Raw genomic sequence first — 62,554 nt, forward strand, 5'->3', positions numbered from 1 at the left:
AAATAGAGTAAATTACAATAGGCTCAATTGACATTTTCATACTTACAAATACCCCTTGTTGTATGAATAATTATAAGTACCCCTAAAATTAATGATTATCTGACAAAACTCCCCGTAACAGCCTATTATAGAGAGGTATTTGTTAGACAGTCATTACTTCCAGAAAGATATTTCTAATTTTTTAAAAATATTTATAATTATGATAAATCTGCAAGAGCTCATTGTAATTTATCCAACAAAATAAATACATCATGTTTTTACATTTAAGATTGATTTTTTCTTTTTTGTTTCCCTCGTTGTTGGGCAGAGAAATGGGCTAAACCCAAATACTGATTCTTGAGCCCATCATTTCGGCGCAGTTCAAAAGAGCATAAAAATGGAATTTACTGAACTTGTGGGACTAAATTTGAATTTAGAGGAAAAGTTGGGGAATGAGGGGTAATTAGTGGGCAGATAGTGGGGGTAACCGTCTTAACCGTCACTATCCACACAGCACACACACAAAAGAGAAATAAAAATAAAAAATAATAATTAAAAAAAAGGACAAAATCCCACTTCAAATCTGCAAGCAAAGAACCGCGCAAAAAGTTCTGGAATTGGATTACAAAGTTCTTGCATGCAAAAATCAGAATTGGAAATTCAACCTTTTTCTCTCAGCCATTTTTGGCCTAAATTTGTTGGATTGTGTGTGGTTAAGAGTTGAAGGGAGTGAATTGGTATGAGTGGAGTGGTGAGAGCGATGGAAGGGAAGAGGAGAATGGTGCTGTATGATGAAGTGGGAGAGATCAAGAAAGGGCCATGGAAGGCAGAGGAGGATGAAGTGCTGATAAACCATGTGAAGAAATATGGGCCGAGAGACTGGAGCTCCATTCGATCCAAAGGACTTCTGCATAGGACCGGCAAGTCGTGCCGCCTCCGTTGGGTTAATAAACTCCGGCCCGACTTGAAGACGTATGCGATAAGCATTGCATCACTCACTTGTGTGTGTGGGTGATGAGTCCGGTAGAAGCTTAGTTTATCTGATGTTGGGCTTTAATGTGTGTGTGCGCGCACGCGTGTTTTTGAGTTTGATATGTATTTGATTAAATGAGGAAGCATGGGCCGGTTGGGGAACAATGGTTTATCTTCTTTCTTTTGCTTGTGTTTTGTGAAGTGCTGATTTTCCCCTTTATTGATGATGGATGTGTTTATGGGTGAAAAATGCTTTCTTGATTCCCCTCTTTCATGAAATTGCAGTTTCATTCCTGTTTGTATGCTCTATTTCTTCTTTGATGTGTGTGTGTGTGTGAATTTGATGATTTTTGGATCTGGATCATGTCATATCTGTACCAGACTCTACCCAGAAAGTTCCTGTAAATTCCCCCCATAAGAGTCTTGCTTTTGTGTGTAGTGGGGTGAAGTTTTCAGCGGAGGAGGAGAGAACAGTGATTGATCTGCAGGCACAATTTGGAAACAAATGGGCCAGAATTGCGACGTATTTGCCCGGACGGACCGACAATGATGTCAAGAATTTCTGGAGCAGCAGGCAGAAAAGGCTGGCAAGAATTCTGCAGACTTCTTCCGCATCATCATCCACCAACTCACACAAGAGCACTGTGCAAGTCCAAGCGCCTGCCTTTCTTGATATTTCACCTGTAGAAGTAAGCAGCTCATATTTCACTCTCTTGACCGACATGATCAATTGACTAACTTCTTGTCTTATTCTTAGGCACCAAAGTTCAGCTCATCGACAGATGAAGAATCAGTAGCAAAATCACAGACCTGCTCGTCGTCCCATATAGATGACAACGACACAATAAAAATGGTGCTGTTTCAGGACCTGGTTTATCCAAGCACGCTTACGCACGAACAAAACACCCTTCAACTCGACTACAATACTTCTCAGAAGAAGCAGTTCCCTGAGCAAGAATCACATCTTTCCTTCCCTCAAATTCCACAACTTCAACCGGACTTTTCTCTGGCACTGGAAAGCCAAGACTTTGTTAATAGACTTGGTGATCCAAATTTTCTAGATGAGTTTGAGCCACCGTGTTTTGTACCAGATAGAAGCTGTCAAATTCCGGGAAGGGCAGAAAGTAATGACACAGTGGACCTCGACACATTCATTAGTGACTTCCCACCAATCGACCTGTTTGATGATATTGAACCACTTCCTAGCCCATCAGAATGGCCATGAGTGGATTGATCTTTCAAACGTTCAGTAGTTTGTGTTTTAGTGTAATGAGTAGTAGTTTATGCTACGGTGTCTGTAGTAGTTTCTGATTCTTTTCTACTCACCTTAAACATTCTAATTGGCATTCTGAAGGGATTGGCTCTCTTTTCAGTTGCTACATCTTCAAATGATCTTCTCTTTTCTGTTACTTCTATCTGACATGACAGTTCTTATTGCATGGTAGAATATTTTAGCTACCTTAAACCTGTACTAAAACATGATTTTGAGAAAATGCAACAAGACTAACAGAGCCTTAATTGTACGTTCTCTACCGTTTTGGGAGAAGATAAACTCAATATTTATTTTTGGTACATAATACACTTTCACATTATCTGGATTTAAGATGTAATGTCCTCACAAAGCCATCGTTCGTGTAACATGTCAAGAAGACAGTTCTGCCAACCATGTAAATCGGTGTTTCACAACCGTGCTTTGTCAGAACAGAAGTAGCATTACAAATGGCGAAGTGATATCTGGTACAATGAATAAGTACCAGAAAGAATGATGGGCAGAACGCCAATTTTATGTTGAGTTTTGAGCAGGACCATCAGGTACATTGACTAATGAAATACCAACTAAACCATTGGATGACCCAACAAAGTCACCAGCAGTGAATGAATGATTTTCACCGGAAACTATGGGTCTGCTTGCGACTGCATACCCGCAATACTCAACTTCACTTACCATAACATCCTTCAAGCATCTGGCAACAGTAGATCCAACTCCTTCTCCTGAAAGTAAGTATGATGCATCGTAAGCAACAGTTGCTGAGGCACCGTTTCACACCATAAGATTTCAAGAAATGCAACTGTACTGACTAGCGGTAAGAAAAATATGATGACAATTAATTGAGTCTGGGAATCCTAATTAGTAGTTAAATGCTGTAGTTAAACAAGAATTTGCTCAAGAATACAGAAACAGATAATATAAATATTCTCCCTCTTTGACCACTTGCACCCAGCAAATTACCATGCGTCACTAGCAACAAGTTCTCTGAAGGATATTTGTCAGCGAGAATCTTCATCACCTCAATGTATCTGGCCCTAGCATCTGCTACGGTCTCTTGCCATTTCGGCAGCTACAATGACAAGCAAACACCACTTTCAGCACAGAAGAAACTTAAACTAGCACAAATACATGATCAAGACAAGCAAATGATAAAGGTGAAACCAAGAGTTAAAGAAAACCTGCTTATAAACCATTTCAACAGTATTATCAACAGTTCCAGCTGGGAAGACAGCTTCGCACTGGTTGATATCAAAACTAAAAATCCCATCTTTAGGAGCCACGTTATCTCGAATAGCTAGGGAATTCAACATCTCAGACAAACCAAATTCGATTGAGACCTGAAAAATATGTAAATGAGTTCAAGTTGAGATGATAGATCATGCAAGATAGTGTCTTACTATTAGATCACTATGTTCCTAAACATATCTATTGGGATATTAGTCGGTAGAACTAAACAAATCTATTACAGAATGCTGAAAGAATCCTAAATAAATCTGTAAATTACAAAAACTGATGAATAGCACAAATTGATTCTTATTAGTACATAGTAAAAGCTTCTATTTAATCAAACAGTAATACGCTTATGATCGGTGATAAGAGGTATGAAACCATGTTTTCAGACAATGGGGTGAGGAAATAGCATTATGAAAAAACATGTAATACCTAAAGAAAAAAAACAATGTATAATTTCTGATAGAATGTTATTTCTGGTAATCATATATCGTCAGGTGTTATAGCTGACACATGTAAACTGGGATAATAACAGACACCATTGAAGTTTCTCAAATTGATGAAGACTGATCTTGATATGTCTTAGCCAATATTATTGGTATAATATATCAATTGATTGAACTGGCAGAGTGACTTCTTTCCAGGAAGTTATTTCCAAGCCAATGTCGCTTTTATTTAAAAGTTCCTACTATAAAAACAAAGGAAATTTGGTTCGTAACTAGAAGTCAGAAATTTAAACCACGACATATTACAGATAAAAGAACAAAAACCTACTAACAATCTACTTATGTTTATTGCCTATTGGCCAAATTTTGTTAATAGCCCACATGGAAAGTTCATGATTAGTAGTTATCTGCAGTCCCAACAATTTTGCTCTTGTTATCATCATCAAGTGTTTTGACCTAGAAGTGCTCATCAGTCTTAATCTCCGCATAGCTATATTCAACCAAACGTTTTACTTACTCTCGCTCACACACTCAACTCATCTTAATGGGAGGAGCAAGTTTTGCGGTTTGATACCTCAGATAAACATACAGATGGGACGCAGATGTAAACCAAGTTCCATAGAATAGGACTCCTCCAAGTGAGAGATAAGATAATGCTATATGAACACAGTGGCAGTAAATGCGACTACTAAGCCTCCCTACAACCATTCATAATGAATTGAATGTCAATCTCTGGTCATCGATCTCTCTCAAAATCTCCAACAAGAGATAAGTGAAAGTCAAATATATCTTCCCAATTATAATTCAACTAGATTGCTCAAATTAGTCAACTGATTTCACACAAGTTTGATTACTTTCTTTACTATATATATACGTCTCTCAATCATAAAGGAGTCTGCTTTCTTGTAAATACACATCTCAAGAACATCCCACAACTACAATTGATGAAACAAGAACTATAAAGAAAAAGGATTGAAAATAACAGTTCGCAGACCAGATTACTTACATACCTTCAACAATATAATAAAATCAAACTCAATCCACATGAGAATCAAAAAACACACACACAAAAAGAAAAAGAAAGAAAGAAAGAAAGAAAGGAAGAAAGAAATAGTAACATGATTGCTGACATGCCACAAACTATTTTTCCATACATAAACACAATGTCCTGCAAATAAACTTGCTCAGAACTACTGACCTTGATATTGGAAGGATCAACAATCACGCCGTTGGAGGTCAAGTCATTGGGATCATCGGAAGTATTAGCAACAGCGCACAAGGCGGAGACGACCTCCGCGGCAGTCTGGAGGCATCTGAGGAACGGGGAGACAAATACCCGATGGATCGGGAACCCAAGATGCTTCCTGAACTTCTCTCCGGTACTGAAGGCGCGAACCTTGCCGTCCTCCACAAGCGGCGGGTCCCACGGACGAGGCGCCGACGCCGCCCAGAGCGGCACGAAGTTGTCTAACCTGTCACCGTGGCGCATTACCACGACGTTTTGGTAGAGTTGAGGGGTGGCGGATGCGGCGTCGCAATCGGAGGAACCCATGATTGGGATGCTTTCTTCGGAGCTGTATTAGAAAAGGAGTTGCTTTCGTGTGTTGTGTCGATACGGGGAGTAATGCGGCGGTGGTGCGGGCGGGCTGCTTCCATTTTATAGTGGAGTGGCGTGGGCGTCTATCATTGGTTAGGAAGAACAAGAGGAAATATCGCCTGTGCTATCAAGGGGGCTGCATCACCAACCACTTTTACCTTTGACTTTTATGCTTTCGGGTCAAACTCAAAAGTAATAGTCTATCTATATACATATAAAAGAGTAAATTATAATGATTTTAAATCCTCCCTTAATATTTAAAAAATTATAAATATCTCTTAAAATTAAGGGTGTGATTGATATGTCGAAAGAGAGTGAGAATAGAATGAGTATTCCCAAGTCCATTCTTAAATCTTGGTTGGTATGATTTAAATTTTGGAATGTTGATTTCCATGGGAATTCTTAGAGCTTGTTTGGTTGTGTTTTCAATGAGATTTTTTTCACTTTTCACTATTTGGGTAAGTGAGAATTTATTTGGTCAAGCCATTTCTAGTGAGAATGCATTCCCATTTTAACTCTCAATTTCAAATTTATATAGGTCACATGGGCTTGTCATTGTTGTCTTTCTGTCACATCAAAAATACATATACCTATATTCAACATTCTCACACCTATATACCTATATTTGAAAACAACTAATCCAAATATATTCTCAATTTTCGCACAAAAACCAATAAAGCATTTCTACACATTTCTAATTGTTGGAAACTGAAAATGAAAATGAAAACACAACCAGACGGGCTCTTATTCTCTTAGATAAGGGATTAGCCATTTCCTTCCCCAACCATGGTATTAGCTATTCAGATGCGATTCCTTTCCTTTCTTCTTTGTTCTATTCCTAAATCTATTCCATTTTCACTTAATTTCATTCCTACACACCAATCATGCCCTAATTTTCATATAACAAATACCCATTCGTGACAGTCCATTGTAGGGGTATATTTGTTAAACGATTGTTAATTTTCGAGAAGTATTTGATTTTAAACAGCAAAGGGTATTTGTAATTATAACTAATTTTAAGGAAACTATTGGTGATTCACCCTATATATATAAATATTTTTTTAATATTTTAAAATATATAATAAATAAAATAGTATATATAAATTAAGACATCATATTTTTTTTTAAAAAAAAAGAAAGAATGAAAGAAATATGATTTTTGAGGGGTATTTGTTAAACGATAATTAATTTTATAAGGTATTTATAATTTTTTAAATAATAAAGATATATATATATAACAAATTTTTTAAAATAATCATTATAATATTTTTACTATTTTTTGGATGTACTATTTTGGGAATTTTCTCTTTTTCATTTTAGTTGGATTAATGTGAGAATGGGGTGGGGGAAGCATATGGTAGTGTTCGGAGAAGCAACATTATGGTGGGCGGCGCATTGAGCCCGAAGTGCACGACGTGGTGGCGGACGTAGGATTCATGCACCTGTGGAGGTCAAATCATTGGGCCTACGGCTGTAGTGGAAGAATCTCTCTGTGGTATATGGATAAATACTCACAAGCATAAACACAGCATTTGCGATCAAAAATGCTATAATTTTTTATTTATAAAATTAAATATATTAAAAATTTTATCTTATAAAACTAAAAGTATTATAATATTTTATCTTTCGAGATCAAATGTGCTACAATTTTTTATCCTATAGGACGAAAAAAGTTACAATTTTTTATTTTATGGGACCAAATACACTAAGTCTGTGAGCTACAGGACCAGAAGCGCAACACTTTCTATCGTGTAGGACCAAAATTGCAGTTTTTTTTTTTGTTGGAAAAATTTTACTTTTGATCCCATGCAATAGGGGGTTTTGTACTTTTGGTTCCACAGTTTACAGACACAGTACATTTGATCTTATACGACCAAATGTGTTATTATTTTTATCTTATTGGATCAAAAAAGGGTATAATTTTTTATTGGAAAAAATACAAGCAACCCCCTTGTGATATCGCAAATGAGCAAATTACCCCCTTATAACAAAATAAATAGCGATTTACCTCCCTATATTTTTTAAAATGCAACAGTTTACCTTCCTATATTTTTCAAAATGAAGTTATTTACCTCCATGTATAAAGAGGTAAATTGCTTCATTTTAAAAAGTATAGGGGGACAAATTGCTATATTTTTTCCATAGGAAAAGAATATGTTCATTTTCAATATCACATAAAGGTAAATTGCTATTCACCTATTTTTTATTGTGTAGGGCTAAATATTCCAGATTTATAAATTATATGATAAAAATCATAACACCTAGTGCTTATCCTCCAAATAAAGCGACGTTACAATTTTCCAGGTATTATACTGCCGAGGTGAGTCCAGACGAAGCTTCCAACAAAGATGGAGATAACAGATATGGACAACCTTAAATCCAAGTGGGCCCATGCTGTCTAGATTTGGCCCGAATTACACGTTCTTGAGGGGCTTCTTCGTCATTTCATCTTATCATCTCCACAGGTGCTTGCGTGGAATTGTATTTTTTAGGGATAACTATATTTGGCTTATTTATATAATTTATATATACACTATTTTTTTTAAAAAAAAAATATTTTTTCTCACAAATAATGATTAATTACACCACGATATCAATTTATTAAATTACAAAAATATCCTTATATATTTTCAATCATTCCTACTCATATTCGTCTTCTCTCTATATGATCTATATTATCTCTATACTAATATGAAAATTTTACTCGTACCAAATTTTTTTTATATCGATAATATACCTAATTAATTTTATTTTATTTTATTTATTTTAAATATAATTTAAATTTATATATTTTATTTTTATTTATAATATATTTTAAAATATAAATAATTATTTATTATTATATGTACACATAAATAACGTGACATAACGAATAATTATAAAAGAAAATTACAAGTCTACCCCCATAAAAGAAAATACCATGAATCGTTAGCTCAGCCCACCTTTTCTTTAAAATTTGTTTTTTTTTCTTTATTTTTTCATGTTGCTTAAAATTTTATGATCAAAATTATGATTTGATAATATATCAATTATTTTTAATAAATAAAATTATTAGTTTTTATTAATTGTGTAGTGCTAATTATAAATTTTAATAATAATTGTCAGTCCCACAAATGTGCCACTGACATTGGGGTTTAGGTCTTGTTTTTTAGAGCACGGGATAACGAGATTCCAACGGTGCACTTATAAGATTGACTGAAATTATTAAAATTTATAATTATTATTAATTTTATTATTATTATTTATTCTTTCTTGTTTTTTGATTAATTTTTAATTATGATATAATAAATAGTTTATTTTTTAATTAATAAAAATACTTATTAATTATTAAAAATTAGTTAAAAATTTTAAAATATAGTTGTTAATTATAGTTTCAAAATTAAATAAGCCAATAGAACTAACAGATAAGAAAAGAAAAATAAATCAACATCAACGCCTTTTAATATATGGGTTGTTCACATAAATATTTTTTCGATTTGGATAATTAATCACAGTGGTATATTGTCCCTTCGTGCATATAATAAATATTATTTTTTTAAAATTTATTATAAATAAAAATAAAATATATAAACTAACAAAAAATCAAATTTAAAAAAAAAAGAAACAAAAGAAAATTAGCTTAAGATATTGTCAACACAACGAAAAAATTGGTGTGATGTTGTTCAAACGACGTGGATTCGCTTTTGTTAAAAATAAAATTAATTTTTAAAATTATCTAATTAGGGGTATAATTATCATATTTAAATATTTGTGTGACGGTGTCATTAATCGTCATTTGTGAGTGTAGATGGCCTTTTGATTTCTTTTTATTAGTATTAAACATTAAACATACATCCACCAGAAACGTCAACACACTTACACAAATCACCCCTACTTTTTGAAAAATTACAAATACACTCAAAAAAATTCAAAATCATTACACAAACTACTGCTGTTTTTTGATTGTTAGGAATGATTTTTGTAATTATATAAAAGATATATGTGGATTTTTATAGACAAACCATAATTCATGGGTTGTAAAAATGTTGAATTTAATTAACTTTTTTAAATAATAATTATTAAAAATTAATTCAAAATAGGCACCCTTGGAGGAAACCTCGGGGAATGCTGCTTCTGATTTTGTGACTAAAAAGAAAATTCAATACTCGAACAATAGAGACATTGATTTCGAGATATTAATTGGTTAGAATTACATGGAAAATAGAGAGATTTAGATAGAACTTGAATTTGTAAAGGGAGTAAGTACTCCTCGTTTATTTCCTTTAGATATGTACATGAACTATTTTTGAATATCAATAAATTCCCGTCTTGATGATGTTTGCTTAAAAAAAAAAAAAACCCAATACTCGTTTTTAACTGTAGGTTTTTCGATACCCTAGAGAAGTAATTTGGCTTGTAGGGTAATTTTTGAAACATTAGAAGTATTGGAGGATTGTCTTTAAGGGTATTTTGGTCAAATTATTATAAAAGATGGTCCGAAAATTGACGAAAACTAACGGATTGGACTAATTGAAAGACCACCGTCTGAATTATAGAGTTATGTTAAACTTTAGAAGATTTTATTATAATTTATCCTATATAAATAAAAAAATAAAAATAAAATTATGATTTATGACCACTTCATCAAAATTTCATAAACTTTTTCTATGAAAATTTAAACTCTAACATTAGCAAACTTTTCCATTATATTTGCACAAATGTTAGATCATCCAAACATTTGAACTTTTACAACCATCTCCGCAAGTTTGGCAGAATTATAAATATCTACTCGTTGTTTGAAAATTTATAAATGCTTTTTATTTTTAATATACGTCTAACAATGAGTCTATTCCTATTCCATTAGGTTCTCATCTAAATTTTATGGTTAACTAAATAAAATGCCCTTCTAAATTAAAAATTATAATTTCGTGTATATTTTAAAATTTTCTAAAAACCCTCAGACTTTGTTCATAATTTTTTCAAATGTTTTTTTTTAAATAAAAAAAGGAACAAGGGTAAAGTAGTAATTTTTTTAATTCACTGTCTAAGAGCTACGTAATTATTTTTTATTTGAGGGGGTATTTATAATTTCTCAAACAATAATGAGGTATTCATAATTATGACAAACATTATTGAAAGTAATTGTAATTTACTCTTAGTATTAAATGATTATCTTTTTTAACAATTTAAATTTTTACAAGAAATAATTGTTTAAAATAATATCATAACCAAACCAAATAAGGAGTTTTTTATTCAAATCTCATTGCTGCTCTTTTTTTTTTTTTTAAAAAAAAAAAGGTTCTACATGTAGAATTTTTAGATGAAGTGTTTGTTTAACAAAAGAGGAGGATTGTTCGAAAATCTTGCGTAATGTTTGCATTTGTGCTTTGAGTGTTTTATTTTGTATTTTAGAGATAGAGAGAAAAAAACAGAGATAAGTAAGTGTGTGTTGAAAATAGATGGTATGTTTGAATTTGTATTTTGAGATAATTTAAAACATTTTAAAATAAGTAGTGTAGGTTTGATGTTGGGATTTGGGAGACAAAAATCACTATTCATTATCAAATCATATCTCTTTTATATATATTTTATATAAAATATGTATATATATAAATATTGTATTTTGGAAGACAAAACTCACTGTTTATTGTCAAATTATATTTCTTTTATATTATATACATATGTATATATATATATTATATAGAAAGTTGAAAAATAAAAAAATAGATAAATAAAGTGTAAAAACTCAAAAACGAACATTGGATATATTTTATTTTATCGCGAAAAATACGAAAACATGAATCCAAACATAACGTTGATTTTTCAAAGAAATGACAAGAGTCCATTAGGATTAATTGTTCCCATGTGATGCACGGGTTTAAGTAATTCATGAAGTGTAGGGATGGGATGGCTTTGGACCGGGAATTTTGGTGCACCTAACACACTGCATCTAAATAGATAATTGAGTTAAAAAAAAAAACACGTGCATTCCACGTTTTGATTTTCAATGAGAATATCTTGAAATTTGTGGATAGAGGTTTCTATATTTTGGATTAATTACATGTGGGTCCTTTAAAAAATACAAAATTATATTTTTTTTAAATATTATGAAATTACAGTTACTTTTGAAAATTATCGGTTTACACTTGACTCCCTTTTGTTAGAATTTGGATGAAAAATACTGACGTTAGTAAACGAAACTATATACATTTTAAATTTGTTCATCGTTTAATATTTTCATGTATGTTTATGTATTTATGAAAGGATAATGTAATATCTGTATATGGAGTGAGTTTGACATCATTATATTTTTTCCTTATGAGTATAAATTATTACACGAGAATTCAAATGAGGGTAGTATTGAAAATTTATATAATTATTTTGTTGAAATCGATAATTTTCGTTCAAACCTAACGAAAGAAAGTCAGGTAGAATAGTGAATTTTCGAAGGGGTGTAAGTGTTATTTTTAAATTCTTTTAAAAAAATATATAATTTCATATTTTTGATAAACATCTAATTAAGTGTAATTAACTCAATATTTGTATACTTTATTTGTTTTTAATTTTTCTAACAAGCCTCCATCCACACGATCCATATATATGCACATGGAAAGTCTGTGAATAGAATAGCGATTGAAAAATAACCAATTGAAATTGTTGTTCTATAAAATCAAAATTATATGTGTGGTTTATGGCAGTTTTTACAATTTATAAATAATTTTAACATAAAATAAAGGGTTAATTATACATTCAGACTCCTTTAAAAATATAAAATTATACTTTGCCCCAAAAAAAATTTAAAATTACACATACATTCCTTTCAAAAATTCATTGTTTACACCTGACCTGCTTTGTTATGTCTCGAATAAAAAATGCTAAACAATAGCAAAATAACTATATAAATTTTTTATTTTACCCCTCATTTAATATTCTTGTATAATAATTTTATACTTACAAGAAAAAAAATGTAATGATGTCAATGATGTAATTTTGGAGGGGGTGTGAGTGTAATTTTAAAAAATCGTTAGGAGAAAGTATAATTTTATATTTTTAGAGGGTATCTGTGTAACTAACCCCTAAAATAAAAATTGCTAGGGTTGAGGGTATTGCCACATTTAGAGTTTGTTTGGTTAGGGTGAAAAGTGAATATTTAAGAAATAGAAGTAAAAATTGATGTATAAACATAAATTTGGTGTCTGGTTAAGGAGAATAAATGGAGGAGAAATAAAACTAGATGTAAGTAAAACCCCTCCGGAGTTCAGTTTCGTTTCCATCTAAAATTGGGCGTAAAAATGAGTGTATAAGGTAAAAAAGATAAATAAAAAAAATCTCTATTGTCATATGCATAATTATTCTCCAATTCTTTTCTCATTTCTGCTCATAATGCTTATACATAATCTTTTAAATAAATGACTAAATCACCAACAAAAATATTGATATTTGAATTTAATTTCTTTATTTGAGGGCATTGATAGTAATTTTTATTTTATCTAAATTGAATAGTTTAGAAAAAGTGACTTACTATACCAAATTTGATGAATATTTATTTTTATTGATAAAAAATATTCTTGTTCTTGTTTGATGAATATTTCTATTAATAAGTTTTTTAATTTTTTTATATACTAAAAATTAGTTTAGTATAATATTAACTTATTTATTTTCTAATACAAAATAAAGAGAAAGAGTTAATCAGTAAAATTGCAAAAATTAAACTTTTCTTCTCAATCTATTTTTCTCATACCAAACAAATTATATTTAAGATTTACGCCCTTTTAATCATACCAAATAACTTGAAGAAAAATTATTATTCTCCGCCTCTCACTTACCCTTTCCTCTCACAACCAAACAAACCCTTAGTCATGTATCTTTAGTAATTATAAATTTAGTCTAGTAGTTTATAACCCATCACACAATTGATCTAGACCTTGCACATTTGGTATTGGGTTGACAAATTTGGTTCTTTATAAATTTTTTCCAACTAGTATGTGTTGTTGGAGAAAGACATGTTGTTAGACAAGTTGACTATAAATTTAATCAATAAAAGTTCTTTTATTTGATGAGAAATCTACTGAGTTATAAATTGTCATACTCTATGTCATAATTAGATTATGTGCGCTCAAAACAAATGACTTTATGGATAATCAAGAATCAAAACTTAAAGAAAATGGCATGCATAAGCTAGGACATATTCCTCTAGTTATGATAAGTAGGTTGGTAGATTAAAGGAGTACAGAAATAGACGACTTGAGTTTACTAGTTTACAGATCTTTCATAAGAAAGAAGAAGTCGTTAAAGCACTTTTTGGGACAAAGTATGCTTTACAAGAGATCTGTTGGATTGGATTCAAACAGACATCTGTAGATCGCTAAATACACAAAGACTAGTGGAGGGTTCACAAGTCTAAGGATTTCTGAAAAGTTGGGGGATTTAGACTTGAAGTGGAGAACCAAATTGGTTGCGAAGTCAAGCCCTTAGATTGGACCGAAATGGTGTGTATTTAGTTGGAGTTCTTGAAGTATCTTAATGAGAATGGAATTCTCACTCCTTGAAATTCTTCCTGGAAGAGACGACATTGAACTATCTCTGATGAGGAAGAAATGGAACCTTGATTGGACATGGTTTGATTGGTGTTCCACTGAATTACCTGGCCCATTTAGATATAGACTTTAGAAAAATTACCAATTGAAAAGCATGGCGTTTTGAAGTCATGATCTACACACCATATTTGATATGAATTGGCAAGGCGTGCATACATCAAGGGACTACTGTGAAGCAAATTATACTTCGAGTCTGGTTTGTGCAGGTTCATTACAGAATAATGCAAACATCATTTGTAATCAAAATTTTCACCGACCATATTCCAATTGTCCGAAGGAGACGACCAGAAACGTCAGTTACCTGAATGGTATGAGTTTCTAAGTCTGACCGAACAAGAGGAAGCGATGTGGGACATCGATCCAGAAATAGCTTGAAGCCATAAGATCTGCTATGGAGTTCAAACTCGATTTGAACGTCTTGTATCTAGAATATTTATTTTGACAAGTTCACGAGGTACATGACTTGGTCAAGAACAAGGTGGAAGATCAATCGGAGCTTAATTATATTGCTAGCGTTTTAGATGTTAAAACTTCTTGATCATTTAGAATGATAGAAAGATGTTGTGGAACACTAAAACACGAATATTGCTCATCTAATCCTCCATATAAAAATTAAATTCCTGTTTAGGGATAAGCTGTCCAAGATTCAAATGTGGTAGACTGATGAGGAGTTTAGATATTTTACATCCCCTACATGTCTGCTGTAAGCATGAGAGTGCTGTTCAATGCACTAAGCCTAATGTTAATATACTTTAAGCATAACAATGGTTTTGGGTGTGCCCCGACGAGGCTGAAGACAGCTGTTGAAGAGCTATCTTTAATACCTGAATAAGGATCAAGGAAGAGCTCTAGACGCACATTAATGGACAGTTGATTTTAGAAGGCTATAATGATAATAGCTTTCAGCCTCATATGAATAATGTTTAGTCTCAAAATGAATGTATAGTCAAACTTTATGATGATATGGTGACTCAGGAAGGTTCCAAGTAGAATACTACAAGAAGTTTCATTATGAAAATTGAATGTGTAGAAACTTTAGAAGTTGTTTTAGAAGGTGGTTTGGATTGAAAAACTACACCCAATTGTTGGGTGTACTACCTAGCATGGGCACACTAGTAGTCACCTTGGAGGATGACAACTAGATTATGGCACAAGCTAAAACGCTTGAGGTATCATCACAGGTCCATGTGACCTAGCCGGTATGGAAGAAGTGATGGTAGGATGATGTGATGGTAGGAAGATGTGATGTGCAGTTGGACCGCAAACATCGACAGAAATTGGGTAGACCCATAAGACCTAGCCGGTATCCCAGATTGCCCATGATCAGGTTAGTTTGAAAAACATGGGTAATTGGTTTTAAAGTCAAGTGGAAGATTGTTGGAATAGGTGACTAAAAAACCAATTGTATTAACGGTTTTGGGAACTATTCAAGCAATCTTTATTCAAGTAATATTGCTCCAATGAGTATGTAAGTATTCATCTTTGGTATATCTACGTTTAAAACGTAGCTTTAACGTCACAACAGATGCCCACAAGCCATTTTAAATAACCATGTAGTTAGGCTGCACATTGGATGGCGGCTATGAAACCAACTTTTGGGAGTTGGTTTGAAATGTTCCAAGTCGAGGACTTTGAAACTTGGCATCGAGATCCTATTGAGACTTGCATTGAGTATTGCATTCATTAGATGAGTGTCGTGTTTCATCGACGACAGATGTTGGACGTCTATGCAATTTTAATTGGTTAGTTGACTAGGTGAACAACTACCTGAACTGACTCACAGGGATCGTCATATGGAAGCCTTGGAGGCTTGGTCTGTATAACTTGAGTCCCTAACTCTGATAGTATGGGAGTAGTCCTTAGACTTGAGGAACCATGACAGTCACATGCACACGACGACTCTATCTTGGATCTGTGCAAGAGGTAATTGTCTCATTTACATAATTATTCTAAGCCTTGTTCAGTGTAGCCAGAATGTGTAGCAAGGACGGTGGGTTCCAAGAAGAGGATTTGTCCCTTGTCAATATATGATAGAGGTATCTCCTATGCACTCGAAAACGCGTTGACGCCTTATGAACCTGTGGCCATAGTGGTTGATCGAATAGGAAAGAGAGGTTCCTATATTGAATAATTAAGCATAACACGGTGTCAAGTATTAAAGCATAGCTGCCTAGTACAGGATGGGAACTGACATCAAATTTCATGCCCTAGACTAAGGCCGAAAGACGGTAGATAGAAGGACCGTACCCGTATGGAATCGAAAGCCTAAATATTTGTACGGATATTCACCTAGTCTCTAGTGCTATGGACCGCTACTAGACGGTAATCCATGGTAGCTGGCTTTCTTGATCAATGATTGATCAAGAATGATTAATTAGATTGAATTTAATTAATCGATAGTGTTGGACACTAGCTCAAGTATAGCTGATAGGTGAACCTAAAGAGTTACACACAAATCAACGAGGAAAAACAAGGAATTAATTTTGAAAGGTGTAAATAATTGAATTATTTACACGTGGGTGATCCATTTAAATGGATTAATTTAACTGGGCTCGTCTTAATTGATTGATAAATTGGATTTATGAATTAATTAAAATGTTTAGGCTTATGTATTTAATTGGATTAAATGCATATTGGGATCAATTTAATTGAATTTTATTAAATAAGATTTAATTAAACTTCATTGGGCTTTAAATTTATTTTATATAAATTCGGCCCACTATTTGAAGCGCATTAGCCAATTGATGGAAGAGGAGTTGACCAAGATATTGGACTTTTGGAAAGTGAAAGTTTGGTCATAATTAGTGGAATGTATCTAAACACATTTCTACTTATCTACATAAGGTATATATATATGTTTTATGTATAATTATTTAAGAAATAATTACACAATATACAACAACACATAGTGAGTGGTGTAGAGAACACATACTCCTCTCTTTTTCTCTCTTCAATTCGACCACCCCCTTTTACTCTCTTGGTAAGAGTGCTTTGATCTCTTCTAGCAAAGGGATCAAGGTCTCTTCGTACCGGTATGGTGTAGACTTTGCCTTATTCCTATGTTAGGATCTTGGAGTGAATGATTCTCGGTTCGAAACTTGAATTGAAAGAGATATCCTTGTTTTAAGCTTATGCATCACTTTTGTTATATTACCATAGCCTCGTACGAATGCTTTATTCTCCTTTTCATACTACACTGAATGCTCGGGAACACCAAGGATATACCCTTTTGGTTGGATCGCTTTAGTTGTTTTATGTATGACTGTTTAATTTTTATGCTATTATTTCGTCTCTCGCTTTTGCTAGTGTGTTCTCGAGCTGATCCACTTGTCCTTTTAGGACCAAATTGTACTGTTTTAAAATATTAAGAGGGTTAAATGTTATGATTTCACATATTCATACTTAAATATAATATTTTCTTTTTTTGCTAATTTAGCCATTTTTGTCCATTAAATATTGCTTGTATTATCTTATATTTTAGGATGAATTACATTCACACTCCTTGAGATTTAGTATAATTATAAATGCATTCTTGTTATATAGAAAATTGTATTTACCCTCCTAATGAAGTTTTATTTAAGGAATATTTAGTCTTTTTCAAAATTAATTTTTTCTTTTTCTTTTTGCTATCTAACAAAGGTGTATTTGTTATTATACTAAACGTCTGGGAGTGTGGATGTAATTCACTCTAATATAGAAGATTATCCCCGAAATATTTAATGGGAAAAACGACTAATTTAGAAAAAAAAATTACATTTAAATACAAAATATGTGAGATCATAACATTTAATCCCCTTAGTATTTTAAAACATTACAATTTGGTCCAAAGGACATTTTCGTTTGAAAAGTTAATCGCTAAAAATTTATTGCGTCGAAGTCAATGATGAATATTCTTACTAATAAAAAATATTCTTGTTCTTGTTTGATAAACTAAAATTATATTAGTACAATATCAATTTATTTATTTTCTAATATAAAAAATGAAGATATGTGTTATTCAATAAAATTACAAAAAAATGATTTTTTTTCTTCTCAATCTATTTTTCTTGTACCAAATAAGTGGGAATATTTAAAATTTACTCCCTTTTAATCATACCAAATAATTTAAAAAAAATAATTATTTTCTCCTTCCCCTTTCACTTTCCCTCCTCCTAATTTTGTTCTCTCATTTGAACTGAACGAATTCTAAGAATTCTTAAAAAAAAAAAAAAAAAAAGGAGGTTCCTAACTTATTTTTAATATCTCAATGATCTCTTCAAAATTAATTACATATTTACTATAACTAACACCTTATAATCTAGCTCCATTATCTAATTTAAAAAATCTTGTTACATCTAAACATTTCAAAAGTTTATTTTAAAATAAAGTTTGACATTTTATAAGTTATAAGTTCTAAAAATATTTTATAAAATATATGAACTTCAATTTTTTAAAAATAATTTTACCTTGAGTTCGACGGACATTGTATTTATAGAAAAATAATAATTATTGTAACACACAATACGTATGCATATACAGTCGGATGAATATGACATAAGTTCTAAAAATTAAAAAGAAAAAAGCTAATACATTATTAAAAGTGAAGTGATAAAAATGAACAAAACTGGGGAATAAATATAATAGTAAATTAGCAGTTAAAAACCATCATTTGTGAGCGAAATGTATTACTATGAATATATAGGTTATAATTGGTATTTGAAAATTCGGTATCCCCCATTAATTTTTTTTAATATATATATAGGTGTTAGAAATCGTCACTTGTGACACGTTCTGTATGCATATAATTAATATTTTTTTACCTTTAAAATATATTATTGTAAATAAGACTAAAATATAAATATCAGTACATTACATCACATCAAAAGAAAGAAAGAAAGAAAATAAATTAATTTTTCAGTTAATATAAAATTTGAACTTCATAGAAAAATAATGCAGCAGTGTCATTGATAGCCATTTGTAAGTATGGAGTGTGTGTTTTTTTTTTTTTTTATAATATTGGTACAAGTTATAAATAAGGGAAAAAGATTCGAATAGTCCTCTATTTATGTCCTAAAATCGTTTTGGTCTTTTAACTTTGACAATATTAGGTTTAGTCTTGTATCTTTCCATTTTGCTTAGATTCGGTCCTTCAGCCAATTTTATGATCATTTTGTCCTTCTTTAGTAATAAAGCCTAATAGTCCATTTTAATGCTCTAAAAATGGCCCAACATGCTTCCGAAATAAATTAAGACCCCAGAACTTTGTACCTTGCTTTGACCGCTTTGTTTTCGGGTATTTCAAGCCCTCGGTTTTATGGACTTCCTCCAACCACACTACCGCAACAGATGGTTTGCAGGCACTTGGCTCCTTCAGTAACAAAATAGCACAATCCTATTTCGTTTTCTACCTTAGGGCGTAAAAGGGACTCCAATATAGGGACTTAATAGAATTTTGGACAATAATTTGGATAGAAGTCTTACTTTTATTGAAGAAATATAGAAAATATATATAGATATTATTTTTCTATTGGAGGAGACAACTGTTTAGCCTCTCATATAATAGAGGGCTGACTTGTTGGGAAAACCCCCATAAACTGAAGAAATAAAACACCACAAAAGATTAAAAGACTCAAAACTCTAATGCTTTGAAGAGTAGGAGAAGTTTCTAATATCTTCTTCTGCTTCATAGCCTCTTTATTTATAGGCGTCCGTGGACTTTAAATTCGGACTCCGAACTTGGTTTTTGATGACGTCCTTACAGTCATCATCATCTCGTCTCTTTCAAATGGCATCACTGCGTTCGTCATTACCTCGTCATTTCCAGCTGTTGGTCATGATGGCCTGTCGGTCATGTGATTTCCAACTAGATTTCTTGCTTTGCTCACTGTTGGCCTTTGTCGTTTTCTGCCGACAGTCTTATCCTTGCTTTCTTATATTTTTTTAATTTTTACTTCTTTTTGTAAAAACTTTTCTTTTTCCCTTGTGCTGGTTTGGATCAGGTTTATTTTGTGTGACCCGAATTTTTGTCCCGAACATGGGCTTCTCTTGCTTTTCACAGCAAGGGCATAAATGGTTATGCCATTGCCCAACATGCAACATGTTGCATGTCTTCATCCTTGTAGCTTCAGTTGCCGGCAGCTTATTCTCCCAGATTAACATCATTTTCTTCTCAAATAAGCTCTCTACGAACTTAGTGCTTTTTCCTGTCATGGAATTTAACAGGATGATCCATTCACTTTGTTGGAGAAAATTTTGAATGGATACTTAACTATATCCATCTCAGTGAGACAGATCCATAATTCCCAAGTTCTTCTGGTAGAGATACTATCTTCATTGATGGCTGATACAAGGGGAGATTCTCTTGAGGCAACTTTGATTTTATTAAAAGCCATCATGTCTGGCCTCTACAACTTCATGAAATGAAATGCTGGATGAGACCCTTGTCCTGCTGCTTCTGGAGCAACTGATATGAATTTTATCTCCAGAACATCGCCTCTTTTTAGGTGGGGGTTGTTTTGCCATGAATCAAAGACCGCCTCACTAATCCACTCCTGAAGTTTTGAGATTTTCGAAAAACTTGATGACATAGTATGAATTGAAGCAAGAGCTCCAAAATCTTACCATTCTCGAACATCTTCTGGTTTCGACCCTTCTGACATCCAGACCCTGTTATATTTTTCGGATGTCTTGATAATGGTTTTGCCCGGGTTCACTCGTTTACGAGAAATCAATTTTTCCCACATACGCTGATAGTCCTGCCAGGCAGAAGAAGATATTAACTCGTTAGCATTAACCTTAGAAGTGTCTGTCATCGGTCTAAGGCTAATCTCTCCCTCTTTTACGCCAGACGTACTAGGTTGACTTGAATCTACAAGAGTTTGCACTTCCTGTGACTCAATTATTGCTGTTTCACCAGAGTCTGGTGATGGCCTCGTGCAATCAATACTTGAATCCGATGCTACAGATCTAGAGCCCTGTACTCTAAGGGCAATTTTAGGGTTATGCTCCCTCAACTCGTGAGTCATCTCCGAAGGTGACACCTTTCGAATTGGTTCTCGTAAGTCGTTCCATAGCGAGGTGGATGCTAATAAGGAACTTCTTATTGCGACCTGGACTGTGTCTAGATCAGCTTTTTGGATTTGTCCGGCAACTTGGGCATTAACCGCTAACTGTTCGAACTTCTGTCAAGCTCCTCGAGGTTTTCCCGAAGGTGCCTGAGTTTCAGCATAATGGAGTTTGCTTCAACTGCCTCCATCTCTCGTCAGGAAATTTGCAAGAATATTTTCATGAGATTTTATAACAATAATATTATAATAATAATATTGACATTTAGCTTGCCATATGATAATACGAGCTTTCTCTATTTTCGATTCTAATTTATTTCTTAAGAAAGCCTTGACATTAGTATTATCAACTTTTAAAGTAAATTCTTTAGCAAGTAAAAATAAAGGCCATTTCTTAAAAGCCTTCCAAACCGCAAATAATTCTTTCTCGTTAATATGCCAAACTTTGGCTTGTTGCTCTGAGAATAACCCTCCTGTGTATTTAGAAGGTTATTCCCCTGTAGTTGTCTTACTCATGAGCACTGTTGTCCATCTGTAGTCATTGGCGTCTGTGTAGACTACCAATTCATTCCCGTCTTATTGTATAGCAAGCTTTGGCAAGTTACTGCAGACATGTTTTAGCTCCCATTTTTGTGTGGATTTTTTCTCATTTCCATTTTGAACTTTCTGTTTCTTTCAAGAGTGGTCGAAAATCCTTCCTGTATCTTGCAAGATCCTTAATGAAGATACCTGCAAAATTAACAACTCTCAAGAAGCTCTGCAAATGCTTCTTGTCTTGAGTACGTCTGGAAAATTACGGATTTTCTCCACGATATGGTCCTGTAACTCAATGCCTGTTTCATCAATAAGAATTCCTAAAAATTAAGTTTTATTGACAGCTATACTGGTTTTTGTTTTCAAAAAGTACTAAACCTTCTTTACGGCATGCATCAGAAAATATAAGTTCTAAAAGTTAAAAAAAAAAAAGCTAATACATTATTTAAAGTGAAGTAAGTGATAAAAATGAACAAAAGTGGGGAATAAATATAATAGTAAATTAGCAATTAAAAAACGCCTTGAACCATTTGGACTAAATTTATTACTATGAATATTTTAGGACATAATTGGTATTTGAAAATTCGGTATCTCCAGCTATTTTTTTTTAAATATATATAGTGGTGTTAGAAATCGTTATTTGTGAGCAAAAAGTATTTTTTTTTTATATTACTAGCTAGATACATATAATTAATATTTTTTTATCTTTAAAATATATTACTATAAATAAGACTAAGATATAAACATCAGTACAATTACATCACATCAAAAGAAAAAAAGAACGAAAGAAAATAAACTAATTTTTCAGTTAATATAAAATTTTAAAGTTGAATAAGTTGTTATGTTATCGATTGAAGAACATTTTTAACTTTGCAGAAAAATAGTACAGCTGTGTCATTAATAACCGGTTGTAAGTATGGAGTATTTTTGTTTTTTTTATAATATTAGTATAAATTATAAATAATATAGTCTAGCATACTGAAGTGGACTGCAAATTGGACTTGATAAAAGCCCAATAAGCCGAAATTGGATAAGATTGGACAGGGTCCAACCCATCTGAACCTAACTGGGTCGGGTTAGCTCCAATTGGCCCCGACCCATCAGACTACCCGCCATCAAAAGTGACTACAGTCAAGAAATACAACGTCAAAAGGTCTGGAACTCAATACACACCGTAGATTCACTCCAATTGACGGTTCGGATTTTCCCGTGATCTCAGCCCTACCTTCCCAAACTCCCAACAATTTAAACAACTATTTTTTATTCACACTAATGACTCCCTCACAAGTAGGTGACCATTCAAAACCCACAAGACAATCAAGGGCGCTTTGTCCCCTCATGATAACCGATCATATCACGCCGTCATCGTTCTTGTGTCACCGACAGAGCACACAAACCTCCAGAAACCATTAAAAGCAGGATTCCTCCATTAAACCGTCACTGCCCCAAGATCTTATTGGAGTTGAGATTTACGTGAAAGTCTCTCTCAATTCTCTCATCTAAAACCTAATTCAAGGTGAATTTTGATAATTTCATTCTTTTTATAAGAGCTGATTCTCTGCTTATTTTCTATATCTTTTGCTGGATGAGTGAATATCTTTGGAAGGGTTTCAAGAATTGGGGTTTTTGCGCGTGTTTGTCGGTTTTTCTTTCAAGAATTGCTGTAGGGATTATTGTTCTGGTAATATGGAAACGATATGAGCTAAAAGATCTGAAAATTTTCTTGTCTGTTTTATTTATTTACTTTTTTTGGTTTTCTTCTGGCTGTTTTTGAGGTATGAGTTTTTTTGTTTGATCAAGCAGATTAGTTTCGTACTTTGTATTAAAGAATTATGGATTTCTACTTTGAGCTGCAAAGACTCTTTATTGATTGAGTTAGAAGTGCTGTTCTTTCTGTTCTTTTTTCATCTGTGAACGTAACAATGGTGATTTACTGGTTTATATGCTTTCATCCATGAATCTGCTGGTATGTGATATCTAATCACGCAGTAAGCATATTCACCTGGCCAGGAAGATAGATTGTTCTGTTAATTTTATTTTGAAAAGAATTTTCATCCCACTTCCCCACCAATTGGTGTTAATCTTTTGTGTTTTTTTCACTGGCATGTTTTTAGTAAAACTTGCTTTGCGCATCAAGATACCATGTGAGCCCTTATGCTGTGAAGTTTATTTGAATGTCTCCTTGCTGGTGTACACGATGTAAAGATTGGTTTTTGAAGACTGGTATGTTAAAGATTTTTGTTTTGTAAATTTTGGGGGTCGTTTGGTGTTATGAAAATAACTTTCGTCTGATATAAATTGTTTGCTTCAGTTTTGTGTCTTACCTGTGAATGTTGTGCCTAAGTACTTTTTTGGAGTTTGTTAATTAATTCTTGGATGCTTCTTTCAGCAATCTTTACTATTGGTATCGCATAGCTCTGTGTCATGCTGCCTGTATAGATTAATTGTTTATATGTCCAAATAAGTAACTGATGCTGAATTCAACTCTAAAAGTTTAGCACTAACATAATTGATCAACTGCTGTGATTAGTTTGAAATATTTTGAGTTTTCAGTTCAGGTGCGATTTTAGTTCTATAGAACTGAAAACAAATCATCATGTTTGGACGTGCTCCAAAGAAAAGCAATGACCTCAAGTTTTATGAAATTCTTGGTGTTCCCATAAGTGCGAGTCAAGATGAACTCAAGAAGGCCTATAAAAAGGCTGCCATAAAGAATCATCCTGACAAAGGGGGAGATCCTGAAAAGGTAAGTCTTTTTCTTTCATTTCACTGTTCAATAGATGTGCAATATGAATTGTCTCTCTCTGTTAGCATTGAGAAATAAGTAATTTCTACTAACTCTATTTTAACTTACCTCAACTTTGTCATTTGACTCTGAATCAGTTCAAGGAGTTGGCTCATGCATATGAAATTTTAAGTGATCCTGAAAAGAGAGAGATTTATGATGAATATGGTGAAGATGCCGTCAAGGAAGGAATGGGAGGAGGCAGTCACTCATATGATCCATTCAACATATTTGAATCTTTTTTCGGTGGTGGATTTGGTGGAGGTTTCGGCGGTGAGATAACTGGTCTATTCTTTTACTTCTTTTCTTGGGGGTTTACTTGTTCCAAATCCAATATTGGAATTGATTCTATAGGTGGCAGAAGTTCTAGGAGCAGAAAGAGACAGGGTGAAGACGTAGTGCATCCATTAAGGGTTTCTCTAGAGGACTTGTACAATGGTACAACCAGAAAACTCTCTATTTCCCGGAATGCATTGTGCAACAAGTGTAAAGGGTATATTTTTCTATGGCGAAATCTACCTCTGGTTCAGTCTCCAGTAGAATAACACATTAATTTGGCTCAGTTTATAATGTTCGTCTGTTATGATTTAATTCTCTTTGTGCATCTTGTAATGGACTTAAAAAAGGTTGAATCATGTAAAACTGTCAATTGTGTTGTCCAGCTTCCTAGGCTTTCTTCATAACTCTTCTCTTATGACGTCAGTTGTATTGCTTCGGTATACAAATCACACATATGTTCTGTTCTGTGACCATTGACTTATTTCCTAAGGACTTGCGGAAGCAGCGGAACCCACTAATGAGGGGCAAATTGAGAGCGTCAAAAGCAAGATGATGTTGCATCTAATGCTAGTCTGTCTTAGCTAAATTCTTGAAATGTTTAGATTTATTAACTATCTCAAAACTTTTTTAACTTTTTGATGAATTTCAAGAGAATAACTTGGAACACTATTAATTGACTCTGATTTGGATATGGAATCTTTTGAATGCATCTGCCTTTTTGCCAATTTTATCAAACTTTATTTTTTACTTTTGTGCAGTTTCTGCCAATGACTTTCTGATAAGAGATTTTTATATGCATTTTAACCTATCAGGAAAGGTTCAAAGAGTGGGACCTCTGCGAGATGTCATGGTTGCCAGGGTACTGGAACAAGGACGACCAGTCGGCCAATAGGACCTGGAATGGTCCAACGAATACAACATATCTGCTCTGATTGCCGAGGATCAGGTATTTGTTGAAATGTATCACTGTTTTGTGCTTTCTAGTCTCCATCCAGCAAAAAGGTGAAATCCTTGAAAGACTTGGTAAAAACTTGAATCTATCTTCCATGATACAGGAGAACTCATTAGTGAAAGAGATCGATGCTCCCAGTGCAAAGGTAAGAAGGTTGCACAGGAAAATAAAGTATTAGAAGTTCACGTTGAGAAAGGGATGCAGCAAAATCAAAAGATTGTGTTCTCAGGGCAGGCTGATGAAGCTGTAAGTTGAATTATTCTGTGATGCAAGCTTTCTTCCTTTCTTTTTTATCGTCTTTTGAAGTGCCAGCAAGCAGCCGTAGCTCGGACAACAAATCATTCAGTTCAACCGGATTTGAATGTATTTGGGTATATGCGCGCTGATTCTTGATTGAATCTGGTTGGACATATACAATGCAACTTTGCATACAATGATGATTTTGAAATAAGAATCTAGTCCAAGAATACTCTTCATTTTAGAATGAACGGATTCTAGACTTGACGGTTCTATTGTTTCAAAATACACCATCTATTTTCGCGTATTATTTATATCTAAGCACCTCCGCGACCTTTTATTACCTCAACTCTTCCGCATTATCGATTGACCTCTCTGGGCTCATGCTTTTGCAGCCTGATACTATCACTGGAGACATTGTCTTCGTGCTGCAACAGAGAGAACACCCCAAGTTCAAAAGGAAGAGTGATGATCTTTATGTCGAACACAATCTTAGTTTACGAGAAGCACTTTGTGGTTTTCAGTTCATCCTTACTCATCTCGACGGGAGGAAACTAGTAATCAAATCAAACCCTGGCGAAGTCTTTAAGCCAGGTATTGCTCCAAAACTCTTTAACTCTCCCTTTTACATGCTACTTTTTGGCTTTCATGGGACGAGACGATGGTTTCTTTGAAACAATGATCTCCTTGCAGATTGTTACAAGGCGATAAACGATGAAGGAATGCCACACTACCAGAGACCATTCATGAAAGGGCAGCTATATATCCATTTCAATGTCGAGTTCCCTGATTCTGGGTTCCTTTCTCCCGAGAAGTTGAGAATTCTGACAACAGTGCTACCGGTGAAGTCAGATAAGCGTTTGCCCGATAAATTACTGGCTAAATGCGAGGAAACCACTTTGCTTGATGTCAACATGGAAGAAGAGATGAGGCAGAAGGAGCAACAAAGACAACGCGAGGCATACGATGAAGACGACGATGACCCACCCGTGCATCAAGTAGCATGTAACCAGCAGTAGGGTATAGAGAATCATTTCTGCATCATGTTTGCTAAATATACTATCATCCCGGCTTTTGTGAAATAAATAGCTTTCTTCACGAGGTCGGCTTGCTTATGGGAGTACGATACGTAAGACTTTGATTTAGTTGATTTTATTTATGGACCTGATATTGGTGGCTGAAGGGAGCTAGTACTTATCTTGGAGAGGTCTCTTATGGTGGTTTTCTCTTGGCTTGTTTCTTCAACTTATTGCTTATGGAATGGATAATATATCAGAAGAACAGACAGTTACATACTACTGCATAAGTAGATATGTAAATAGAGACATAGTAGATAGATATATCAAATTAGACTTTATCGAATGCATTACAAGCTGTTGGGAGAAATATACTTTTTGTTTCACAAATTAACCTCCTCACTTTTGGTTGTATTGGTCGGGAGATTTTCGTTTTGGTCCCTTCATCTTGTAACTTTAAAATGGTACCCAAAAAATACAAAAACAAAAGAAAAACTTTAAAATGGTAGCAATTTTCGTTTCACGTCATGTGCTAAGTTACAAAATATCTTCATATGTGTGAATGTCTAGTTATTTTCTCTGCAATAAGTAAGGTGAGTTTTGACTATAGGAGAGTTTTTTTGTTAGATAGAAATAAATTTTAAAGGTGTTGTTATGATAAGAGGTTTAAGGTAATAGTAAATTTAATATTTTTAACATAGCATGTGAATAATAGTTCGGGTTCACTGTTTCTTGCCGAATTCATTCATTAAATTAGGAAAATAATATAAGAAAAATGATATTCTGTTAAAAAAGAGGGTTTATTACACTTTGATCCTTGAGAAAATGCGAATTATACTTTCCTTTAAAGAAGTCATAAAATTGCATTTTCACCTCTTTTAAAAATTCATTGTTTATACATAAATTTCTCTTGTTAAGATTTGAACCAAAAATGACGCTAGTAAAAGAACTTCATATTTTACTCTTTATTTAATATTTCATGATAATAATTTCGTATTTATAAAGAAAAAGATATAATGTATTAACTTCACTTGATATATGTATATTATATTTATTATTTAAAATACAAAAATATAATGAATGTTGAATAAGGTTAAAAAAATGAACAATTTACGTAGACTATTTTGTTAATGGTAATATTTTTCATCCAAATAAAATTTTCAAAATCGGTCGCTGGGAACCGGCCGGTTCATAGGGGTAAAATTGTTGTCATAAGAATCGGTGTGAACCAGCCAAAATCAATCAGTCGAAAACCTGATCAAAATTGGGTTTGCCCTTAAAAAAACAAAAGGAGGGGGGAAAGAATAGAATAGAATTTTCTATCTTCACTCATTTTGCGATCTGGATTTGCTGCAAACTCTAGTAAAGGCGCAAGTTCTCAAATATGAAGCAAAAAGGTACAATCTATAATGTTTTCCTTTTCCCTCTTTTCAAATCCTATGATGCTGAAAAATGAAAAGTCAACGGCGACCACGGCGGAGATAGTGGTTTCGGTGGCTGAACGCGGTGGTGGCTGTGCCATCTACTTTGAAAATGTAGATTTGAATGATGGGTGATACAATGGTGAGACATAGAAAAAGAAAGTGGGAGGAGTCATGAGAAGTAAAGTGCCGACGGTGATGACAAAAAAAAACAAAAAAATAGGAAAAAAAAGTAAGCAAATTTTGTGAAATTGTAAATAAGTAAATTATTATTTTATAAAAAAATTAGCAATTTACCTTCCTATTTTTGTTGAAATACAATAATTTACCTTTCTATATTTTTAAAATTAAACAATTCTCTAATTGATATGTTTTTTATAAGGAGTAATTTATTTATAATATTATATGAGGGTAAATTGATATCCACCCAAGAAAAAAAGGGATAGATTTTGACAAATTGTAACCTTCCACACTTAGAAAAATTTCTTCTTTTCAGTATATATATATATATATATATATACTCTCTAATTATCATTTTGAGTCAAGCAATTTTTAGTGGAATTGTTTATAAATTATTTCATTATTTACATAATTTCCACACTAATCCACTTAGGCCGTTTTTACTACATGAGATTAAGCAGGATATCCAACTCAATCCCACACATTAGGTTGTTTATCTGCGAAATGTGAGACCCGGTAATTAAAGTGCAAGCCTGCTATAATGCTGGATGAAACGTGGTACATGAATCCGGCCAAATGGGCAGGGATAGGAATCCCGACCAGGTATCCCATCATTTATGCTCAGGTGCTTTGCCTTTAATACCCTCAAATAGCTATGCGAAATGATGGATTTATCCTTCTACACCTATCAAATTAAATTTGTTGTTCGACTTCATTTAAAATATTGTCTTCTCCATTGGTGCAAATAAAGGCAGAAACGGAAGGGCTTCGACATAACAAGCCTCCTTGTCGTCCTAAAGGTGAGTTCATCGTGGCCGCTGACTTGGGTCTCGGTGACATTGTTCCTGTATAGCTTTGTATTTTACCCTGTACGATTACGTTGTTCAAATTTACTTTTAAGGTAAATTTTTAAAATTTTTTTTGGCCAAGAATCCTCGCCGGAGGTGCCATTAACATTGTTGCCGCCAGCCTGCTTCGCATTCAGTTAGGCTGTTTGTGGTTAGCTTGGGAATCCCTCGAGATCTGCAGGTGAGTTATGCTAAAACCCTTTGTTCCTTTCTTCGCTCGTTTGGTGCAATTTTACCAATCTTGTGCTATATACAGTCTAACGTTGTGAAATCTTGGCTGTTATATACTGTATATCCCATTCACACACTAAATTGTATGCAAATGTTACAGGAAATTTGCAAAATAATTTTCCCTTCATTTCACTTTTTGTTGACAATAGAACAATGTTTTGTTGTTTGCAAATTGTGTCAGCTAGAAAATTTGTGGGAAGTATTAGGATGAGGAATTCAAAGAGTTACATTAGCTTTAATTGTTTTACAACAAGTCATGGACGAGATTGCAGTCACTTTGACTATATTTACTTATGTTATAAAACACCTCACATCCGAAAACCCTACTCATGATCGGTCTCTGCGTCCGAGATACTTAATCAATACTAGGATATCGGACCAGGTTCTTCACCTGCATAGGCTAGTTTCTATTTCCGATGAGTCTTGCCTACGTAAGATACGTATGGACCGTAACGCCTTCGGACGGCTGAGCTATCTACTTGAGTACTCTGGAGGCATTTTGCAAACCAAACATCTTACTGTACCGGAGCAAGTTGTGATTTTCCTTTGTGGTAGCCCACAATAAAAAGAATTGTGTGGTGAAGCATAATTTTCTACGTTCTGGCCACACAACTAGCAAACATTTTCACCGTGTGCTAAAGTCAATAATTAAATTGTACAATGTCCTGCTAGCTCGGCCGACTCCGATTACAGAGGAATGCGTGGACCCCCGTTTGAGATGGTTTAAGGTACTAGTACTATTATTTGTTTGTTTCTCGATTAAGAATACATTGTAATATGCTTATTGGTATTTAGATGTTCTGATTATATTTACCTATACATTTCTAATTGTAATCCATACTATAGTGATGTCTAAAGGCTTTAGATGGCACGTTCATTGATATACGAGTACCCAAACATGAAAAGGGACGGTACCAAACACGCAAAGGTCAAGTGGCCGTGAACGTACTTGGGGTGTGCAATCCCAACATCAATTCATATACGTCCTTACCGACTGGGAGGGGAACGCAACTGATAGCCGTGTTTTACGTGATGCCTTCAACAGACCAGGTGGTCTAAGAGTTCCTAAAGGTATGACTTTGCTCCATACATGTTTCCTAAACTGTGCATACTGCTTAATATGTGAGTTCATTATTGCAAATAATAAAATTATTGCGTAACATTCGGTTATACCTTGCATAGGCAATTACTACTTATGTGACGATGACTATGCAAATGCCGAAGGCTTCTTGACTCCGTACAGAGGTGTTCGCTACCATCTAAGAGAATGGGACACTAGTACCAGCGTGCTGCAGAACCATTAGGAGTTTTTCAACCTCAAACACTCTTCTGCGTGTAACGTATTGAGCATACATTTGGTCTACTTAAAATGCGGTGGGGTATTTTAAGGAGTCAATCGTTCTACCCCATTAAGGTGCAAAATCGGATAATCTTGGCTTGTTGTGTGTTGCACAATTTTTTGAGGACTGAAATACCTGATGATCCGCTAGAAAATGAGTTACCGAGTCATGGAGATGCTGGGACGGATGATGAGGTTGACTGTGTGTGGAATATCCCTCATGGTCCACTTGGAGAGATACAATGGCCACATCCATGTACAATGAGTGGATGACTCGCCTGTGATGTCACATGCGACTCAACAACCTATATCTTGACCTCGTTGCTTAGGGTCATAAGTCTAATGATGCGCGTGAGATGTATTATTTCGACGGTTAATTGTAATCATTGTTATGTTAGCCTCTTATGTGTTTTGTGTGAAGACTTTGTGTGATTCTTGAATTTTCCATATGTTTTACAATCACTCATTTCAATTGCTGCTATGTTGAAGTGCTATTGTTGCAGACGACATTACTATGATCCCCTTTGTACAATTACAATGTTTTTTTGTTTGACGTCATGCTGTGCACAATATTTACATCGTTGGTACAGGTTGTGTCCTGGTCAATCAGACATTTGTATTTACCTATTTAACCAACACATATATTTTTTGGTGCAGGTTTCACCCAGGTAAGCCGATCGATCGTCCCTTGAAAGATGGAGCTCGGATCTGATGAGGGTAGCAGTAGGCCGCGTCGGTGGGGAGGGAACAAAGATAGAGCTTCTAGTCGTTAAACGTGGACGGTTCTGGAAGTGGAATGTCTTATAGCAGGCCTTAAAAATTTGGTTGTAACTGGTTGGAAATGTGACATGGCTTTAGGAATGGTTATCTTGCACAATTAGAGACGCATATGGCCAAGAATTTTCCACAATCTGATATTAAAGCCGAACCACATATTACTTCTAAATTACATGTCTGGAAGAAGCACTACATGATGCTGACCACTATGCTGATGAAGTCGGGATTGGGTTGGGATGAGAGCCGAAATATAGTAACGGTGGAAGACGATAATGCTTGAGATGATTACGTGAAGGTATGAAATAAAAACTGCCATGCGTTTACTACCTTCAACTGAAATGGCTCTTTTTCTTTAAATTGTTATTAGCTTACTATCTGTACTGTTTCAGATGGATCCTAATGCAAAGAGGATGCGTTATAAGACATGGCCTATTTTAAGCGCATGGAGAGAAATCTTTGGGAAGGACCGTGCGACAGGGGAGCGTAGTGCGGACCCTTATAAGGATGCAAATGCCATTAGAAATGAGGAAATGGCCGACACGCAAGATTGTTATGTGCCCAACGCTGAATGGAATCCAGACATAGATTTTGTTGGGCTGAAGGAGGAGCCGACGTCCTCGTTCAATGCGAACGTCGATCCCACTGGAACTCATCTAGTGCACTTCAAGGAAACGCAAGATAAGCGATACCCGTGGAGGCATCCCAAAGTTGGTTGAAATAGTGTCTACCTTTTGTGAGTCAGCGAACACACGCTTGGGAACATTGACTAGGGTGCTTGAGAATGAATTTGGAGACTCTGAACATCGCGTGTTGATCCTGTAGCAAGTTAGAGATTTGGAAGCATTTGATGAAAATGAACGCTTGATGGTTGCAAATAGGTTGGTTAAGAACCCAAACAAAATAAAGCTTTTTCTGGGTTTGACAAAGAATTCTCGGGTGAAGATGGTGCAGCTAATGCTTGCCAGTAAGATTTAATGAGCAATCGTCCCGACTTGATCCCTTACCTGAAATTATTAATAGTATTTGCTAAATATCACCGGACCGCTATGCACAAATATTGCACCCACCTAACCATGATTTGGTATCAGGAATTTTTTTTGGTGTAATGTTGTGTACTGAACAAGCTGTGCGAAGTGCTGCTTTTCATACTGGTCAGTTATGTATTCATTAACTTTATTATTACTTTGTTATTGCTTTCTTTGCATGCTTGGTTCTTTTTTATTTTAATATTACACAATTCATCTGCAAGAATAACCTACAATTTTAATTATAATGTGTAATATTTCACACTAAAAATTATTTTTTTATTACTGACATGAGCAAATTTGTATTGCTGATAAAATAATATCGTAAAATATTATAAAGTTTTTTTTGTATGCTAAAAAAATAAATACATAGGATACCTAAATAGACAAAATAAAAAAACTAAAAATTACATCACCTTTCAAAGACTATCAACTTTCATCAATTGAAAACAAAATGGATTAATTTATCCCCCTTCAAAGATTTACATAAATTTTCCTTAATATTAAACAACATCTTTAATATCTATTTCAAAACATGGACAATATATTTTATAAAGTTGGGATTTCTGCTTCTTAATTATTACAATATTACGGATAATTGTTACAATATTATGGTGTAAATTCAAACGAAACTTTTCTGAATTTGGAGAAAATGTAAAAATGGAGGGGAAATTTTTGTTCTCGGAATTAAGCTTTTTATAGTTTTCATCCCGATATTATGAGAGATAAATATATTTTTGATCCTATGATCGTTTTTATCATTAATCTCTTTATATAGGATACAAAAGTGTTTTATAATTTTTTGATATTTCACAATTTTGGTAATTTTGGTGTCGGATTTTACAATAAAAGTTGTCAGAATAAATCATATCCACCTCATATGGTTCATTTAAATTAGGATTTTTTTTATATTGGTTCTCTTTTACCAATATGGAAGAAAAATATATAAAAATGACATGACACATAATCTATTATAAATTATTAATTTTGTAAAATATAGTGAAACATATTGATTTACTATAATTTTCATCACGTCATCATTAGATTGTATGAATAATTCATTTTATTTAGTAGCATCCCAAATCCTACACAAAACTAACAATATATGATGACCTTGTGACTCAATTATATTGCATATTAACAGCTTCTAAAATTTTGATGGCCTACACATGCCTAATTTGTGGGATGAGAATACAATTTTATTATATAATCGAATTTATTTTCTTTTTTATTATTATTTTATATTGTGTTCGATTATATATATACATATATATTTATATATGCAAACTTGATAATTTTATATCTGTTTATCAAATAATAAATTATAATTTGTTAATAACAAATTTTACGATCTCAAATTCATTACGATTCATAAGTTGGAAAAGAATGTAATTTAATACATTACTAAGTTAAATCAATAAATACATTTAACAAAAACACATAACACTATAAAAAATAAAGAATTAATCAATGTATTGTTTGCATTATATACTTCGTATTTTATCCGAAACTATATTAAAATATATATCGGTTAAAATGAGCGTGGTTATTAAAATTCTTTTAAGTTTGTAATTATATTTTTTCTCTTCTTGATAATGTAAAATACTTGTAAAAACAACTTAGGAATATAAACAAAAGAAAAAAACTTGCAAAAACTAATATGCATAAACAAAAAGATTTAAATATCATCAACACCCTTCACAATTTTTCTTTTTCCATTCACCCAGAAGGGCCACCAAAAGCATTCATTAAAAAAATAAAAAAAGAAAATTAACAGCCTTCCTCGACCACTACACACAGTTCTTTTTCCAAAACATCCATGGGCACCAGAATCATTTTTTTCCTTACCGACAACAGCACACACACTTCAGCTTTCGTCTTCACTTGTCACCAGATTCACCACCTCAGGCTCTTCATCTGCTTTCACTCCTAGAAAGATGACGTCAAATCCATCGTTGTTGCCTTTGTCAATATCCATACTTGATCCACAGAATGGAGAAAGCACAGCTCCATCAAATACATTTGCTCCCACTTCGACTCGTCGAAATAGTAATACGCCTTAGCAAATGGGTTCTCCTACAATGTAGATGTTTTCACGCGAAAACATCGAATTTTTTAAGAAAAATATGTTAGTTTTTTAACAAACCAAACTTTTGTAAAGCCAAAATAAGAAGTCATACCCGTATTACTTTCTTCCAGTCTTCTCTCCCGCCGGCCGTTCTGTTGGTTTCCTCATTCCATGTGAAGGACAGATCTTCCAACACCTTTTCGAAGGTCTCGTAGCACTAACGAAGCAAACTTAGTTTATTTCTAAAGAAATTATATGGCCAGGACCGGCCGGTGTACCTGTTCACTGCATCTGCAGCTTTCTTCAACGACTTATGGTCTAGGCGGAGTGGGTCAAACTGGTTTCACCCCAGCAAGGCGTGGTAGTAAAGGTAGTTGACAAGGGCATCATCGATCTTCTTCATCCAACTTGGCGTATAGAAATACTGACTCTGGCCTATGGGAACTTTACGGCTCAACATTGTATTCGGAGGGTGATTGGACGGCAGTAGAGACTGGTATAGTAAGGAAGAAGAATGGGGACTAGGGTTTGGGAAGCAGAAGAAAGTTAACTTATGAATGAGAATGGCAGGCTTGAGGTGTTTAAAAAGGCACGCAAGTGTGGCTTTCTGCATCCCAGTATTATGACCCTGTTGTCATGATTGGACGCTGCAAAATACGAAAGGTTGCGTTGGAAAACAGCGGGAATGATGGCCTCTTTTACATTTGCAGTTCGGTTAATTATTGCTGCTTTATGTTTCTATTAAATGCATAAACTTATATTCAATTAAATATAACTACATACATACATTAATTTGAAGATATGCATAACGCTTGTAATTAAGAATTTGCTCTAGTAAATTAAAAAATTATTACACCTAAATTGATTTTAGGAGACATATTTTACTGTAATAAAATGTATACAATAGAACATAATTAATACATTAATAAATGAATATTGATCAAAATACACTAATATAAGTTGCACATTAGAAATAAATACAGTCAATGTAACAAAAATACAGAAAACATGCATTACATTAATATTTTAATAAATTCATAAGTTGTACAACATGACAAAAACACTGTTCAAAACATGCAGATGGTCCCCCACTGGCAGTCATTACAGTACGTACAGTTCCAATGCAAACACATGAAAAAAAAACAACCAACACGTGACACTAACAAACATTCTTCCCCTTCTGTGACCCATATCACTAGGTTTGTAATACAGACTAATTAAAGATACACACATCCTAAAAAGAAAAGCTAAATAAAGTACGGCAGCAGGAAAAGATGTTGCAACAGACAACAACATTCCCCAAAAAAATCCGCAAACAGTATAATTATACACACACACACACACATATATATATATATACATATATATAGATACTCCCAAGCGTATACTTAGCAACCTAAACCTCACGTCCTTACTCACCAACCTTAACCTCAACCTTCAACTTCTCTCACTCAATCTTTTTCAACAGCATTCAATTTGATGCAGAAAAGCTCACTTGTCCTTCGGACTTTGCAGCAGGAGGGCTGTCACATTTGGGCAGTTTTGACTTCTTTTCGGCGCTTGGCACGCCAGGTAGTGCCTGTAATGAGTCGGCATTGTCCTCACTCCCGTAGAAGTCGTTAATGAAGTTCCACAATGATGAGGTTAATGTCGAGCTGTCTAATACGTAAGCATATGGGCAAGGATCCCTTTGAACATCTCCCAATGTTTTAGTTGTTTTAACCAAAGTAGGAGCATCAGACACTTTCTTCGACTTACCTTGTTTCAGTTCGGCCTCAGCATCCCCCACAGTTCCTAAATCTGAATCAACTGGTTGCGTGAACAACTGATAGAGCTCCTCCCACATGTCCTCGTACGCTTTCACATAGAATTTTCCCATACGAGATTCCTAGAATAACATATTCATACAACCCAAAAAATATGGGAACACGTTGTCAGAGTTTTAGACACTACAATAATATTACAATATGTAGATCGATTGCTTTAAATTGAGAAATCACCTTCCAAACTCCTTCCAGGTTCCATCTAGCGCCGTGACAAATCTGAGACGCCTATTCCACACGACATCCTGTCGGCTAACTAGCTTACCGAAAACATCATGCCGTTCCCGAAGGAATTTCACCATGCATTTTCCCCAGCCCAAATCAATTTTACCACCATGACACTTAACCACTTCATCTAATGAATCAGAAATCACAAAGTTGTTTTCACGATCTGGGTAAAAATGGCCCTTTTTGGCGTTATCATGTAATTTCAGAATAAATATTTTTTTCTATATCTTTCGTCCATTTTGAAAAGTGGAACATATGTATTTGGTAGTAATACCCATCAGGCCATATCATTTGCTATTTTTAGAAAAAGTAGTATTGGGTGGACTACAAAAGATGGCAGTGTTTTTGAAAATGCAAATATTGCCAATGCGCTGACATTTATAGGGGAATGGAAGTAAATGTGATTGGATACGTTGGCGAATCAATGGCCAGAACTGTTCACTTGTAATGATGAATAAAAGCTGCTGCATAGACATTAATTCAGGTCTCTATTCTACTAAATCCGGTAGGTGGGATTAATTAATTCCAATTTGTGGCAGTTGGTTGGGATTGGACGTTTGTAGGTGGTAAATGCATAGGCTGAAAATGGAAAGAGGGGGCTGCTGTCGCCATTTTGTGTACCTTCAACCAATTTATTACCGCTGACAGCTACTTCATTAATGTTGAGTGTTTTGTTAACATTAATGAAGTAGTTGTGGGTTGGATAGTTCAATTAATAAATGAGTCACAACAGTTTTTTTGGGGGATGAGGATGGGTCTTCCTGAATGAAAATACTACAGCCTTAATGATATTCTTATATATGAAGTGGTGTACTATAAACTGTAGCATAGAATGGAAACCAATAAACTAAAATGGAAGGTGCATTGTAAATTGTAGCATAGAATTATAAGAGACAACTTATATTCGACCCAAAAAATCACTCCATAGAAACTGTTAAGAAGAGTACTGGTTAATGTAGTAATGTACCGAGTGCAAAGAAGATGTAATGCATTGGTTGTTGCCCTAACGGTTGATAATCAAATGGCAGGAATATTAGACTTGTTTGAAACGTTCAATGTACGCAAAGCACAACATAACATTGGTGACAAATAGGTGAAAGAAGTTGATATACATTTAAGCATAAACGAGGCAATATGATTCATACACAATTAAAATTGTACACGACTGAGTTATCAATTGTAGCGCACATGAAAAGGACAAGTACATAAACTACGACAGGGATCAAATATTTGAGCAATAAACAAAATATACTAACAACGACTGCTCCAACAAAGTTAACCCTTGAGAGCAATCCAAAGGGTCAATAGCCAAACAACTAGTAAGACGATACAATACTTCTGCAAAGTATGTCGATGCGTCTCCTCAGCTTCGAGACGTTCATTGAAACGTTTCATGCGACTTTCATATTCTGAGATTCTGTTAAGCAATCTAGGTATAATCTCTTTGGACCTACAACACATGGGGGGGGGGGCAACCCATTCGAATGTGCCACAATAACGGCCTTGAATATTAAAACAATGATATGTGATGTATGTACCTATCCTTAATTATACAAGCACAACGAAAGTAAAAATCATACGTTGATGCTGAGGCTCATTGACAACAATTGACCTAATATTATTTGGAGATCATTAAATTTTTAAAACGAACCTCACTACTAGGGCAACCTCGAAATCTTCAACCTAGATTAAGACTAGTCCATGAAGTTCGTAGAACGACATCTTTATCACAACTGTAAAACCACAGTACAACCTCGGATGACCCAGAGAAACGCTGCCTACTAGTCGATCTACCCCCAGAATTGGTACTATTGAAATTGTGTGTGAACTGATTGTTCTCCATGTAGTATTCCCTATAGATTAAGTGCAGCGATGCAATATTACGAGGATCAAATGTCCGATATTAGATGGCCTTCAGTGGTTTCTACTCTATATTACTCTGAACCATATGAATGTAAATGGAATCAGGGGAAAACTAAAATGTATTCAGAGTAGGAATTTGCCATTGGATAGTGTAAAATACCCATTCTACCAGATAGTATGGTGTAGTACAATACGATCGAAAGCACAAAGGGTTGTGTAATAGACACAATTACAAATAACATGGGTGTCAAGTTATAGTATATGCTGACAGTGCATAACGATGTATAACAAGGTGAAGGCAGAGGCAGAATGTAAGGTATAATACCGCGCATAAAACACAAATGGGTAAAATAATTTGTGGCACAAATTAGAATGTATATATCAACAAATTGTAGCATGACTGAGTAAGAAACAGTGATAAGCTGACTCACAGTTGTTCGGAAATTGTTCCAATGCCACAGAATCGGCTTGGTGCATCGCAGAGGGACTACGATTGATTAACCCTAGAACTTGAAAAAGGGGTAAACCATGTTAATAAATGGTTGTAGAGAACGAGAAGGTGTTGTGGAAACTTACCAAGAAAATTATTGTCAACGTCGTGCCATTCTTCCAAACCTGCAGATGCTCCAGCTTCGCCTCTATGTGTCAATCGAAAAAAAACAGAAATGGGTAAACCAGGGGAAAGGCGAACTAGGGCACATGTTAGGCAAGGTGGAATTTCAAATTCAAGGGTACAAGAAAGTAATTCCACAATTAAATAATCCCACTTAATCTGTGACTGTAAACACATTTCGGCGGATAAAATGTGGATTCTGTATGCCCTAGTAAACGTATGTGTAGCCTGTCCCATTTGGGATAAATCCACTAGGTTGTCCCAAATCAATCCCAGGTAGGGATATCCTGTCCCATCCAGTAAACACAGCCTTATACTTTAATAAAGAATACAAATTCTCGAACATGCTAGATAAAGAAAAAGTACTTATTATAGTGAAATTTTTTAATGAAAATGATTGAAATTAATTTGATCATGATTTTATCAAATTATAGTACTTTTAACACTTTTGTTTAATTGTTTATCTATTCAGTCTACATTTTGGTTAAAATTATGCACTTGCTATGTTAAATTGGATTGTGTAATTATTTAAATTCACTTATTATATTTTTTTAACTTAATTAATTGATATATAATATATTGATATATTTCGTCTATATACACATACACACATATACATAATAGGGTCTAGATCAATCTTTTCTTTTCTTTTTTTATTACAATTCAATTGGTTAGACCAATGATTCAATAACCCTGTAACTTAAATGGTTCAATCTTTGGTCCTTTTTCAAAATATTGTTCAAAACCTAATAGAAGGGGATCACATGTAAACAAATTTTTTTTGGAGGGGGTCAATGTAATTTCAAAATATGTTTGGAGAAAGTGTAATTTTACAATTTTAAAGAGAATCTAATTGCAATGAACCCTAAAAGTAAAGCAAATAACATACACATATTTCCCATATATAAAGGGATAATTACATTTACACTTCCTGACCTATGGTTTATTTACACAAACCACTCTTCTCTTTTGCATAATTAAGAAACTACCCCTAACAGCAAAAAAATAAAAAAATAGGGGTGTGTGTAAATTTTTAAAAAAGTAAGGGGTGGTTTTGTGTAAGTGATAGTGATTTTTTAGTTGGTGCATGTAATTATCTAAAAGATAGGGGTGATTTGTGTAAACATACTAGAGGTTAAAGGGTGTAAATGTAGTTATCCCATATATATATATTTCTAGAAAAAAAACTCGATTAAGATAAATTTTGTGGTTGTTCGATAGTCTCAATCAAGTGAACCTCAAGGTGCATAGTGTGACACGGACCAGTCCGAAAAAACTGACCAAGGACCAACCCACTATTATTCATGGCCGATCTTTGGGGTGGTCTGGGCCTTTAAGTGGCCCCAATTGGGTCCATTTCTAAACCTAGCCCCAGCCCATGGACCAACTTAGTTGAAGCCCGAACCCGGCCCAATTGAGGCCCGGACCAGGCCCACATCAAGCTCGGATGTGCTTGTTTTATTATTTTTGTTAATGATAGTCTTATAAATAATTATTGAAATTTATAATTTTATTATGAAATAAATAAATAATAAATTAAATCACACGATATATATAGAAAATAATAGTTAAGGATAATAATTTAACTAACAAACTTACAATAATAAACTTAATGATAATTGATGTGTGTCGAAGATTGATCTATAGAGCTTAGGCCAAAATGTAAGGGTCTTGAAGAGGAAACCTACAAAAAAATATTAGTACACCAACACCCAATTTAGTGACGAATTTACGATCAAATGAACAAGAAGAATAAAAAATCTCAAATAGAAATTCCAGTATGATGAATAAAATTAAGAATGACCCCAAGAACACACGATATTATGCTACAGAGTGCACAAAGACAATTTTGAAAGCAAGAGAGTCGTTCCCTTTCAAGGGGAATAAAAGCTATGTTTATAGAAGGTTGTCCTTGTCGGGTAGCGGTGTATACCTTCTCCTGAAATCTTGAAGGAGTTGGATAGGCTGTTAGGATAGGGTTGAGGCTGCTCTTATTCCCTGAATGGTTTAGTAGGGGTCTCTTGGTAAGAGTCCTGGGTTCGTGAGGAGACTTGTTGGCCTGGGAACCCTTTCCGCTAGGAGCCTGTGACCCAAGCTGTCTTCTCTGTCAGGATAAGCTGGATGCCACGTGTGAGGAAGTGTTGCCACTTAGGTAAGTTTTCTTGAATAATCATTTAAATTGGGCTTCAAGTTTCGACCAAGTTCGATGTGTATTCATGGGCCACCTTTTTCTATCTTGGGCCATCAAGGCTTAGCGGGTTCTTTAGGAAGGTTAAATCATCCGAGCCCTTCTTGCGAGGTTAGGTAGAATTAAGGTGGGCCTAAGCCCACACTCCTCAATTTTGGGTCACCCGGGCTGTTGGCCTTGCTTAAAAGCATGGACCATCCTAGGCGTATACATCACACAGTCTCCCGTACTCTAACGAAGAGTATGTCCCAAGTCTCTTTCTTAGAGTAGGAGAATTTTCACAACCACTCAAGGGAGCTCCTTCATCTTAGGTTGCAAATGACCTCTTTCGTCTGGATCTCTCTTCATTTCTTCTTGCCTAATTTTCCCCCTCGGTCTTTGCGCGCTCTATACTTTGTTCTCTTATCAATTTTGAATTGATGGCTTAGGCGAGCCATCATTGCAGCTACATTATTGGGGGGGAGGAGGCGTGGACCTTTAAGCTTCCCGTGCACCCTCGTCTTTGGTAACCGCTTAACCTAGGTTTGGGGTGGGCTTAACCTCCCCTTTTCTTCCTTTATTCTAGCCACACTGTCAACCCTCACTTTCTCAAGCTTTTGATGAGAGAAACATTCCCAGGTTTGTGAATAAAATCTCCTTGGCCCCTTCTTCTTCTTTCTTGATTTTTTTGTTTTTGTCATATTTCTTCATCACTTTCTTGTACTATAATTTCTTCCTCGGATGAGCTAGTGATGTTCATAGGGGAGGTTCCAGGTGATGATATCTCTGAGACCACATCTGAAAGGATAGATTCTGGCCTATCCTCTTATACAGGTGGCTGGAGGTGGAGCTTGTATTAGAATAGGTGACCAGAAAGCCAATTGGATTGGCAGTTTTGGGGCCATTTAGCAATCTTTATGAACGTGATATTATTTTGACGAATGTGGTAAGCATTTATTTGTCACACCATATGTTTGTTGTGCTTATTATTTACGTTTTTAACGTCCCAACAAATGTTTACAGACCAATTGAATGACCCATGTAGTCGGGCTGATTATTGGATGACAGCTATGAAACTAACTTCTGAGGGTTGGTCTGAAATATTCAAAATCAAGGACCTCGAGGCTAGGCATCAAAAGTCCTAAAGAGGCTTTTGTACTAAATTTTGCATTCATTGGATGAGTGTCGTGTTTCTTCAGCGACAGACAGGGGATGTCTTTGTAATTTTAGTGGATTAATTGACAAGGTTGTTAATTGATTGAACTGACTCACGAGAATCATCATATGGAACACTTGGAGGCTTGGTCGGTATGACTTGAGTTCCTGGCTCCGATAATATAGGATTAGTCATTGGACTTGAGGAATCATGGCCGTCACATGCAAATGATGGCTATATCTTGGTTCTAGCAAGAGATGACTGTATTTTCGATGTGGTCGTTATAAGCATTATCCAGTGTAGTCGGAGTATATAGTGAGGATGGTGGATTTCAAGATAGAACTCCCCCCTATCAGTATATGATGGATATATCTCCTATGCGCTCTGAGATGGTTTAGACTCTCTAAGTCTATGGCCATGGCGATTGGTCGAATAGAAAATGATTTCCTTTGTCAATCAATAGAGTAAACGCATCTCAAGTATTCAACATAGTTGCCTGGTCCAGGATAGAAACTAACGTCCAATTCTATGGCCTAGACTAAGGCTGGAAGATGGTTGATGGAAGGACCGGACCCGTATGGAACTCGAGAGTCTAAATATTCACGCCAACATTCACTTAGTCTCTAGTTTCATGGATCGTTGCTAGACGACCATCCATTGTGATCGACGTTTCCGATTAATAGTTAATTAGAAATAATTAATTAAAATAAATTTAATTAATTATTTTTATTGGACATATTGCCCAAGTTTAGTTGAGGATGAACCTAAAGAGTCATACACAAATAACTATGGAATTAGTGGACTTAATATGAAATTAATTCGAGAAAAAATGAATTAATTTAATTGGATTAAATTAATTCAAAGAGAATATATAAATGATTGTATCATTTATTGAATAATCCATTTGATGGATGACTCAAGAATTAATTAATTTTTGGGCATAACACCTTTATATTAATTGCATTAATTTATTATGTTTGGCTTAATTAATTGATTGGATCAATTAATTAGTGTTTGAGCTTACATTTATTTAATTAGATTAATGAATCTTTGGCCTTAGTTGGGCTAAAATTAATTTAATTCATTATTGTCCAGTGAACTTTGATTGGGCTTAATTTAATTTGATTATATCAAACCCGGTGCATACTTGAAGTCCAAGCCGATTTGAGGGAGGTTGGAGCAAGTTAAGAAGGAGTTGAAACTCTTCACCATGATGAACATGATGGAGTAGTTATTTCATCATGGTTGAAGGTTATATCGATGTGGATGTATAGGTTGCCTTGGGCGGCAAACTTAATAGTTATTGAATTTTAAATTCAATTGTATGTAATATACAAAACTACACACATATCCAACATAACCTACCAATAAGCCACGAAATTTTGCTCCCTTTTTCTCTCTCAAAATATTTTCTTTTTTGTTCTATATTAAATTTGATTCAAGTTAGAATATAAAACAATCCAAAAGCACTAATCAATAGTGTTTGTTTGGAGTTGTTTTTTCTTCTTGTTTTTTGTTCTTTCTCGCAATAGAAAAAGAACTATATCTATTCCATAGTATGGTATGGACAAATTAGAGGGGTTCTAATTTGAATCCATAAGTGAACGAAAGAGGAACGAAAAGGAAAACAATGCACGTTGCTGCTCATCTATATAAGCAAAAGGTAAAGTTTCAAGCTGTATTTCTATGTTTTTGTTTCATCCTTTAGCAATACATGTCTAGCATGCTTATATATTTATTATTATGTTTTTGACAAACATCAAATGCGCGGGAATTTCAAAGGGAACACCCCTTTGAATTATTTTTTTTTATTTCACGCTTCCGCCATGCTCCCGGGCCATACCGATTTTTTCAGTGGTATCAAAGGCCGGTTCGGTGTTGTGGCTTTAGGATTAACATGTTATTATGTGTTGAGCATGAACAACGTGTTTAATTTGTTTTCTGAAACATGTTTTGTGACTTTGAAGTATGGGTATATGTTTGGAAAATATGTTTTAATTTTGCTTTTAAATTATGGATATCTATGCATTTTTTGAAATTGAATTTTCAGTAAATACATGATCTTATTTCAGTTTTTAATTGCAGAAATTTCAAATTCTTTTTTTTTTTTTTTGAAAAAACGATCGTTATTGCCCTGCCGGCTGGTCACTAGGTAGTAGGTAGGGACGCCTGCACGTGTGCACGCGGTCGGCAGCAGACAACCGTCTGCTGTTTTAACGAACTTGGCCGTTTTGTGCCATTTTTCTCATAAAATTAGATTTTTCTAATTTCTGTAATTCTTTTGAAATTATTAATTTTGGCTAATTTTAATTTCAATGAAATTAGATTTTTTCCAAAATTAAACTCTGCCGTAAATTAATTTGAAAATAGTTTCTAAACAAACCAAAAAATTGTACATTGAATGTATGATTGATATCCATTTTTTAGTTCCATTATTAGTATGTTATTTTCTGTATTTAATTATATTTTTGGTATTTGATATTGGATATCTATTGTTAATTACATGGATTCTATTTATTTATTTAGCATGTTTATGTTTGATATAAATGTGTTAATTGTTGTTTATTGGATAAACAATGTGGATGATCACAAAACCCATTAGCCGAATGCAATGTTTACTTTATGTTGGGTGAGGCTTGTGTGTCTCTTTGTTTTATTTCCTTCTTTCGTTTTTAACCTTGGAATAATAAGGCTTGTTTTTTCCCTCCTTTTGTACTCCCCCCAACTTTTGATTAGGGTTTTCAATTTTAGTTGTAATGAATATAGTTAGGAATGTGAGGTTTTATTTATTTTAAATAAATGTAAGCTTCCAAGGAGGTGAAGTTGGAACTCATGATGGAAGAAAAACAAAAAAATGAAGTAACCCATTATAGTTAGGCCACACCATAGATTGACCATAGACTCATTGGGGCTCAGTGGGTCACTTTGTATTGAGCTTGTGATTATCCAGCAGGGGCATGCTAGGCTTATTTTGCATATGGTGTATGTTTTAATATTTGAAGTATGATGTGTTTGGAATGCATATATATTTACTCAATGATTAAAATTCATGCATGCAAAAATCTTATAATGATGAGGTCTCGGTTATAACAATGTTAGCTGTCACTTGGATGGTCCAAGTTAAATTAGGCTCATAATGGATTAAAATTCAAAAGGTTTGATTAAATCCAAGCCTTCATCCACAATAATATGGTGTGGATGCTACTTTCACCCATTCGTGGTCTCACGTCATGGTACGTTTGGAGTGGAAGAAAGCTACACTATTGTTGTGATCGAATGGAATATACTCCTATTTCATTGTCTCATGAGTCGTGGGGGGCGATAGTTGAGATATTCATTTGATTGATAGGTCGGGTCTAACACTGAGTAATGTGATTCAGTTAGAGTCCTCCAGATCACTTGAAGGGGTGAGGCAAAATAATTTGGGGATCTCATTAGATGGTAATGATATAGGTTACCTCCCATAAAGTCTTTTTCCATGTGAATCGTAAAAGTGGGGCATGAAAAATTGCGTTTGTGGACTCCACGCCCACTAGGAAATGGTTCTTCGAAAACCCCCCTTGAGAGTTATGGGCTTTCTGAAGAAATAATGAGACGGGTTAATGACTGAAGACTAAATCTTATACTTGACATTTAATATTGCAATAATCTACTAAATTTATATTTATGTTTGATGTAGATGTCTAAGAATTCACTCACTGCTATTCTTGAGGCTAATAAATTTAATGAAACAAACTACAATGATTGGATGCAAAATCTTAGGATTGTCTTAGACTTTGAGAACCAGACCTATGTTTTGGATAGGTCTCTTCCTCGAACTTTGCTAGAAGGGTCCACATGCGAAGAACGTTTGACGTTCGAGACTGAAAGGTTCGTAGTATTGCACTGGAGTCAATGACCAATGACATCCAAAAACAGTACGATAGGTATGATGATGTCAAATCGATAATGCTCTCATGAGCCAGGTTTATGCGGTTTCAAACCGGCATATTATATACACCGTGACAAAAGCATTTTTGGGTGCCAAGATGATTGAAGAATCTTCTGTACAGAAGCATAGGGTTAAGATGTTATCCCTTATGGAGAAGCTCAAGGACCTCAAGATTGATCTTGAAAAAGAGACGTACATTTATGTGATCCTTCAGTCTCTTCCTCCCTTCTTTAACCCATTTATCCTGAACTGTAACATGAATGGGCTTGACAAAGATCTTCATGAGTTGATAAACACGTTGGTCGCGTACGAGGTAGCAGTTCAAAAGTCTGCACCGTCGGTATTGGTAGTAGGGGTGGCATATGAGTCGAGTCGGCTCGCGAATTTTGCGAGCCGGGTCGATTTTGAGCTCGACTAATAAATTATGGTACTTTTATTTAAACATTTAATCTTTATACAAAAATAAATTTAATCAACAACTTAGTAAATTATAATATTTTTTATAATTAAAATTATTATTTAATATGACATATATAAACTTTATGTTATATTTTAATATATATTTGTATTACGTTATACTTTTTTGAACTGACAAGTAATTCACTTATGATTTTTTATTTATTTTTGTGTTTTATATTTATATCAGATACATACTATGCATAATGCAATCTATTTTATTATTTATAAATTTATGTCAAAATTTAGTGATTCCTATGAGTTAATCTAAAAATAATGATAATGATAATAATAGTGATGGTTGAAGAATTTTAATTATTATTTTATAATATATACAACGAGATCAAAAAGTTTAATAAACAATTACGATATCTTAAAATTTGGGCACCCGATTCACGACAAATTTAAATATATATAAGACCATGTCCATTAGATCATATCAGATGATCTGATTTAAAATCACATGGCCAGATTCTACGATACACCGACTTGAATGATTATTCTTATGTTCCGAGTATGATATCTTGATATCCGTATATCCAATAAGTCTGAAACTAAAGAAACTGATCGTAAGAAAAAATGGACTCTCCAAATTCTCTCTCTTCTCTGATACACACTAGCACACCACAAAATACACACACTAATGCCCTATCCATGCACACGGCGGCCGGGGACATGGGCGATGATGGGGACGTCGAGGATGATGGTGGCCGTCGTGAGGAGGACGGCAGAGGCGAGAGTCAACATGAACCGCAGCTTTCTCGCGAACAATTCTGAATGTGAAAGATGGTGGACGGCATTTTTCCGGGGCCTGAGGATGGCCCAAGCTTTGTGGAGGCGGCAAGAACAATTCTGAATGTGAAAGATCGAGTCTTGGCCACAGAAACAGCAGATATGGAACGACCGCCATTTTTAGGGTTTGACGGCGCCTCTTCAAGTTCCATATAAGGCGGACGAGGAGTAGACCCTTTGCCTCATGACTTCAATATTGATGAATTTCTGCGCCTTGCGAATAGGGTGGTGGACGAAGGCGACGCTGCTTCCATGGTGGCGTTGGCAGCGCTGACATCGCATTGGGAGGCGAGGTTTGGCCATGGTGGAAATCAACGACAGTAGCCACTTCTGTTCACAATGAATGCCCACCCTCTCTCCCGTGGTTTTCATATGGCTGGCCGGTGCCTCCTTATGCCGGTGATTGGAAAAATGGGCGAGAACTAAACCAGTGCGAAGGAAGTGATTTTTGGGCTTACTCCAGCGACGTGAGGAATTCTGACAGGCGCTGTTGGGGCGGCGACGAGTTTGAACGAGGGGGATGATCGTTTGGATGAAGAATCGTCGGCTGTTCCTTTTCCGATGACTGCTACTCCACCAACGGTGAGTTTGAATGAGGTGACGGTTCAGCTTCCAAGGCCGTCGTCTGGCGGGCTAGGAGCTACTTTTGGGCGAACGGCGAAGCTGGGGAGCACTGCTAGTCGGACGGCTATGTTTGGCCATCTAAGGGGTTCTGTTTCTCCGATGGGCGGTGCTCTGCCGGCGGCGGTAGTACTTGGTGTAATTAATTTAGCATTAATTCGAGAAGAAATGAATTAATTTAATTGGATTAAATTAATTCAAGGAGAATATATAAATGATCGGATCATTTATTTAATAATCCGTTCGATGGATGGCTTAAGAATTAATTAATTAAATTAATTAATTTTTGGACTTACCACCTTTATATTAATTAGATTAATTTATTAAATTTGGCTTAATTAATTAATTGGATCAATTAATTAGTATTTGGGCTTAGATTGGGCAAAAATTGAATTAATTAGTTATTAATTTAATTGAATTAAATGATCTTTGGACTTAGTTGGGCAAAAATTAATTTAATTAGTTATTATCCAATGGACTTTGGTTAGGCTTGATTTAATTTGATTAAATTACGCCCGATGCATACTTAAAGTCCAAGCCTATTTGAAGGAGGTTGGAGCAAGTTAAGAAGTTGAAACTCCTCACCATGATGAACATGATGGAGTGGTTGTTTCATCATGGTTGAGGGTTATATGGATGTGGGTGTATAGATTGCGTTGGAGGCAAACTTGTTAGTTATGAAATTTTGAATTCAATTATTTGTAATATACAAAACTACAAACATATCCAACATAACCTACCAATAAGCCACGAAATTTTGATCTTTTCTCTCTCAAAATATTGTCCTTTTTGTTCTATGTCGAATTTGATTCAAGTTAGAACATAAAACAATCCAAAAGCACCATAGTGTTTGTTTGGAGTTGCTTTTTCTTCTTGTTCTTTGTTCTATCTAGCAGTAAAAAAAGTACTATATCTATTTCATAGTGTGGTGTGGACAATTAGAGGGACGATCAGTGGGTTGTATACAACATTCATCTTTTGTCAGGATGGCTTCTTGTCCCTGAAGTTCGATTGTGGTTTTTCAGATCGGCGCTCCTCGTTGTTTTTTTTTTACTTCTCCTCACGTCCTTCTCTCTTGGAGGCTTGGGCATATTCCGTATTAATACATTTTGCTGCTCAAGCCAAAAGGGTATCAAATTTGGTGGCAGGCTTTTGGCTAAGGATTTGAAAAAATTTCCAATAACGAGCCCAGAATCACTGGCTTTGACTTCTTAGATAGCTGAAACGACTTCAACGACGATAGTATTGAACTTTTGAAGTTACTCCTTCAAAGATTCACCTTCCTTTTGACGTATAGTAAAGGCTTAATTCAGTCTTCCTATGTTTCCTACTACTGGAAAACTGGTGCAAAAAGAAGGAACGAAACTTGACACTTGATCCCATCTGTGTATCGATGTAAGAGTTCTGCATTTTCAAAACGTGAGAGGTGCTCTTGGGGATTGGTGGTACCATCATATTCAGCTATATCTGGAGTCCTGCAATTAAGGAGTAATTCGTTCGACATCACTCCTTCGGTAAAAGGGATACCCAGTTGCTCCTTAAGGGGTGCCCCCATAACCTGGTATTGGACATCTTAAAGACCTTTTTGCAAATACTCTGCCTGACTACCTTCCTCCGGTATGCCTATATCAGAGGGGATCGCCATGTGGTGGGGGGGGGGGCAACGTCGTAAGTTGTTATCAGATGGAAGTAGCAATCATTTGCTGGATCGTCCCTATGAGGGCTAGGAACAGTTTTCCCGAAGTGGTATCAAAGAAGTACTACCACACAGGGGATCGGCCAATGAGTCCAGGGGCTTGGAAGCACCTAGGAGAGCCACTCCAGAGGCTAGAGCCAAAGGAGACTTTGGTATAACATGTAGAGCCTGGGTACCGCCAACAACCTTCCCAGCCTTCGACTTGCTTTGCACATTGCTAGGTGTCTCCATTGTTACTCACATCTTTAACTCTATGATTTCCCACAGATAACGCCAATTATCTTGGATTGATGTGTAGAGCATGGGCCAAAATGTGTAAGGGTCCTAAAGAGGAAACCTGAAAAAAAAAATATTAGCAATTCGAAACCCAAGTTAGTGACGAATTTAAGATAAAATGAACAAAAAGAATAAAATATCTCAGATAGAAATTCGAATATGACGAATAAAATTAAGAATGACTGCAGTAGTGCGATATTATGCTGCAGAGTGCACAAAGATAATTTTGAAAGCAAGAGAGTTGTCCCCTTTTGAGGGAAATAAAACCTGTATATATAGAAAGATGTCCCTGTCAGGTAGGAGTGTATCCCTTCTCCCGAATCTCGAAGGAGTTGGTTAGGGTGTTAGGATAGGGTTGAGGCTGCTCTTATCCGCTGACTGGTAAGGCTTTAGTGGGGGTCTCTTGGTCTTAAGAGTGCTAGGTTCGTGAGGAGACCTATCAACCGCTCCTTATTATGACCGAAGTTGTCTTCTCTGTTCGGACAAGCTGAATGCCACTCGTGAGGAAACGTTGCCACATGGATAAGTTTTCTTGAATCATCATTTAAATTGGGCTTCAAGTTTGGACCAAGTTCGATGTGTATTCTTGGGCCATCATTTTCTATCTTGGGCCTGCAGTTTACTTGGGCCATCCCTGCTTAGCGAGTTCTTTAGGAAGGTTGAATCACCCGAGTTTCTTTTGCGAAGTTAGGTAGAATCAAGGTGGGCCTAAGCCCACTCTCCTCCTTTCTAGGTCACTTGGCCTATTGGGCTTGCTTCAAAGCTTGGGTCATCCTAAGTGTATAGATCAATAATAAATTCAAAGAGGACTTGGAATAAATTTTGAAAAAAAAAAGAGTACTAATGAATTAAAGTACTGAAAAATTAGAATTAGAACAATAGGAAAAATATTTTTAGAGTTTCAAAAGTATAGAAACACTATTAGAATAGTCAACTTAGAATAATAAAATAAAAATTATATGCCATCAATTTTTTTAAAAAAAAAAGCCGAACAGGTCCAGCCCAAATCCGATTCAGGATCAAGTGGTCCTGGGTCATTGAGCCGGGCTGGTCCTAGGTATTGATTCCTAGACCGGCCAGGACTAATCTGGTTCCAAGTGGGCCTAGGCCGAACCAACCTTTTTTTATTTGTTTAATTCGGTCGTGGGTTGGATTACCCTGATCCCACCCACCGTACATTTTGAAGTAAACTTAATATGCTCATTGAGATATTTGTTCAACTTGATCATCGTGACCCATTATCATATTAGTAAGTTAAACTTGACGATTATTTCAGTGCCGACAATTATTATCTCATAATATATTCATATAAAATAATAAACTCTTCATCGTCATTACGGTTCATGTCGGTGACATTCAAATAACAAAGGATGTAGAAAACACACCACATGGGTGCAATAGGAGCAGTCAATTTGGATGCTGGTTAATAATTATGACTCGTACATTTCAGAGTGTCAAAGTCGCACTTTTCTGGTTTTCAGCGTTTTCTTGTTTTTGGAAACAGAATTTGCCTTCAAAATGAACCACGTTTTTTTTATTTTTTATGTTGGGATTAAATACACTTTACTTCCTTCCAATATATAAAATCTATTATTCACACCTTAAACAAAAAAATATAATATTTACCCCAGCTGACTAAATTCTTGGACAAAATTACCCTCACACGATATACTTATCTGATGCAGAAGACATTTTAAAAACTACAGGTCAAATAATAACTGAGAATATTAAACACATGAAAAAGTATTTAACATAAAAAGTTGTTCTTAATTGTGTTATTCTAAAATTATATTATTAACTATTTAATTTAAGTAACATCTCTATATGTAATGTATCCATTTTTTTCAAAAGTGGCTAAGATTTTTATTATATTTATATTTATATATATGTTTGTCAATGTTTATTTTAAATATATATATATATAAATTAATAGGGTGTTGCTTAATTATTAACTTCTTTTTAAAATGAAGTACCCAAAGAAATAGTTTTTATCTTTGGTATTTGTTGTATATCTACTATACAATTCTATTATTTTAATTTTAATTTGAACTAGTTAACTTATTAATGGCTTGAATAAATTATATTTTGTCATTTGAATTATGCCCGTTTTTATATTTTGATTTTTTTTTTTGCCAATTTATTATCGCAACTTTGCGAAATTTGTACTTTGCAATATATGACCGTTTTTTTGTTGATTTTCATATCGAAAATACGTTACATGTTGTGCATATATATATGAAAAGTATCACATCATATAATTTTTAAATATCACATATGCAGTGAATGTAATATTTTTTCGATAAAAAACTTGATGATGAAATAGTTAATTATAAATGACAAAGTAAAAAATTTTATAAAATTGAGATGGTAAATTGACACAAAAAAAGTTTAGATGTGAAAAGTATAAAAATGATCATAATTCGAATTGCAAAATATAATTAACCGTAATTACTTTGTCTATAGTGTAATTAAAATATAATTTTTGATGTTGATTTAGTATTAAAAAACTACTTAAAATACACTAGAAGCCAATATAAATAATATATATATACGAAATATAGTATGAGGGTAATTTTGTCTAGCTAATTAATTAAAGGGGTAAGTATTACATTTTATTAATTTAGAAGGGTGAATGCAATATTAAACTCTTTTTTTTTTCTTTTTTCTTTTTCTGTCTGGACCCAAAAACATGTTTAAAATTATGATAAATAATTTGTCTCTTGCCCTATAAATCATGAACGGCTCTATTAAAAACATTACTATTGACTATAATTTTAATAGCTATAAACTCAAAATTATAATAAATAATTTTTATTGATCAAAATTAAATAAAATCGATACGAAAATATAAATTTTTCACCAAGAAAAACATGCTCATAATAAAAATATTTGCCATGACTTTAGTCATAGCAAATGTTTTAACCACTCTCATAGATACCACGGCCAGTAATTGTTGCATGACCGTGATTAATGGTTATTTCTGATGGTCAACAAATGCTTTACACCAAATTTTAAGGGAGGAGAGTGTAATTATCCCTAATTAATTTAAAATTATTAAATATTAAGTGGAATTTTAGCAAAATTTAATGAAATATATTATGTTTGACGTAACGTGCGATGTGACTGATGCTCGAGGACGACGTGAGTATTATTTATTTTAACTTTCTCAACCTCATAAACGAGAGGGGTCTAGCGCTCATAATTTATAGACTTCTTATCTGTTATTAATGTGGGATATGCATCATCAGATAAAGGATAAAAGTTTAAGAAAATATATACTTATAATTCATTACGTTCGATGTTTGCACTAGCATTAGCTACTTCATTGGTTTCTTTGTGGAGAATCTTTTTAGCTAAGAGTTTATTTAGAATAATAAATTTGAAATTAAAGATTTTAATTTCTAATAATAATTTTTTTGAATTTATTTGAATTTTTTAAATGTGGAAACCAAACTTATTGAGTAGTATTTTAAATGATTCTGGATCCGCATCTAAAGTATTCGGGTGATCGTATCGACCTATATCTGACCATTAGGAGAATCAAGATTAGGGATCAGTCGTGTCCTGTTATCTGGTGGAGAACTGAACTCCTGATTACTGAATATCAGCTCTATTAGCTCAAACTATGAAAGCCTCATTATCCGATGGGGAGCTACACTCCGGCAGGATTGAATTTTACCCTATGCTACTGACTTGAACCCAAGTATATGGGGGCCTATAATGACTTACGATCAAAATAGTAATAATGGATAATGAGTAATTGTGCAAAGCGTCAATACAATAAATATAAGTCCTCCACATTTTAGGTATAACTTTTGTTATTCTATCTATTCTTACGAGTTCACCTTCTTACATAATTTTACTGACTTGAACATCATAAAACTATAGTCAAGACATTCTCAGTATTGTTCTCACATGTTTAGTCTTGCGTATTGACGTAAGCTTAATCAGGACATTTTTGGAGATAATCGAGGCCGACTTAGATAAAAAAAAGTACTTCGTTTAATCCAACCTCTGAAGATATTAGAAAGGATTTCAAGTCCGTTAACGTTAAATTGAATTATATTTTAGTGATGGATTTTAAATTCTTTTTTCATATGATTATTTGATATATTTTCTCCAAATTATTATATCAAAGCTAATTAAATATTTCCATCCAAATGAAACATGAAATTTTTCTGAAACCAAACATATAAGACTAAAAAGATAAAAATACACCCGTTTTAATTTATTTATATTTACTATAGACATAAATTATCTATAAAAAGAACTTTGTATATCTTTGGATATTGGCATCTAAAAAATGTTTCGTTCTTTTCTGTGTTTGATGCGTATTTGTAGTAACAAGTTTCAGGGGATTTATTTTTTAATTCAATTAAATTTAATATTAATTAATTTATTTTTTAATATAATATAAAAAGAGAGAGTTTATTTTAATTTTTAATTTCTTTTTAATTATACTAAACAACTTATCTCCCTTCATAATCTACATTCGTTATAATAAGTTTAAATCTTCTCCATAATATCGATGATATTTTAGCTTAATAATTAAGATTTAAGTTTCATGAACAAGTTTGAGGTATAAGCTCTGATAGGGTGTATCACACCCATTACAGAAAAGACCTAAATAATCCTTTCACTTGGCTAAAATCGCATCTAGGCTGCAGGATTAGCGTCCCTAGCTCTGGATTGGGTCGCTTAGCCCAACCAGACTCAACGACCCGTTTGGTAACCCAGCCCAAGAATCCAAGATCCTGACAATATGGTGTGTGATAATTTGGACTTTAATATGATGCCACATGGACCAAGCATATTGGACATATGGTCATATAAATAACCCATGCAACCCACATTCATGGCAACACATTTTTATTATTCATGACCTTATTTACTGTTTGAAATTGCTATTTACCGCCTCTAACCGAACTGACTTAAGTATCAGAGGGTTATCGCCGGGGATCCTTCCGGCTAGCTTGACGTGTTTTCCTCTTCTCAAAACCACTAAGCATCTGGGATACACACACCGGATCGCGGGCCACCACCTTGTAGGAGATCGCGTATTTGACCTGGATCAGGCTCTAATCTCACAAGACGTGCTAGAATTTATCTCATTTTATGTGGGTTTATTATAATTCGTTTCATTGTTCTAGTTACACGAATGAATTGACTGAATATTAATGTATGGTTCAATTTATTAAAGTACTGATATAATCATATAAATACCACTTTAAAAAAGTATATTAATATTTTTTATATAAAGAATTAGAATTTGAAATATTTTCTTGGAATCTAAAAGAAAAATGGAATATTATTTATCTATATTTATACTATACAAAAAGACTCATCCATACTCAAAATAGCAGTTTATGACACAGTCGCATCATTTTTTTTTAAAACTAAAAATGCCCTTAAATTTATAAGATATCTAACTTATTCAATTTTTAAAATTTTACAACTGATAATTTAATTTTCTTTTCTTTCTTTCTTTGTTTCTTTCTTTTCTTTTTTTTGATATAATGTATTACTTGTTTTTTGTTGTGTTACATGTGCATATATAAGTCCTTGTTGTTTGTAAGTGCATTTGATGAGTATATATGAAAAAACAAATTACATGATCTTAATATTTATCATATTATATATATATGTGTGTGTGTATGTGGTTTTCCCCTAAACACATAACCTCAATTTTGCCAACATCACTTGTGTCCTATTTATTGTATTTTTCTTGAACTTTTTTTATTCAAATTAAAAAAAAATTAGATTTATATATAGTTTCATCTAGTATAGAATTAAACGAGATATTAATTGAAAAAATGGTTTATTGTACTTAGATCTCCTTTGAGAAAGCGAAATTACACTTTCCCTCGAACACTAGAAAAAACTTACTGTTAGCTACAATATTAATAGCTATTGTAAAAATTATGGTAAAGAATTATTATTTACCATAAACTGATGCAAAACTAGCTTTTCCACCATGTAAAGCTTATTTGCTACGAATAATTAAGAACAATGGTAAAAATATTTGTCATGGCTTTTAGCCACCCTTGTAAAAACTATGGCTAACAACTGTTGCGTAGCCGTGATCAATGACTATTTTGCTATGGCTATTTATTATTAATCATATCAATTAGTTATGTTAAATATTATTTTTTTATACTGAAAGAAGTTCCAAAATTGCACTTACACCCCTTCGAGAATTCACTATTTACACCTGACCCTTTTTCGCTAGGGTTTGGATGAAAAATCAAAATACAAGATATAAATTTTTGACTTTGTCTTTCATTTAATATTTTCATGTAATAATGTTGTGCTTAAAAGAAAAAAAATATAATAATGTGAACCTCACTCCATCTATATATATATATATATATACATTTATTGGTTTGTAAGTAAAAGAATATACATGAGAATGTCAAATGAGGGACAAAATTAAAAATTTATATATTTTGTTTTGCTAATGTAAATATTTTCTATCCAAATCATAATGAAAGAGAGTCAGGTGTAAACTGAAAATTTTTCACAGTGGTGTAAGTGTGATGTTGAAACTTCTTTGGAGGAAAACGTAATTTCACATTTTTAAATTAACCCTTATAAAAAAAAGAAAAAAACAGAGGTCAGGTTTGATGCGGGATAGTTTCACAGATATTTTTTTCATTCTTTTTTTGTTCTTGTTTTTGTGAATGAGAAACCAACTTAAGTAGTTCAGATGTCCACATTCTACCACTTAAACATAAGGTGAATAGCAATTTACCCTCCTACAATATTGAAAATGAGTACATTATTCCCCTACAAAAAAAATATAAGCAATTTAACCCCCTATATTTTTTAAAATGAAGCAATTTACCTCCTTAACAGGGAGGTAAATTGTTTCATTTTAAAAATAATAGTGAGTGAATTGTTGTATTTTTAAAAATACAAGGAGGTAAATCGCTATTTATTTTTTCATAAAATGTAATTTACTCATTTACGATATCACAAGAGGGTTGCTTGTATTTTTTCTCTTAAACGTACTAAGATTCGAAAGGAGGTAAAGGGACCCTCACATTTAATTTGAGTTGTGGTCCTCGTTACAGAACATATGGTAAGTGTTTGCAAGCTTATAAGTTCTTTTTTTTTTAAAATATTATATAATATATTTAAATTTTATAAAATATTTTAGATTTTTTTGTAATAGTTAAAATGGTCGCGACGTAGGTACAGGCGATACCTTAAAAAGTAAGACACCTATCAGTTTCGGGACATATATGATTGTATAATTTCGTAGGGGCCTGTTCTTTCTATAAGTGGTCGTCCTAGTCCGACCCTAGTCTGACCCTACCCTCCACGTTGTTAGGAGAAACCTCGTTTTCTTGAAATTATGAAATTATCTTGTCGTTTTCTATAGAAAGAGAGACTTCCGCTCCACTATTTATGTTATAAGATGTATGAAAATTGTAAAATAAATTATGGAAAATTACATTTTTCTCTGACAAAGTTTGGTGTAATTACACATAAACTCTCAATAATTTAAAAAATTACATTTAGTATTCCTGGCTGTTTGTTTCTGTTTATCAAATGAATCCCTTCAGTCATCAAATAACCAGTTAGTTTGCTGATATGAGCAAAAAGGTTAAATGAAAATCTATGTTTACCCCCAATTGACTTATTACTCACTTATTAAAGGTCGAAAAGATCTTTTCAAATCAAAATACTCTTATGACGGAATTTTTGTATTCAGATCAGGTCTAGTTGAATCGAATAAATTTACATAATAAATGTGATATACTTGTCATTGATTGATCATTTTTTTTCAACTGTGTATTAATCATACGATAAATATATTATATTTTTCATATAATTAATTTAGATTTTACCAAAAATTAATATGAATAGGAATTTCTCCACAATTTTTTGTTATATTTAAATCATAATAATTTACAGTCCAAGCAACAATTCATTGGTTTTTTGGACACTAGCTAACATTATCTCTCTCTTTGTTCTTTTAACAAAGAAAACAATTACTAAAATTATTTATACCCTTATTTAAAGAGTGTTGGGTTTCAAATTTTAATTGATAAAAATAGATTGGCTTATCATTTTAAATTCAGATCAAAGACGAATATCTTCTTTCTTTAAATCCATTCCAATAATGTCTAATTTAATTAACGAAATTCAAACTCCACACCATAAATTTGAATTCCACAATAATTTGGATCGGAGGTCGAGATTCTCCAAGAACATCCTTAATGAAGTTTGAAATTTGAGAAAACGAAATATCGTTAGATTTTTCGGGAGGTCCCCATCTAAAATTCTCCGATATTTAAGTTAGTCGAAGATCCAATTCGAAAAAGGGTATTGAATGTTGTCTGATTGTAATAGATGTATCTTATTGTAAACCGAGCGCAATAAATATATTTATATGACCAAATATGTTCACTTGCTTGGGCCACGTGGTGAAATCTCCAACTAGGAGTCAGGCGATCTACAATTCATATAGCGGGTCGATCGGAGCGGGTTGGGCTGAACATGACGGATGCGGGTCCTTGTCCTCTAGGCAGTGTTTTTCTTTGATATAGGGGCATTTATGTCTTTTTTTTTTTTTATAAATATGGTGTATTCCCGTCACACAAGTATGTCGTGTATTTGTATAAGTGAAGAGTAATTGTTGATTAATCATAAATACTTGATGTAAAATCATTGATGTATTAATTAGAGTAAATTATAGGAACATCTTCTAAGATTTGGCATAATTAAGAATGTACAAATACCCCCGTGAAATAAAAAATAACTATGTAGCCCCTAGACGGTGAAGCGGATAATACTATTCAACTTTTGTTGAATTTTTGTAAAAATAAAAAAAATTTATTTGAAAAAATATAAAATAATTTGAAAGTGAATAAAATAAATAATTTAGAGGGAATGTTTATTCATAAAAGTATTTCAGAAAAAGTATAAAATATATATAAAATTATAGTTTATAATTCAAAAGGATATTTTGATCAAATCATCACAAAAATTGGATGAAAACCTAACAGAATGGGCTCGTTGCGAGACGAACGTTAAAATCAAGGGGTATTTATAATTTTTTAAATAATAATAAAATACTTATAATCATCATCAAATTTTAGAAAAAGTAATTATAATTTAGCTTATTAGTTATTAAAATTATTGACGATTGAAATTTATTGATATGCAGGAATGTGATAGTCTTATGTCAAAGCTCACTTGTTGTCGGTCCAACTCCGTGTTGAGTTGGTGGTAGTTGAAGGGATAAAATGCGATATACCTTATTATGTGGGACTAAAAGTACAATTTTTTTAAAATATTATTATTGAACCACTTGATCTTGATCGTTATCAAATGTCATGTGCAGTGTTTAAGGTTGCAAATAGTGCTACCACTTTGGTCCCCATGTATATTTATATAGTTCCAAATTGAGAAAATATCCTTCTGGTGCTCTCCGTTGGTCAATACTACTCAACTACTCTAGGAGGACACATATATATCAAAATCGACAAAATTGTTACATCGTACAACGCATGAAAATATCAATACGGAAAATTAAATTCACTATATTAATAGTAATATTATTTATGGTTAATTATATTTAATTTCTTTTTAAAAATATTAAGTTATGTTTTTTTCCTAGAAAAGATTAAATTTTTACTTATATCCCTCTGAAAATTTATTATTTATACATGATTCCCTTTCGTTAGGATTTGAATGAAAAATAATGGTGTTAGCAAATAAATTACATATCTTTCAGTTTTACACATTGATGTGAGCTAAAAAACTCACGTATGGAATAAATAACGTGAGCAAGAAATGTGATGCTCGGCCCACTTGGAGTGGGAAGTGGTGAAATAAGTGCTATAGAATACTAATATATAAATGAGTAAAACAGAGAGTGTTATTGCTTGATTTTTATGTACAATAGAAAGATTGATACGGAACCAAAGCTCTATATGAAATTACAATGCTCCTTTAGGTTAACATGGTAGCGAAAAAAGTAAAAGTTATAATAGGTAGATTCAAAGTGTAAAACATATGGACGTGTGTGAATGCATCCTTCTTATTGTGTCAACATGTCTTTCTCCCGGTGGTTGCTAAAATATGCATATATGTCACTAGCAAATGTACTAGCTATCAAATAGTATAATAAATATTATTCCCAAAAGGATTTAAATAAAATAATTACCAAAATTATGACTAATCTATGATTATCTGGATGATTGTAAAACAAGTGGTATACTACTACTACTGAAAATAATTACGAACGAAAATAAGCTAAACAAACGTGTTGGAGAAGATTCAAGAATGAGAAAGATGCTAAGGCTATTGATTTACCTAATTGATCCAATGAATGCAGAAATTACAAAGTAATTTAGCAGGCAATGTTTTCATACACTGAGGCTTTTTTCAAGTTAATTCAATATACTCTCTTGAGCTATACCAAACTCGAAAATAGTGGAATCCTCCAGTCTAAAACTCATGACAATAATGCATTAAGATCTGTGAAAAACCTATATAACCAGACGAATCACCTCTATATATGTTTACATATCGTTTAATTCACATCATGAATTACCTTTTTCGCTATGTCGAATTTCATTCCAGTTCATCAACATAATTGATTAAATCTAAAAGTTGATCAGACTTTCAAATTATAAAAACAAGCACAATAACACATGGGTATATGAAAATGAAGCTGTAGATTAAATTGATAAATGAAAATTACAATTTCAGTCCTGTAACTTAGGGGTTGGCATTTTTAGTCCTGTATAAGTTGATTTTCAAAATTTACTCCTGTAACTTTATAATTTTGACAATTTTAGTCCCTTTTCCAGCCAATTTGATTGGAAATTGCAATTTATTTGAAATTTTAGTCCCGTAAAATGCCAACTCTTCCAAGTTATATGACGAAAAATACCAACAACCCCTAAATTATAGGACTAAAATTACAATTTAATTAGATCATGTGTGGGTCGTATGCAATTTTCTAGCCACATTGGCCAGGAAAAGATGAAAATGGCCAAATTGGCCAGAAAAAGATGAAAAGTGCCAAATTTGTTAAACGACTAAATCGTGAAAAGCAATTTGTGTAGAACCGAAATTGCCAGCCCACATAAGTTACAGGACTCTCAGAATTCTCTTTGCCCTCTTTCACATACTACACCTAAAATACACACTATCTCCCATGTTTACCCTATTTCCCAAATGGCAGATAACGGCTATGAAAGGCTAGGGATTTGTTTGACGAAGTGGAGGCTATTGGTGGGGCTACATGGTCATAGGAATCAACTAATGTGGATCTAGAGGCATGAATCAGACGTGATTTCAATTATCTTGAATTATTCTCTTTGGCAAATCGAGTTATTGATGATGGAGATTTAAGTTCCATGAAGGCTCTAAATAATCTCAAAGCAAAATGGATGAACAAATTTGGAGATGTTAATGTGCTCCCATCGTCTAGACCATCTACAGAGGGGTTACGATCGCTTTTCTCCCACCCATTGATACCATATCATCCTCCTCCACGTATGGTGTGACGGATTCCTCGAATCCCAACACCAGAACAGGTGGAGGTGATCCTAGCTCCGCCAGCCTTGGACTTCGTATTGGTTAACCCTTCTAGGGTTTCGATGCAATGTATGGAACTTTCCCCCAACATGAAAACCGTATCTAGGGTTTTGGCACCATGTATGGAAACTTCTCCTAGGGTTTGACAACCCTCTCACCTGCAGCGGCGCATGATTCCTCTCCAAACGATGCCGTGGTTAATACTCATACTATCTCACCTGCAACGGGTTTATTCATTTGTAATGTCCCACTCCAGGCTCATGATTCTCATTTTACTCCAAGAGATAAATTTGCTGCATCGTTTCATAATTCGACTCGTAAAACTTTGTCATATATTCCCCCCATAACTCAAAACAGTAAAATCATTATCCGACCTACTATTGATATGGTGCGTGTGGGGTCCCAACGATGGTCCACAACAGTCGTGGGTTACTTTCTTGGACAAATACCTTATTTTCATCAATTGAACTCGTATGTACATTTGGTTTGGCTAGCGATCAAGGAAGTGACCAGGAAGTCTAACGGGTTTTATTTCTTCCAATTCAAAATCGAGGCCTCCATGGAAGAA

The 62,554-nt window shown here is 33.9% G+C and overlaps 4 protein-coding genes and 1 long non-coding RNA gene across 15 annotated transcripts in view; 4 read left to right on the plus strand and 1 right to left on the minus strand.

The window, feature by feature from the left end:
- The window catches only part of LOC105173323 (transcription factor MYB63-like), a 2,775-nt gene extending 6 nt beyond the window's left edge, over positions 1 to 2,769 (plus strand). Inside the window, exons 1-3 of the mRNA XM_011095023.2 lie at positions 1 to 951; positions 1,391 to 1,640; positions 1,709 to 2,769. The exon at positions 1 to 951 is cut by the window's left edge and continues 6 nt beyond it. Of these exons, the coding sequence (XP_011093325.1) occupies positions 719 to 951; positions 1,391 to 1,640; positions 1,709 to 2,176 (951 nt within the window). The 5' untranslated portion in view covers positions 1 to 718 and the 3' untranslated portion in view covers positions 2,177 to 2,769. The remainder of the gene's footprint in view (positions 952 to 1,390; positions 1,641 to 1,708) is intronic.
- On the minus strand, positions 2,515 to 5,537 carry LOC105173288. The gene is made up of 4 exons (XM_011094982.2): positions 5,096 to 5,537; positions 3,400 to 3,558; positions 3,182 to 3,290; positions 2,515 to 2,943 (listed from the first exon to the last, which is right to left on the minus strand). The coding sequence occupies exons 1-4, from the start codon at positions 5,447 to 5,449 to the stop codon at positions 2,735 to 2,737; spliced, it is 831 nt and encodes a 276-aa protein (XP_011093284.1). The 5' UTR covers positions 5,450 to 5,537; the 3' UTR covers positions 2,515 to 2,734.
- LOC105173289 (chaperone protein dnaJ 3) lies at positions 23,018 to 27,145 on the plus strand. 3 transcript variants are annotated; one of them, XM_020698041.1, is made up of 8 exons: positions 23,018 to 23,163; positions 24,206 to 24,393; positions 24,531 to 24,705; positions 24,787 to 24,925; positions 25,524 to 25,657; positions 25,767 to 25,909; positions 26,296 to 26,494; positions 26,594 to 27,145. In XM_020698041.1, the coding sequence occupies exons 2-8, from the start codon at positions 24,244 to 24,246 to the stop codon at positions 26,917 to 26,919; spliced, it is 1,266 nt and encodes a 421-aa protein (XP_020553700.1). In that variant the 5' UTR covers positions 23,018 to 23,163; positions 24,206 to 24,243; the 3' UTR covers positions 26,920 to 27,145. The 3 variants fall into 3 exon arrangements, with proteins under 3 accessions (XP_020553700.1, XP_011093285.1, XP_011093286.1); XM_011094983.2 differs by having other exon boundaries at positions 23,019 to 23,163; positions 24,201 to 24,393; XM_011094984.2 differs by lacking the exon at positions 23,018 to 23,163 and adding an exon at positions 23,228 to 23,328 and having other exon boundaries at positions 24,201 to 24,393.
- On the plus strand, positions 28,172 to 32,891 carry LOC105173290. 9 transcript variants are annotated; one of them, XR_848719.2, is made up of 8 exons: positions 28,172 to 28,313; positions 28,979 to 29,120; positions 29,269 to 29,317; positions 29,448 to 30,324; positions 30,443 to 30,667; positions 30,779 to 31,293; positions 31,593 to 32,007; positions 32,102 to 32,891. It is a non-coding gene; the product is annotated as an uncharacterized LOC105173290 (long non-coding RNA). The 9 variants fall into 9 exon arrangements; XR_848721.2 differs by having other exon boundaries at positions 30,779 to 31,010; XR_002288050.1 differs by having other exon boundaries at positions 29,448 to 29,546; positions 30,269 to 30,324; positions 30,779 to 32,007.
- LOC105173324 lies at positions 39,000 to 47,004 on the plus strand. The gene is made up of 3 exons (XM_011095024.1): positions 39,000 to 39,035; positions 46,335 to 46,532; positions 46,621 to 47,004. The coding sequence occupies exons 1-3, from the start codon at positions 39,000 to 39,002 to the stop codon at positions 47,002 to 47,004; spliced, it is 618 nt and encodes a 205-aa protein (XP_011093326.1).

Source organism: Sesamum indicum, linkage group LG11, assembly GCF_000512975.1.
Source record: "Sesamum indicum cultivar Zhongzhi No. 13 linkage group LG11, S_indicum_v1.0, whole genome shotgun sequence".
In the NCBI taxonomy this organism is placed as follows: Eukaryota; Viridiplantae; Streptophyta; class Magnoliopsida; order Lamiales; family Pedaliaceae; genus Sesamum; species Sesamum indicum.

Bases quoted from the DNA above. Each gene is read 5' to 3' on its own strand.
- LOC105173288 (XM_011094982.2), bottom strand. From the start codon at position 5,449: ATGGGTTCCTCCGATTGCGACGCCGCATCCGCCACCCCTCAACTCTAC. The intron at 3,559-5,095 runs GTCAGTAGTTCT...CATATTTTTCAG, and splicing joins TTGATCCTTCCAATATCAAG to GTCTCAATCGAATTTGGTTT. The intron at 3,291-3,399 runs GTTTTCTTTAAC...TTGTCATTGTAG, and splicing joins TTGAAATGGTTTATAAGCAG to CTGCCGAAATGGCAAGAGAC.
- LOC105173289 (XM_020698041.1), top strand. From the start codon at position 24,244: ATGTTTGGACGTGCTCCAAAGAAAAGCAATGACCTCAAGTTTTATGAA. The intron at 25,658-25,766 runs GTATTTGTTGAA...TCCATGATACAG, and splicing joins CTCTGATTGCCGAGGATCAG to GAGAACTCATTAGTGAAAGA. The intron at 25,910-26,295 runs GTAAGTTGAATT...ATGCTTTTGCAG, and splicing joins CAGGGCAGGCTGATGAAGCT to CCTGATACTATCACTGGAGA.
- LOC105173324 (XM_011095024.1), top strand. From the start codon at position 39,000: ATGTATAACAAGGTGAAGGCAGAGGCAGAATGTAAG. The intron at 39,036-46,334 runs GTATAATACCGC...TGTTTGATGTAG, and splicing joins AGGCAGAGGCAGAATGTAAG to ATGTCTAAGAATTCACTCAC. The intron at 46,533-46,620 runs GTATTGCACTGG...CTCATGAGCCAG, and splicing joins TCGAGACTGAAAGGTTCGTA to GTTTATGCGGTTTCAAACCG.